The following is a 72,089-nucleotide window of genomic DNA, read 5'->3' as shown; positions in this document are numbered from 1 at the left end:
CTGGGCTAGTCCTGCCTCCAAAAATGTCTGAAACGACAGTCGTCTCCCCCTGTATTTCTCACCTTCCTTTTGAACACCTAACCATGTCTCCAGCTTCTCCTCGGATGACCCAGTTTCTAAACCATTGTCACCTCTTCCTAGATTACCATTTGTCACTCAACTGATATGGCACCAAGACTCAAACACAGCCCTCAAACTGCAATTTGATGGGATGGCCCAGTGGGTTTTCAGTCTGATCATGCTCCAAGGGAGAAGTTCTCCAGAGAAAAAATTGGGGGATCAACAAATTGAGGATAATTTGTAGGCCTTTTTCTCTATCCACTAAGCACCTTGACCAACACTGAAATTTCATGTGGCACAGATTTCCAAAGTCCCATTGACCACAGAACCCAACTTTTCCATTCCAGGAAATGCTTACTAAAACCTCTTGGAATACAATTTCACAAACAAAGCCTAAGCGCTTACACTAAACGTGGCCTGAATGCACATTATCTTATTTGGCAGCAACTTGAAACTCTTTGTTCATGTTACACTGTAGGTCAACTAAATTAACTGGGTATCTTTTTGCATAAAGTACCATAGAAATGGGGCCTATTCTGTTAGGGACATGTGCAACAAATTAAGATAAATAACACAGTGGCAGTGATTTAGGTCATCTTGACTACATTTCTTCTCCTTAGTTTGGGCACAGCTTGTTGAAACCATTTCAGAGTTTTACTCTAAGTTTTGTATTATTGAATCTTCAAAGCTCTGTGCTTAGCTGCACATCCAATAAACCCATGTTTCATGTCATCTTCTAAACCATCTATGAAAATGGGGAAGGAGAGGAATTGAGATCAAGATGTAGAGATTTTCCTCTATTTATCAAAGGTCTTCTGTCCTGACTTCCTCACCGATGATGGATTTGGGCTTTAGAAATCATCTAGAAGACTGGGGAATTGGCTGAATAGGTAAAGTACTAACTGAGTGACCAAGAATGAGGATGTAAATTCAGGTATCCAGTGCACCTGTAAAGATATGGGTGTGGCAATCCATCCCAATACCAGTACTTGGTGAAGAAGACAGGCAGATCCAGGGAGCTTGATGGACAGTCAGTCTAGCCAATCAGCATGCTTCACATTCTATAAGACATGTAGTCTCAAAAAAATATAGTGGGGAGAACAGAGAAAGACACCCTGGCATTATCCCCAGGACTGAGGTGGACAGCGGAACAGAACCAAAGTGTGTTAGGGACAGAACACCACAAAATAAGAGAGGAACCCTGGCTCCCCGCTATTCCAATCTCCACAGCACTAAAAGGTGCATATTCTGAGGATACCTCCACCAGATGTCTCTCTGGACAGAATAAGTCCCATCGCCCTCATCCCCTTCTTCTGCCCACCTTGCTATCCTATCTACATTTTGACCCAAGGCTTGGCCCCTGCTATAGCCCGTTTGCCCAGCAAAGATCAGCCAAGACATGACATACAATGAGCACTTGCTGCCTACATAAGGGAATGTGTTCACTGACGAAGAACACGCCTAAGATCTAGGGGCCTCTACGTTTTCACAAGCAGAGAACTTGAGCTGAAGTGGGGCTTCAGCTGCTCGGGACAATATGGTGACTAAAGGAGAATGCCAGAGTCAAGGCCACTTTAGCCATTTCAGATCATACCCAAAGGGCCTTTCTTCCAAAGGGAGTCTGTAGCCCAGCTTTCTCATCAGCCCCCAGCTCACAAATAAAGACACAGAAACCTATTCATCATGAAAGCTTGGTCTTTAGCTTAGACTTGTCTCAACTAGCTCTTATAACTTAAACAGATTATCATTTGGGACTTTTTTTTTTTTTTTTTTTTTGGTTTTTTGAGACAGGTTTCTCTGTGTAGTTTTGTGCCTTTCCTGGAACTTGCTTTGTAGCCCAGGCTGGCCTCGAACTCACAGAGATCCTCCTGGCTCTGCCTCCCAAGTGCTGGGATTAAAGGTGCCACCACTGCCCGTCTTCTCTTTTAACTTAAATTAACCCATTTATATTAATATAATGCCATGTGGCGTTACCTCTCTTCCATCTTGTACCTCCTGTTTCTTCTCTGTGTCTGGCTGGTAACTCCACTTTTCTTCCTTCCAGAGCTCTCTGTCTGCCTGAAAGTCCTGCCTATACCTCTTACCTAGCTATTGACCCTTAAGCTTTTTATTACACCAATCAAGCAAAATGCCTTCACACGGTGTACAAATATCCCACAACAGGAGTTCGATCACTCTACTGTAGAGGAAGTGACTCAACCCCCCAACCTCTCTCTATTTCTTCTTTTTGCAAATTCTCGGAGTCTTGCTTTAGGTCCCTACCAGGTTTTAGAGAAGAAAGTCTGGGACTCAGAATGCAATTACTGCTTTTCAGTTCTGCCCTTCAGGAGGGCTACTTCAGTGCATCAGTATGTTTGTTTCTAAAAAAAGAAAGAAACAAACAAACAAGCACCTGTGATGGCTAATCTTGAGCGTCAACTTGAAGACATGTCACTTGGGAAATGGGCATGTAAGGCTACCTGTGGGGAATCATTTCAATTAGGCTAATTAAGGTAGGAAAACCTTCCCACTGTAGGTGATACCATTCCTTGGCCAGGGATCCTGGATGGTACAGAATGGAGAAAGTGAGCTGAGCACTGGCATTCATCACTCCCTGCTCCCTGACTGCAGAGGTCACATGGCCAGCCACCTCAAACTCCTGCCACCATGACGACTTCCCAGTCATGATGGACAGCACCCTTCACCTGTGAGCCCAAAGAAACTCTTTCTTCCTTCCTCAAGCTATTTTTTGGCCAGAAAACTTTAACAGGACAGCAAGAAGAAGAACTAAGACACCATCTTTTAATCTTAATATCATGACTTCCACTTCGGAGGTGGAGAAGCTGATGTTCAAATGTCTGTGCCCCCCCCCCCCCCCCCCCGGTGTGAACCGGAAAAGGCACCCCTCTGGAAGGATGTGGACTCACAGCAGACAGCTTGAGAGAGAGGAACCTCTGTGTGAACTATGGACTCGGCACAAGGCCAGATCCCTTGCCTCTTGTGCCACAGGTAAAAGGCACAAACTATACTGCCTTGGGCAGAGGCCCCACCTTTTCCACGCACTATTTCGTGAGCCCCAGCTCCTGGGCCTTTGTCCAGCTGCCACCACACTCTTCTTTTCCCATTACCTTTCTTTCCCACATGGTGTCTAACCTCTTTCTGCTTGCCTCCAGGTGCAATTGGTCTAGGGTCAGGTCACAGAAGACCAGAAGCACAAAATAAGACATTAAGTCTCCAAATGACTTCCTAGGAAGGCAGGGAACAGCACTGAGGCAATTAAGGTGATGCCTAGTCACAAAGACCAAAGGAAGGGAAAAGAGGCTCCCCACCTCTCCTAGACCTCTATTATCATCCAAGCTGTGCTGGCCCTGGACTCTTGAGTGTAGAGCTGGCCAGTTAATGTAATGGTCCAACCCAGGAAGCAGAGCCTTAGAAAGCCTCACTGATGGGCTGAAAGCACCCTTGTCCAATGACTAATAAAAGAAAGAGGTCTTGTTTCTTTGGCAACAGAAATATCAGTGAAACTGGGTTTTCATAATGATGCAATTTTGTTGGTAATAATTGCATGAAATTAGTTCTCAGTCGTTCTTTGATCTTCATTTTCTGAGGCCAGCTACATAAACTGGGGCTTGGTTTACTTATCAATGGACAGTAAGTAACAGGACTTGAGGGCCATAGAATTCAATGAAGAATTCCAAAAGAATGACAGGCCATGACCTTGAGAGCTGAACCAAAGATTCTGGGAGAACAGCAGAACCTGAGGGAGCATAGGATGCTGCAGACTTGTATCAGAAGCCAAGATTCTGGGTTTTGCCAATGAAAGAATAAGACTGCCCTATACCTGCCACCTGCCACACACAACCAAAACAGGACAAAATGTAAGGGACAATTTTCAAACATTGAACAGTGATCAACATGGAATCGTGACTGAGAGGATTAGGACAAAGGAAGCAAGCCCTTGAATCACCTCAGGTTCTCCCTGAAGAAATGAAATGCCTAGTTAGTGATGGGAGAAGCTGAATCCAGAAAGAGCCTACTAGTCTTGTCCAGTGGAGGGGACAGAATCTGGCGGTCAAGGAAGCCAGGGCAGCTCAGACATGCTAGGAGACATGCCTGAATGTGGGGGCTTTATAAGGAAGATGCTCTGGAAAACTTCTCCAGGGTCCTCTGGGGCCTCTGGCTGAAATTTTGTCTATGTTTTTAAAATAGTGGAGCTGCATAAGACTGGACTGCAATCAGAACAATTCTCAGAGCTGACCCAGAGTGGGACATTTTATAAATTCCCACCAGCCAGAGTTCAAACACATTTAGTGAGTATCTGAAATCTTCACTAGAGATCTTTGGGGGTTGTCTTAGTTAGGGTTTCTATCGTTGTGATGAAACACCATGAGCCAAAAGCAAGTTGGGGAGGAAAGGGTTTATTTGGCTTACACTTCAGCATTGCTGTCCATCACTGAAGGAAGACAGACAGAAACACAAATGGCAGGATCCTGGAAGGAGGAGCTGATGCAGAGGCCATGGAGGGATGCTGCTTACTGTCTTCATCATGGCTTGCTCAGCCTGCTTTCTGATAGAACCCAGGACCACCAACCCAGGCATAGCACCATCCATCATGGGCTGGGCCCTCTCCCATTTATCACTAATTGAGAAAATGCCTTACAGCTGGATCTTGTGGAGGCATTTCCCCAACTGAGGCTCCTCCCTCTCTGATGAGTCTAGCTTGTGTCAAGTTGACACACAAACCCAGCCAGTATAGGGGTCTGTAACAGCTGTGGAGTCAAATGATCCCTGAAGTAAATAAAGGTTTCTCTTAACCTGCTCTAAAGCTGCTTAAAAACTGAAGCAATGAAAGAATCCCTGAGCAATGTGACTACCAACCAGAAAAGCACTAATACTCTTTTTTTAAAAATTTATTTATTTATTACATATACAGTGTTCCGTCTGCATGTATGCCTTTATGCCAGAGGAGGGCACCAGATCTCATTACAGATGGTTGTGAACCACCATGTGGTTGCTGGGACTTGAACTCAGGACCTCTGGAAGAACAGCCAGTGCTCTTAAACTCTGAGCCACCTCTCCAGCCCGCACGAATACTTTTTAAAGCAATGGTTCTTGACCTAATGTTTGTGACCCTTTAATACAGGTCATGTTGTGGTGACCCCAACCACAAAATTATTTCTGTTCCTACTTCATAACTGTAATTTTGCTACTGTTATGAATCATAATGTAAATATCTGATATACGACACCATCCCCAAAGAGGTTGTGACCCACAGGTTGAGAACCACTGCTTTAAAGGCATCTAATGAGGTTCTACACTCAAGAACTAACAAGTATAATGTGTAGCTCCCAATTAATGACTAGTCACACCAAGAGACCAAAATGTAACACATCACCAGGAACAAAGTCAGTCAGTAGGAATAAGAGAGAGGCTGAAATTAGCAGACCAGATAGTAAAATAGCCACTACAAATATGCTCTATGTTCTGAAAAATGTATAGAAAAATATTGATGCGGTAAGACATGGAAGAGATTCTCAAGTGAAATCTTAAAGATATATTTGAAATGAAAAATATACTAGATGAGAATTATAGCAGATTAGACCCTATAGGGAAAAGCTGTTCATTTTACATCATCTTTACCATATCTCTGGCTCAGAAAGTTATGAAACCTCCCTAAGAAAGTACCAAAGCTATAATTCAACCTACCATCTCTCTCTAATATTAGTAGCTATCCTCCCATTAAATGAATCACCACCGGCGATGATATTTTGGTGGCACTTTAAAAATTATTTCTTTTGTGACATTTCTCATCCAGAAAATTCAGTTAACTCATAACACTTACAAGGTAGCACATACCATCATCAGTAAAATTCAGTCTGTTTTTTAACTTTCATTTTTTTTCATCCATAAAGACAAACAAGAGGGTTTGGAAGAAGGAAAGGAAAGAGGGAAATGATGTAACTATAATCTCAAAAAAATTTTTAAAATATTTTTTAAATGATCAAGTTGGTGATGCAAGAATGGCTCATTACTTAAGGGATTAATTACTCATCACTTGTTGCAGAAGACCTAGTTTGTGTTCCCATTATCCATATAATAGCTTGCAACTATCTATAACTCCAGTTCCAGGGGGTCCAATGCCCTATAATGGCCTCTGTGGGGACTGCATGCATGTGGTGCACATGTATACATGCAGGCAAGACACCCAGTCACATCTAATAAAAATAAATAAATCTTCAAAACATGATGAAGTGATAACACACATGAGGATATGCATGTATAGTCTGAAGTGTTACATGGGATTAATTGTATGGATCTTTATAAAAACAGATGACTGTGCTTTCCTTCTTGACCTGTGTTCTTCACCAGTGTAAAACCCATATACCCTTCAGACTGCCTGTGTGCAGAAACAATGCATTTAGAAGCATCTAATCAGAATGTTTAGAGGCCATTAGATGTAATCAGAAAGTAGAGACCAATCCACATTTGTCTATATCTGACTTAACAAGCCCTGAACTGTGTGATACGTAAAACACTGGAATAATGTAACCTACAAAGACCTTGGCCAAGCCAAGCATGCTGTGTGACCTTAAGCTATTTAGTTAATCCAAGCATCCGTTCCTCTACTACTAAAGTAGGGACACAATTATCTACCTCAGAATAGTGCTATTGGGGAGATTGCATGAGATAACAAACGTTCAAAGGATAGAGCACAGAGCTGGCAATCCCTTAATAAATATTTGCTTTAATTGTTCTAATAAAAAGAAAGCAGTCTACGTAGCATGAAGCCATTTATAAATGTGAGAGGTTGAGTTTCCGGCTGGGAACTTTCTGATCAGTCTCAAATGAAGCATGTGTTTAACTATGTGTGAAAATTGCACCTCCATCATAGCCTTCACTTGTCTCCCAAACCGTCCAGAAATTCACCTGGAACATCAGTTTGCTTTCCATGCCCCCTCCAGGGGTTCCAGAGCATCACTATGTCTGTAGGTCATGTACACAAAATAGGAATTGATTAAGGTTGCTGGGTTGAGATAACTTTGCCAGATGTCTGGGTAAGACTCAGACCTATCAGGTCGATAAGACCAGTGGAAAGTCAAGTCAGTCTTCAAAGGTCTTTACCACCCATAATCTCATTTTCCTTCTCAACATCAAGTGTGCCACACCATGACTGTAGCCTTCATTTTACAGAGGAGAACTAAAATTCAGGTGCTAAGTTAAGTATCGTCAAGGCAGAGCTAAGCTCAACTTCCCACTTCCATGAGCTCTGTAAGTGTGAAATTGGATGTGTAAGTGTCCTACATGTTGACGCTTAGTGCCTGTTGCTTTCCTTCACTGCATATCTGTATTTCACAGCTGTCTTACCTGCCCTGAGGACCAAGATCTGCTGCTGTGGTTTGAGCATCAGGACTCTGGGTGCAGGACTAGGCAGAAGTCCTGGAGTCTGCCAAGAAAGAGGCGACAGCTGGTGTCTGGAGGAGATGGGAGTAGAGAGGGGGATGTTTGTCACTGACCAGCCCACTATCACCCCTGAATGGATCTGACAGTCAGTGAGAGTCTGGAGGTCCCTAAGGTTGCCAGCAGCTTCTGCCAGGTTGGTGGTCAGTGTTAACCCTCCTTGGGGAGTCTATCAGGACTCCAGATACATCCTCAAATGTTGTATCTTCAAAGGAACCTGAGAGCCTGATCAGAGAAGAAATAAACACAGACAGAAGGCAGGAGGCATTTAAACTGTAAGTGGGGTGGCCTAAATTAGTGAGCCTTTTGTTTGATTATTATTTGGACATATTTTTGTTACTTTGTTCTTCTATCCAAGGATCAGGATATATGTATACACAATCACACACACACATACACACACACACACAGAGAGAGAGAGAGAGAGAGAGAGAGATAAAGAGAGAGAGATACACAGAGACAGAGACAAAAACAGAGAAAGACAGACAGACAGAGAGCAAGAAAGAGAGGAGGAGATGACAGATATAAATAGACAGATCCCATATATGTGGAAAGGCAAAATTTCTAAAAGACTGTTCATGGTGGGGACACCACTACATAAAAGAACTTGATCTCTCTGTATCTCATTCATAAACTTTACCTAATTCCACTTTCCTCCCTCAACATTGAGGGAGGAAAAGAGAAGGGAAGGAGAATTTCTGGTGGCCATCTTAATTGGCATAAGCCTTTTAAAAGAAAAGCTACCCAGAACAAGTTCTTATAGGTAGAAACACACAAACAAATTAAAAAACAAAAAACAAAAAAACATTGTCCAGCCTTGTCTGCTAACACAGAAGCCCATTCCCTATAGTGCCAGAACTAGCAGGAGAGTGTGCATACTGGAGAGTAGGAATTACTATGGAAGATGTGCATCCCTGAGGCCACAGAAATGGTCCCTCCTGTAGTTGGAGACCTTCTCTCCAGCCCCCGCCAAGCCCTGTTAAACAGCCCACTTATAAAAATAAACACACAGACGCTTATATTATTTAAACTGTTTGGCTATTAGCTCAGGCCTACCATTGTCTAGCTCTTACTCTTATATTTAGCCCATTTCTATTAATCTATACTGTGCCATGTGGCTTGTGGCTTACCAGTACTTTCTTGTCATGGCGGTGGCTGGCAGTGTGTCTCTCTGCCCAGCCTTCCACCTCCCAGAATTCTTTTCTCTCTTGTCCCGCCTATACTTCCTGCCTGGCCACTGGCCAAACAACATTTTATTTATACAGAGCGATATCCACAGCACCCTCCAAAGCTCTCCTTTCTGTGGATGGGATACTAGAAAGACGTGCATCCAGAACAGCAAAATGCTAGCATGCTGCTCAGGGAAACTGATTCTGGGAGCAACTTAGCTCAAGATGTCCTGGTGAAAAGTCACAGTTTACAAAGCAGCCAAGAACCAGCAGTGTCCTAAACCAGATAGCCCATGGTAGCTGCGTGAACCTGCTGCATGGTGTACATTTCAGTAGCATCTACTGAGGACTTCTTTTGAATAAGGAGTGTCTGGCCCCAGTTGCTATCATCTCTGGGTTGACAGACTAGTTTTGAAGGAATAAGTTATATATTGAGGAAGAGGAGAGGAGGGAACAAAGCAGGGATGAAGAACACCTGCCCACCAGGCTGGAATCCAAACTAGACACCAACAACTGAGCTATATTCCTGGACCAGCCCTAGGTTTCCTAAGTGCCCCATCTCCAGAAATTTGGACCCAAATAAGACAACTTTTTCTAAATTCCACCTTTGCAACAGATTTCTATTCTTGCCCATTCAAGATCTATACCCTATTCTTGTGCCTCATCTGATAGCCAATTGTTTCCCATTTACTCCAAAGTGAAACCGAGTCAATGAAAAGCTTTCTTGGATCCTATTCTGGTGGGGGGGGGTTAATTTTGTCTCGCAAATGACTTATTGTGGCTACTGAAATAGAGTAAGCACATTTTCCCAAAATAAGATTTAGACATGTAAAATGGTTCTCAGGACTATCTAGTCACTTAGGCATCATCATTTCCCCCCTCCCCCACCAAGGACCAGCTTTCATGAACTTTCAGCAAATGACTGAGCAGGTCATGGTGAATTTAGGGTTTGTTGCCAAATGTCCATTTATGGCTTCCTCAGTCTCTTGTTTATCAAAATACACTCTGGATATGCCAAGCTCACAGATGGCCTGGTATGGATTTCCAGACGCTTCAAAAACCTACCTACCACTTCCTGGCTCAGGTGCAGCCTTTTGGCCTTGGCAGAATAGAATGACAATCATTGGGCAGCTTCTTTCGGGACAGATAGAATTATCATTCTGACCAACAAAGACAAGAAGCAAAACAACAAACAGAAAGACCCATACCTACAACAACCATGTTTCCCATACACTCAACCTGAGCTGAAGAGGACAAACATAGATAATATATTTAAAGCCAGAGTCATTTCAAAATATGTGGTGCATAGCTTGTTATGCATTTTATTTCTCATTTCTGTTTACAGCTCAGGTAAGTCAGAACCTGGGAGAACCCTGGGTAGATATTGAGAAACACCAGAAAAGCCCTTCTTTAGATTTTTCTATTAAAAATGAAAACACCAGCCAGGTATAGTGGTGTTCAAGGCCAGCCTGGTCTACATGGTGAGTTCCAGGACAGCCAAAACTACATAGTGATACCCTGTCTCAAAACAAAGAAACAAAAATTAAAACACCCCCTTTTAAGGGATTCAGCTCAGATTTTTTTCTAAATATCTTTTTCTTTTTTTTTCCCCCCCCCCCCGACTCTCCCTCACCACTCCTAACCTCTGATACAATGCCTCCTTGCCTTTCCATGCTGAGATGGGGGCAGGGAGTGGTGGTGGGAAGTAGCAATGGTCTTGGTACCAGCAAACACCAAATAACTGTATCTTGGCATAGATAATAAATCTATCTTTGCATAGACATAATCCCCCAGGATTTAGGTGTGTGACAATTTCTGTGTCAACAGATTCTAAGATTTTCAGAAAAGTAGAGTCTTGGCTGCCATGTGGTGTAGAAGAGTCCCTTGTGGATTTTGCACAAGTTGGAATTCACAACTCTGCCCTGCAGGGAGTGATGATAATTATTGAGACAGAAACAGAATCTACAGCCCAGATTAACTTTACCATGTCCCTAGCATGTTCCTGAAGTCTCTTGGATAAGATTTGGGGAAGATGGATTGCATTTTGAATTAGACACTGTCTTTTAAAAGAATTGTTGGTGCATTTAACACAATTATGGATACTTCTGTACAGTGATTAATAGCTTCTTACTTTACATGTCTCATGATGTGGGGTAGGGTGTCAGAGATTTTGTTCCCAGCAGATAGCATCAGCTATGACTCACAATTTCTTGCCACAGCCAATGAAGCCAAGTGGGACCTCTGTATATTTTGGTTGCAGCTGACATGTGTATTTCTGGGAGGGCCTGGGAATTGCTTCTTAAACATGAGGCCTTCACCATCTGGAAAATGGGAATGTGGGGACTCACCCAGTTTGCCTCTCATAAGAATTACTGACGCTAAGACCAGTGCAGTGTTGTGAAATTTGGTTTTCTCTTATTTCTTGATGTACAGCTCCTGGAGCCCCCCAGAATTGCCCACAGGTTGATGATGGACTTTTGTGTGCTGATGAGGTGACTGGTGATTGGTGTCCCTCTGGACAGCTTCAGGACTAGGGTCAGTGACTGGGAAGATCAAGACACAATTAGAGAAAATGGAGACTTTCTACCCCATGCCCCTCTAGAGAATAAAGTAGGGATGAAGATGGAGTCAATCATCAAGGCCAGTGGTATAATCAATTATGCCTTTGTAATAAGCCTCAATAAAAACATCAGAGTTTGGTGTGTTTTGTTGGAGCTAGACATGTAGAGTAGTAGTTCTCAACCTTGTGGGGTCAAATGACCCTTTCACAGAGGTCACCTGAGATCATCTGAAATATCAGATATTAACATTACCATTCATAACAGCAGCAAAATTACAGTTATGAAGAAGCAGCAAAAATAAATTCGATGGTTGGGGTCACCCAGCATGAGGAGCTGTATTAAAGTGTCGCAGCGTTAGGAGGGTTGAGAAGCTCTGATGTAAAGGTTCCTGAAGGGTGGTGTAACTGGAAAGGGTATTGCATTGTTTACTTTTTTTATTACTGTGACCAAATAATTGATAAAGCAATTCAAAGGAAGAAGGATTTATTGTAACTTAAAAGTTGATTATGGCAGAGGAAGGTGTCAGCCGCTTGAGGTAGCTGGTCACACGGCATCCACCATCAACAAGCAGAGATGAACTTTCTCCTTTTCATCCTGTCTGGGACCCAGCCCATGGACTAGTACCATCCACACTTAAGGTGGCTCTAGAAATTCCTTCACAGATATGCCCAGAGGTTCTTTAAAGGTGATTGTAGACCTTGTCAAGTTGATAATCGATATTCATTATCACAGCTTCCTAGATGTCTCATCTGTCAGAGCAGCCTCTTTCAAAGTCTTTTTTTAAAAAGATTTATTTATTATGTATACAATGCTCCACCTGCATGTATGCCTGCAGGCCAGAAGAGGGCACCAGATCTCATTACAGGTGGCTGTGAACCACCATGTGGTTGCTGGGAATTGAACTCAGGACTGCTGGAAGAACAACCAGTGCTCTTAACTGCTGAGGCATCTCTCCAGCCCCCACTTTTATCTTTTATAATACCCTTTATAATGAGCGTGAGTCAAATGTTTACCAGAGTTTTGTGAGTTGCTCTAGATATCTAACAGAACAAGGAAGGGTCACGGGAGCCTGATATATAGCCTGTGGGTCAGAAGCACACATCACAATCTGGGACTTGGAATGACAATCTTAAATGAGGGTTAATTTTCCAGGATTGAACTCCTAGCCTGTGGAATCCGACCCTATCTTCCAGACTAAATCAGAGGTCATTCAGCAGGTGTCCACTGGAGAACTGCATGCTATGTATAGAAAAAGCTCCCACACACCTGGTGTCAAAAGTAGCTGGTGTGATGAATCCCTAGGGAAAAAAGATTTGGTTTTTTTTCCCCCCGGAAAATCTTAGATCTGATGTTCAAAAGCCAGAACCCTCAAGTAGTACTACACTCTCTCTCTCTCTCTCTCTCTCTCTCTCTCTCTCTCTCTCTCTCTCTCTGTGTGTGTGTGTGTGTGTGTGTGTGTGTGTGTATGTGTTTGTGTCCTGGAGCACCACTGTAGCAGGAATCTTTAAAAGGTCTTATTAATAAAATCAAACCGGAAGCCAGGTATTGGGGTGAATGCTGAAAGATCAGAGAAACAGAACACAAACCACAGCTGACCTCACCTCGCCAGTTCCTCAGCTGATCCTGTTTCCTCAGACTGGAAGCCTCTGAGTTCTCATCCAAATGGATCTCAGCTGAAACTGCTGCTATAAACCTAAAAGCTTAACCAGCTTAGTTACTGGTTTTCATGCCTTATATATCTTTCTGCTTCCTGCCATCACTTCCTGGGATCAAAGGCGTGAGTCACCATGCCTGGCTATTTCCAGTGTGGCTTTAAACTCACAGAGATCCAGATGGATCTCTGCCTCCCAAGTGATAGGATTAAAGGCATGTGTGCCACCATTTTCTGGCCTCTATATCTAATGGCTGTTCTGTCCTCTGACCCCAGATAAGTTTATTAGGGTCACATAATATTTTGGGGAACACAGTACCACCACACACCGCACCTTGTTCTATCTCTCACAGGTTGAAGTAGGTTCTCCCCAGTCATATGTATGAGGGTATTCTTCTCAACTGTAGGTGGTATGGCGGTTTGCACAGCAGGAGCCAACTGCAAATGAAGCCCTACGTGATTAAGAAGTCATCACTTCTGAAGCTTTGGCAATGGCCTCTTTGGCCCTATTAGAGCACCCTGGCTCTCCCGGCCTAAGCAGAGAAGGCTACAGGCAGGTTGGGGAAAAACCTAGACACACACAGCCCCCCTAGCTTCCACAATGGGGTCTGAGACAGCCTGACTGTAGTCATGACTTACAGGTCATGCATTAGCAAAGTTTCACTTACCAACCTAACCAAAATGTGACCTCTGTGATGAAGCCAAGTTATTTCTCTCTTATAGATCACATACTAACTAACCCTGCTCCCTTGATATGCAGGACCCCTTTCCCCCAGGAACCTCTAAGAGTAGACATCTTCTTTTTCTGGTAGAACCCATGCTATTTCAGACCCCATCTGTAGGTGGGGTTTTCCTGTGTCCCAAAATTTGCTCCCAAAATAACCACAAGAGACTTAATATTAATTATAGATGCTTGGCCGATAGCTCAGGCTTATTACTAGCTAACTCTTGCAACTTAAACTAATTATTTCTATTCATCTACACTCTGCCACATGATGTTAACTCTCTTTCATCTTGCACCTCCTATTTTCTCTCTGTGTCTCACCAGCAACTCCTTTGACCCCTCCCTTTTTCTTCCCAGTGTCCTTAGTCTGGTTTTCCTGACCAGTCTTATCCTGTCCAGCTATTGGCCAGTCAGCTTCTTTATTAAACCAATCACAGGGTAATCTACACAGTGTAAAGGGATATTCCACACCCATCAGACCTCCATACTGTACTGCCTGTCTGATTGCCAGAGTGAAAAGAGCTCTTGCCTGAAAGATGGCCCAGAAAAGTTTCTTTCTCTCAAAGTTTCCTGTCTCTTTTCCCTCCATAAAAATCTACCAGTCAGTCTGGTTAGGGCTTCAAAGACACCTGTAGTCTTTCTACCCTAGCTCCCCTCTGCTTCAGAAAGATGGATGCAGAGATTTATAACAGATTGTGGCTTTGATCCCCAATGTCTTTGAATGGTTTCTGCTGCTCCTGAAACAAACAGTGAAGAGTTGGTTCACCTACTTTCTGAGGTAAATGGATAGGAAGTGAGAAGATAAATGTTCAAATGTGGAAAAGACCAGATGGGATGTCTGGGTCCTTGTCTCAGAGAATAAGCTCGTTGGACACCCACTCAAATCCTAGGATCCCAGAGGGGCATTTGGGACCTTATAGCAAAAGCTTATCCAAAGAGATGGGTCTCTTTTTCTCCAGGGCTGGTCCTAGATCCCTGCATGTCACAATGTTACAAGACCAGTTCTGCTTAGCAGGGAGTCAGAGAAACAGAAGACAGAAAAAGAAGTTCACTCAGCTGGGCTCAGAGTCAGAATGTCTGTCAAGGGCATACAATGATCTTGTCCCTCCCCTCAAGGTTTACCAGCTCTGACAAGTCCAATGGTACCAGTTTGACTTTCTTTTCTTTCTCCTACAGTGGAACAGCTGTCTTGGGACCATTAATACAACAACCACATGGATCTTGAGGGCTTCACTAATCAAATACATCAGCTGTGGACCTCTGCTGTGACTTACCATGGAAGAAGAATAAACCATGTACTAACTTAAGTCTCTGTGGTGGCCAGAGGTCCCCAAAATGTTTTTCCTGTCCATCACTGTGTGTATATTACACACAGCCATAGCCCTCCCAACTGAGACACAATGACATGTAGAATTCAACGTGCACTCTTAGGGGGCTACCTGTTGTGTAACCTAGTCAGGAGCTTCATTGGAGTCTCTACAAGCCAATCAGGACCCAGCAATTCCAATATTCTAGCATACCCCTAGATATTCTGCACCTACAGCTGTAGATGATTAAGTCAATGTTTTCATAACCTCTATTATTTACCTTCTGGTACACTTACAATAGAAAAACCAAGTTAGGAGAGGCCTCAAAAGTCATCTAATATCATGTTTTTCAAAAGAAGAGTGGAATTCTTTCATCAAATGAAATCCTACGGAGACACAAGGATGGAATCTTGAGTCTGTGGGTTGGATGACATCACCTTTTTGAAAGATTTCTCGCTTTGTTCTTTGAGAACCAATTTTACCCAACCCTCTTGTTTTGAGGTGTTAAAAGTAAAACCTGCTCATCCATTCACTCACTAAAATTGTTATTTAAGATTTTCGTCTCCTGGGCTTAATTGGGCACATCACCAGAGGGAGCCCCTGACCTCTTACACTCTACTGGTATATAAAAGGATGTTCGCTGACTCTATGAAGAGTTACCATGTCAGGGCCATATCTAAGGGTCATCACAACGCTCAGCCTTCCATGCCTGCGTGTGCTTGACCCAGTTCTGATCATGGTGTGGGATGAATATGCACACTGTGTAACAGCAGAAAAACTCATCCAAGTGTGATGCCCATTTGTGGCTGTGGGCATGACCTGGGGGTCCTCTTCACTTGTCAAATCTCGTCTGTCTTCCACACTCTAACCTGAGCATCCAGAAAGGAAGCCTTCCCAGAGTGTCTGATCTTCACCAAGTTCCCTTCATCTAACTATTGACCCTCAACCTACCCCAGTGGACTACCTACTCTCCTCTATTGATGCTTGTCTGATTATCACTACTTAGAGGACCTGTATTCTTTTATTTTTTAATTTGCCACCGAAAATTAATGAGATGATTTAATAGAAGTAGGAATTTTTAATAGATTCTTTTTTGAAAAACATCTTCAGATTATATAGAAAGAGGACTCTTTGGTCAGTTGCTATAAAAGTATTTCTAAATACTGACCCTCAGTTTTGCTCCAGCTCAGCATGTACTGCAAGTGACCTGTCATGGAATGGCCCTGTCTTCTGAGCAACAATGAGCACAAATGTCCCTGTTTGGTGCCGGTATTTTATTCCCAGGATTAGCATTGGTGGGACACTGCTTACCTCTCTCCATTATCTCTCTGTGCGTAATTAGTTCAGCCTGATTCCGGGCACAGGTGCAGGCACACTTCCTGCAGGGAGACCCAACAATTCTTACCCCTTACAAGAACTCATTGTAATGGTTATTTCTTGTGTCTGCCGGTGATTTTACATCTTTAATGAATGGGTGGGCATGGCTTCCTTGGGTCTAACCCCATTTTCTTCTCAACGAGTTTCTCCTACCATATATACACTGTCCATATATACCATATATACCATTGTCCCTTCAGGCATAAACAATGATCCTTGCTGCTTTTGCTGTGATTCAGGCTCATGCCCCCTTACCAAGTTCTAATTCACACTTAGATCCGTCTGCAAGACTGAAATCATGGCATCTTGTGACAAGTGTTGTGCATCCTGGACTCTGAGTACAGAACACCCAACACAAGATCCTCTTACCCCAGGGATGTGGTAGCACACACCTTTAATCCTAGCACTTGGGAGGAAGAGATGGACAGATCTCCTGGTATTTGAGACCAGCCCAATCTACATTGTGAGTTTCAGGTCAGCCAGGGCTACGTAGTGAGATCCTGTCTCAAAAAACAAAGCAAACAAGACCTTGTTGACCCTCTGAATTTCAGAACAAGGCCGCATGCATGTGTAAATAGCTTGTATTTAAATATGGGTTCCTAAACAGCTGACGGAGAACCTAGGCCAAAATATGCGTGTCTCCTGCATATTACAGGCTGTGGAAGGCACTGGCTTGTTCTCAGATTAGCACTGCTCTTTGAAAAGAACCAGATGGGTCTTGGTTGTATTTGGAAATCCACAGTGGCTATTGTAACTGAGCAGTGTTGACACAGCTCCAGGAAACAGAGCTATGGAAATGGGAAGAAAAGAGCTGACTGGAATATAAGACAGGGCAGTGTGCAGCCTGAAGGTATCCCTCCTGTGCTGGCAGTTTGGGGGAGGGGGTGCATTTTTCTCTGCAGCCTGTTGTACACATTCCTGTGTATTGTTCTTCAGGCCAGAATTCTTTTGCATTCAGAGTGCTTAATCTTCACTGGCTCCACCATGGCTGAGTTCAGCTTATCTACAGGATGGGTGCTCGAAAGAGCACTACAATAGTAAAGGGTATTTGTGTCACTTGGTCCCGGGGCCTCAAGCCAAAGGAGGCATCTGAAAGTAAACTGGCTACTGATGATCAAGGAGCATCATGGGATGTGGGGGGTGGGGTCAGGGAGTCCTAAGCAGAAACTGGGCTAGCCATCATGTAACTTCTGCCTACCAGCTGCAGGCAGAGTTTTCTCACCTCTCCTGACAATGGATTATTTAATACATTAGAGATTATTACAAAGCTGAGCATGGAACTTTTTAAAACATGGAGAAGGACAGACTTCAGATATACCCACTGCTTATGAACCCCTGTTCCTAAGTCTGTGTTCACTGATGGAGCTTGGCCATGGATAGCACAACTACACCACAAAACTCATACATGGTATAAAATAGAGGCTACATTATCTTAATTTTTTTTTTTTTGTTTTTTTGTTTGTTTGGTTTGTTTGGTTTTTGTGAGCAAGTTACTAACCAATTACCAGCACTCCACTAGATGAGTTTAAGAAAGCAGGTTGGCTGTTGCTGTATACAGGTTGACATGTCCAAACTGTGTTCTGTGAATATAGAATCTGAAGTCTCTAGTGAGAATCCTTTGATTTATCCTGATTATCAACCTGATGGGATTGAGAAAGGCCTGAGCAATAAGAAAAAGCAGACCTCTGAGTGTGTCTACAATGGTATGTCCAGGGAGGTCTAGATCCTGAGGGCACTGGCCTAATGAATGGCTTCAGCCATTGATGGATTCAGACTGTAAACATGCTACTTGCCTGATGAATGGCTTCAGCCATTGATGGATTCAAACTCTAAATATAGGCTACTTGGAGGTGAGAGAACCATGGAAAGAAGGGTCTGGTTAAAGAAAATAAGCCACTGGGAGGATGTCATTAAGGACTCTGTCTTTCCCTGCACTCTTCCTGATACTGCTTCCTGCCTGCTATGATGGGAGCAGCTCTGCCATGCCCTCCCTACCAGCGCCCTTTCCTCCTTTACCTGGCTCCCTCCCGCCAGGTGTTTGATCACAGTAATAACATAATTAGCACAACAATGTTTCAGGGCATTTAGATTACTAACAAAGTGGACAGAGGTTAATATGTCTCTTCTAATAAAAGGCTAAGTTGAATGTAGGGCTTTATATGTTTACCCCCAAAGACTTGAAGACAAAAGAATGACTTCTTACTTAGCTATGAATTGACTTATTTCCAAAAAGCAAATATTTAATGTAAGACTATTGGAGAAAAGAGAAGATATAAAAAGGAGTCCGATCTCCATAGTCAGTGTTTTGTTATTAATTTTGGAGAGAAAATTTCTAACATTTAATTTTATTTTTTAGGAAACTGAGATGCAATATGTTGTGTTTTAGTCCTGTTTTCATTTTGACAATTAATAATGTACACTTTCCTTTGCCAATAAACTGAAAATGCAAAAGCACATTTAAGTATTCCAAAACATGTTATTACCATGAGTCAACCAAAATTTATTTTTAAGACTATTTCTGAATTTTCATGACTTTTCAGGTTTCTATTACTCTAGCCATTGCCAGAATTACTACATTATAAATCCCAGGAATTGTTTGCCCAAGTTAGGAATCGAATTAGAATCGTAGCCCAAAAATGGCCCATACTAAAATATCTAGAGCAGTATTGCACTTTCTAAGAAAGGATTAAAGACCTTTTCTTAGAGATTGAGAGCTGTCTCAGTGGGTAAAGTGTTTACTACGTAAGCATGAGATGCCTGAGACTGGATCTCCAGAGCCCCCATAAAGCAAGGGTGCATCTGGAACCCTAGTGCTGTGGCAGAGATAGCTCCAGGGAGATTGCTAGCCAGCCACACTTGCTGAAGTGGTGAGCTCCAGGTTCAGAGGTTTCAGATACTAAGGTGGATGAGAATAGAGGATGACAACTGACATTGACCTTTGACCTCCAAAAGCACACCTGACACAGGTGTGTGTGTGTGTGTGTGTGTGTGTGTGTGTGTGTGTGTGTACTTTAAGGATACCAGTTACTACCATTCATGTACTCAGTTGTAAATCTTAGCCAACTCAATAAGAGAGAATAAATAAGCACACAAATCAGAAAGCAAAGAATCTGTTCTTCACTGAAGAAATTACTCTACATCTAGAATATCTAAGACAAGGGGAGGGGAAACTATAGGAAATAATAGAATGCATGGAAGTCCATGAGTATGGTGTAAATACACCAGACTCAACAGAACTCAGTGGCGTTCTTCATAATACCAACAACTAAGTAGAAATGTAATTTTTAAAAAACTCTTCTTAATAATAGTGCAGGCTTCTGGGAGGAGTCATTCGCATCATTAATTAAGATAAAGGAATCAGTTAGAAATCCTATGAACAAAATAATTATTTCAAACACAATCATTAAAGATACATTAAATAATCATTGGGGAAATTGTCTCTGTTCCATGCCCTTGTCATTAGCATGATTGTGGGCATGTGCGTATGAGAACATACACACACACACACACACACACACACACACACACACTCACACACACTCATACATACACACTCATACACACAAAAATGGAAAGAAAATGAATTTGAATAATAATTGTTCTTTATACTTTTCTATATTTTCTGAACTCTGTAATTAGTATGACTTTTATCATGGAAAAAACCCCACACATTTTGTAAAATGCAATACTGATAAGGCAAGTCAGCATTTGTATAAGGCCAGGATGAAGAACTGACTGGCAGGGTACAGTTAGGTACAGGGAACTTCTAGGTAATTGAAATGTTCTATCATTTATGGCGTGATTGCAATGATTCTATTTTCATTCTGTTGTTGTGATTAAAAACATTTTAGCCAGGCCAGGCATAGTGGCGCACATCTCTAATCATAGCACTTGGGCGGGAGAGGCAAGGAGATCTCTGTGAGTTTGAGGCCAGCCTGGTCTACAGAGTGAGGTCCGAGCCAGACAGGAACCTGTCTCAAAGAAAAACAACAACAACAACAACAAAAAGACACACACAAAAAAATCCACTCTCACTGAGTACAACCCAGGGGAGGATAGGGTCTATTTCAGCTTGCAATTCCAGATCATAGTCCATCATGGAGGAAAATCAGGGAAGAACTGAAGAACACAAGGCAGGAACCCCAAAGCAGGAACCATGAAGGAACATTACTTTTTGCTCTACCCATTGACTCACCTGTAGGCTTACTTAGTGGCTTTCTTGTACAGCCCACGACCACCTGCCCAAGGACAGTGCTGCCAAGGGTGGGATGGGCCCTCCTGCACCAATTAATAATCAAGACAATCCAAACAGACAAGCCCATGGACCAGTTCCTCGGTGGAGGCTTTCTTCTCAGATGACTCAGCCCAGTCAAGTTGACAGTTGAAGCTAACTAACTAGGATACATGGGCAGAAGCATGTGTCAAAATATAGTAAACTGTGTACAATACACTAACAAACCCACAGTACTTCGGATTATACAAAGCCGTACTCAATGAAGTTGACTCAAGTTGAAGTTTTAAAGTCAATTTAAGAAATGCAAGGGACCATTCCAACTCCTATCCTTAGGCATCATCTTGTTTGGAATAACAATAGCTACTAAGCTACGGAATTTCCTGTGTAATAGCTGTTTGACCTCTGAGAACTGGCTCCACTTTAAAGCTGGGAACACAGAGAAGTTGCAAAATAGAAGTGAATCTCAACCGAAGACAAAACAAAACAAGCTTCAGGAGCCTTAGTCTCTGCCTCAGTGTTCAGCTCAATTATATCTTCACCGAATACCTAATACGTGCCAGAAATTGTGCCTGCGTTGGGCACTTATGCTAGCTTCATTCACCTGCAAGGATCAAGTCAGTCCGGGGTCTGGAAAGGAATGAAAGGAAGTCCCACCATCATCCTTTCGGGGGCTGTAGTCATGCAGAAGCCTCCTTGGGATGATGGATTTCCAGAGGCATCTGGCATCTTGCCACAAGCCACTGAATAATCCAGGGTGAAATTGGAGTAGAAACCCAGACTCCTTGTACAATGGCTCTGTCTGTATGACATGACTCTCTAGATGGGGAAAATGATTAATTCTATGTTCTTGACAGTTGGAACAAAAGAACAAGATGGATTGTCAATGCTGCCTGAGCTATTGTGTTTCTCTTGTATAAGCAACATATAGCAGTCACAGAGTGTTAGCCTGGGAAACCCAGGGGATGTCTCAGTAGCCCCTTCTCATGCATAAGACAGTGAGCAATCTCTCAGTCTGAGCTAGTTTCCTTACAAGGACAGGAGGGTGTACTTCTCTTACTGTTTGTTATTTTTTCTTGTTGCTGTGATGAAACACTGACCAAAGGCATCTTGGGGAAGAGAGGGTTTGTTTCATCTTGTACTTGTAAGTAACTGTCTCCATATCCATCATCATGGGACTCCACAGCAAGAACCTGGAGGCATAACCTGAAGCTGAGACCATGGAGAAATATTGCTTACTGGCTCACTTTCCATCACTTACTCAGATTGCTTCTTAACAGGACCCATGACCACCTGCCCAAGGATGGCACTACCCTCAGTGGGCTGGGCCCTCCCACGTCAATCATTAATTAAGAAAATGCCCTGGAGACTTGCCTACAGGGCATCTGATGGAAATATTTTCTCAGCTGAGTTTCCCTCTAGGGGGTCACCTAGCTTGTGTCAAGCTGAGGAAAAAAACAAAAAACAAAAAAAAAACAAAAAAAAACAAGCTAATCAGAATACCTCCCTCAAGACTCAGAAGAGATGACCATGTGAAAGGGCTTAAAAACAAAACAAAATAAACCTTCAAGTGAGACTTGGCAAAATATAGACTTGGGCCAAATCTGGCCCGATCCTGCTCTATAAAGACTGTCTAAGGAAACACAGCCACACACAACTGTTTATTCTTGTCTACTTGGCAAGACAAATGAAGGAGTAGATGCCACAGAGACCTTGTGGCTTGCAAGTTGAAACTATTTCTTACCCAGGCCTCTATGAAGTTCACTGAGGTTCCCCCAAGGCAGGACTTCTGTACTTGGGACCCCTTTTTACTAGAGAAATTCTATGCAACCCTAGATAAAATCAAATACTTAACAACTAGCATAGAGCAATTTACTTTAAAAACAAAAACAAAAACAAAAAACAGTTCTTTGGTATGCATACTATTTTATCATTTGTTAAGGATGAAGGCAAAGTTGAATTTGAACAAGAGAGACATACTTGTTAAGTTGAATATTTGGTGCTGTAGAATGCAGAACATCTTCAAAATTTCTCAGAGTTGAATGGTATTTTGATTTTATAACCCTCAAAGCTGACAATGCTGCTTTTCTTTTCTTCAAAAGATTTATTTTATTTTTTAACTCTCTCCCTCTCTTTCTCTGTGCGTGTGAATGAAGGTGCTCGCAGAGGTCAGAAGTACAAGCTTCTGGTGCTTGAGTTACAGGTAGTTGTGAACCATCGAGAGTGGATGCTAGAAACTGAACTTGGGTCCTCTGCTAAAACAGTGCCCGCTCTTAACTGCTGAGCCATCTCTCTGGCCCCTAGAATGCTGCTTTTCATAAATATGTAGTTCAAAACAGCAGAAATATGTTTAGAGCCATTTCAGAAATTGTTGGAAATTCTGTTCTAATCTCCAGCAAAAATTAGTTTCATATTTCTATGAGACTCAAGTTGGCAACTAAACAGTAGCTTTTAAAATCAAATTTCCTAATGCCAACGCAGTCCAAAGATACATGAACTTGATACTTAAGGCTGAGGATTGATGGTGGGGAGTTGTTAAAAGTCCTTGTTGTTCATAATGTTAAGTCATTATGTTTCTATAAGAGCAGAAAACCTTGTGTGGGCTGTAATACACCACAGCTCCTAGCATACAGCAGTATGAATTTGAGCCTAAATGTTTCAGAAAACATTTGTTGGTACAGCATGGTGTGATGGCATGCACTGTGCAAAGTGCACATGTGTGTGCAAAGTCAAGGTTACACAATGCAACATGGTGAGTTCAGTGTAGCCAGGACACCTTGGATTCATTACCCATTTACTTGGAATTAATTTTTGTTCATTAAACACCCAGCAATATTTTTAGCTGCCTTATTTTTCATGTCCCCAATAGTCAGTTATGTGACCCCACATATGGGTTGCAACATAGTGCTGTGTCTGTGGGCGACTTCAAGCAGGACCTCACAGAGTAAGACATAGTTGATCAAATCCATCTTTAAGAATGTATCTTAACACAGTAGAATTTTTCTCTCTCATGGATTCATTGACTCTCAATAGACTTCTCACATCTTCAGTTACAGTCACACCTCTAGGCAAATGTGGCCTGCTATTTTCCTTAGTAAAGTTTGATCGCTACTAAGTTTTAGCTGTGATGCTAGCACACCTTCCTGGGTGGTTTCAGGTGGTTCTGCAGTTATTCAGTTTGACTAGGAAAACCCACTTCTTTATGTGCACCTTAAAACCAGTCCACAAGGGTAGGAATGGCTGTATAAAGTCAATGGTTTAAAAAGCTTTAAGTTTTCTGCTATCTAAATTTAGATTGGCATTCTCACAGAAGACTCTAAGACCACATCTTCATTATTAGATCAGCTATCTGCCTTTCAGGAAACAGTGAGGAATGTGACTCAACTTCAAACTCTTGAAGACAAGGACAGCATCCTTCCCCTGGGTGTGCAGAGCCACAGGGCATTGTATCGTGAACAAATAGATGCTTGATGAATGTTCACTGACTGACTGAATGAATGAATTCATGGATGTTTCTTCATTTGTAAAATATGTAGTGATAAATAAATAGATAAATAAATAAAGCCTGCCTCCCCCTCCTATGGAGTCGCTGAAATGAGATAAAGGATGTCAAAATGAACTGTCTGCCATGGAGCTTCTATTCTGATGTTCTGACCACATCTCTAAGAAACGATGGGTCAAGTGGCCCCCCTTCTTCCTCCCTGCTCCACTGCCTTCCTGGCTTGCCTTAAGGATCCTTCAAGTCGGGGGAGACAGCCAAGGGAAAGCACACCCAGGAAGTAAAATCAAGATTGTCTGTAAACGAGAAAAGACCTCTCTAAAGACAGTATGCACCTTGACAGTGGCCCCAGTAAGAACAGGTAGACCTTAAGTCAGTGGTCCTCAACCTACCTAACTCTGTGACCCTGGAATACAGTTCCTCATGTCATGATGACCGCACCCAACCATAAAAGTATTTTTGTTACTATGGTTACAAAAACTGTAATTTTGCTTGTGTTATGAATCATAATGTAAATATCTGATATGCAGGACATTTGATATGCCACCCTGTTTAGAGATCATTCTACTCCCCTAAGGGGTCATGGCCCACAGGTTGAGAATCACCGCCTTAACTGGCAATGTTTCAGCTGGAGGTGAGCTCCCGTGGGTTGATTGTCCATCCCTATGGAGTAGAGCTCCTGACCCACTCCCAGCTGCCTTACCTGCTTTCTGACCCCAGGAGCTACTGCACTGCCACTCATCTATAACAGTGCAAATGTCCCCAGAGAGCCCCAGAATTTTGGTGTCCACCTTGAAGGTGTCAGTCATGAGGACAGCTCCCCCGCATCTCTCTCTGTATGTGTGTGTGTGTGTGTGTGTGTGTGTGTGTGTGTGTGTGTGTGTGTGTGTGTAAGATAGAGTCTGACACCACTTACTGAGGTCCCAAATATCAGACCAGAAAGAATTAGTGTACTCTGGTCAGTAAAACACCCAGGGGTTCTTGGCCTGCTTAATCTGCCTCAGGTGAGCCCTTCATATCCTTTTCTTATAGACTCCCATGAACCATCACTTCAGTAAGGGTCACTATTCCTTTCTAGCCCACACTGCCCTGACACTTCTCACCTGGGGAGATGGCAGCCCCCAGTTCAAAGCCCAGAGTCCATCCCCACTCCAGCTTCTCCATCAGTTCCCATGCTTTAGAAACAACTCTTTGGTTTCTCACCCCTGTAAACATTGAGAGCGCATTTGGGTAGGAAAGGGTCTTAAAATAAACATACATTAGTTCCTCTAATGTTCCTGTGGCATTTGCATCCTAAATGAGTCACAGAATGCATGCTTCATTAAACGCTCAGAGAGGTAGATTTTTCTCCTTGTTCTGTAGTCTCCATTTGACTGGCCATTTCATGGAGTGCTCCCTTTAGAACCACAGAGTCCATGCCTTCAAGTTCACATGGCTGGGCCATCAGTATATCAATATCCCCAACAGCATGCCTACCTCAACACCATCCCAGCCTTTAAAAACATATTTGGATGGGAAAGAGCTAACCTTCCTCTGCTTTGTATCATGTTCACCTTTCAAAGCTCAACACACATTAGCCCTCCTTGCAGGAAATTTCTCAGATCACTTATCTTGCTTCCTGGCAGAGTCACCTTACCTCAGAAGAGATATCATGAAGACTTATGAGCTTCCATAAAGGATGAAGGTTTGGTGCAAAATATGCTTCCATGAAGAAAAAGCCCTGACTTTCATGATCAATGCCTGCACCTCTTCAAGGTTATAAAACTGCAGAGAAGGCAGCTGGGTAAAGGCATGTCTCTCTGAAGCTCTCCCCCTATGGAAGAAATTGCTACCTCCTTAGACATTCCAGAAGACCAAGCTATGTAAGTAGACACTCAGGCAAAACTTGGAAACAACCAAGTTAATAAAAAACATATTTTAGGAAAACATTTTATGATAAATACCAATGCTAATCATCTATATGCTTATGATAAAAGAATTTCATTCCTGGGCATTCTATGTGTGCTTAATTTAATGCATGAAAGACATGTGGGATAACATTCATAGTATATTCAAAATAGCCCACAGCTGGAAACTACTCAAATGGGAGTATATAAGGGCAGATAAAACAGAGGCCCATTCTCATGGTAGAATGGTATGTATCACTGAGAATGGACAAAGTGGTACTTTGTGCTACAATACCAGTGGGGTTCACAAACAAAGTACTGAATGAAAAAAATCCAGACACAAAAACTATGTCTCCATTTACAAGACTTTCAAAACTGGCCAAAAACTAAAATAAAGCAAAATAAAATAAAAAAGCAATCCATGTGTTAGAAGTGGTTTACCCTGGAGGTGAAGCAATTTATCACCCAACAAATTACACCCCTAATAGTTAAATCAATTCTATTCTTTTCCTATTGATTGTTTTGATGGTCAGGAGAGAGATTTACAAAGGAGTTTGAAATGTAATACATTCAATTCATTTCTAAACAAGGCTCTATTGAGTACCTCCCAATAGACAGAGGTTGCTGTAAATCGGAAGGGCATAGAAAGAATAAGATAAAATTTCCACAATCTAGGATGTCATAGTCCATTGGTTGAAGTCACATTTAGACAGTCCCATTTTTCTCTACCCCTCTCTTGGTGGGTACCTAACCTGTCCAAGAATCTTAATTCAAAGATACCCTCACCCTGTTGGACCTAAAGATGACTCTACAAGGAAGACCCTAGCTCAAGCTGACATTTGGTAATAGTCATGATCTCCAAGACTACAGTTGGCATTTCTGGCACAAAAATATTTAATCATATCCAAGCTGCATCTCAATACACCGGACGTTACTTCCTGCCTTTCTAGGAGAGGATCAAAAGCTGACCTGAGAGCAGAATGCCTTCCTCTGGCACTCTTCAGAGAGTTTGTTAGTGACCCCCAGTGTCTAGAGACTAGTGAACTGCTCAGATAATGGAAGTTTCTAGAATTCTAGTCTCCATAGAACTCCTCCCACTGACAACTGGCATGCTAAGAACTATTTCATTCTCTCAGAATGCAGACATCATCCATGCTTTTACATCTCACTTCACAGGACTCAAACCAGGCTTGCTGCCCAATATAATAAACCAGAGAGAAGCCTTCCCCCACCCCTTGATCTGTGGGATCTCACAAAACCTTGGACAGGACCTAGCTGCCTCATGATCTCTCCCATCTGGAAACATGCAGAAGCCCCTGGGATGGTCTGCAGCCTGGGAAATAACAACACCTAACAGCATCAGCAACTCTAGCAAATATAGCCAGATCTGGATGAGACTCCAGAGAGTACCCAGGCCCAGAGACACTTACCTTTCACCAACCTTGATGAAGACAAAGGCCAAAAGTCTAAAGTCTAATCCTTAAGGTCACACTGTTCCATAATGTCAAACTGGGGGAGGGAGCAGCAAAGAGACTTGGGTCTCCAGAACCTCCATATACTCTTGAACTTGCAACATCCAAGCTAGAGGAATCAAATGCCTTCCTTCTGCATTCTGAACCCAGATGCTATGGAGTGCCCTAGGGACTCTGTGCCAAATCAGACCAACTCTTAGAACTAAAGAAATTTAGATGCCCGGGAGACCTTGCTAGTACTCTGATGTAGTTGGAAGGCTGCAATATGAGACTTCCTCTTAAACCTAGGCCCTTCCTTATACAAGTCTTGGTTGAGATGCCATTTGCCGGGGCTGTGACTCCACCCCCATCAAGAGGTCTCTGGAAGGGAAAGAGTCTTGTGAAAATTTTATACAAAGCCAATATTTTCTCTTTTTTTCTTTTGGTTTTTCAAGACAGGGTTTCTCTGTGTAGCTTTGGAGCCTTTCCTGGAACTCATTCTGTAGACCAGGCTGGCCTCAAACTCACAGAGATCTGCCTGCCTCTACTTCCCGTGTGCTGGGATTAAAGGCGCATGCCACCACCGCCTAGCCGCCAATATTTTCTTAAAATGCCCTACTGATGAAACTTATTGCAGTAATACTATTTTATTTTGGGTTACTACTGCTATGATGAAAAACCATGACCAAAAGCAAGTTGGGGAGGAACGAGTTTGTTTGGCTTACAAGTCTACATGCATAGTCAATCACTGAAGAAAGTCAGGACAGGAACTCATATAGGGCAGGGACCCAGAGGCAGGATGCAGAGACCATGGAGGGGTGCTGCTTACGAGCTTGCTCCTCATGCCTTGCTCAGCCTGCTTTCTTATAGAACCCAGGACCACCAGCCCAAGGATGACCTCTCCCAAATTGGCTGAGCCCTCTCACATCAATCACTAATTAAATAAATGCTCTACTGGCTTGCCTACAGCCCAATCTTATGGAGGCATTTGCTCAACTGGGGCTCCCTCGTCTCAGATGACTCTAGCTCATGTCAAGATGACATAAAACTAACCAGTACAAATACATTGACAGACAATCATCTTTTTACTCTCAAACCAAAATGGACTCCCTGGGAATATAGCTTAGAGCAGTAGTCCACAGAGGACCACCTAATGATGTCTACTTACATCTTCATTCACATAGACTAAGATTCCTAGACAGCCATATGCTCAATCTAAACCAAAGGTAGAGAAGTAATAAGAAAGGTTGCTATAGGCTTTCTTTTTCTACTTTTATTTTATTGTTTTAGATTTGTTTTTACTTTGTATATGAGGGTTTGCCTACATGTATGTATGTATGTGTATATATATATATATATATATATATATATATATATATATATATATATATATATATATATATATATATACCAGGTGCACACCTGGTGCCTGTAGAGGCCAAAAGAGGGCATCAGAACTGGAATTAGAGATGATTGTGAGCCACCATGCTGGAAACCAACCCAGGAATCCTCCTCAAGAGCAGTAAGTGCCCCAGGCTGTATAGTTACTGTTTATATTTACAGTCTGTCTCATGGAGGCCTCAAGGAGGCTTCCTCTCAAGATGAGCTATGTGGCTCTTGTACTATTGGAGTTTTGGAATCCCCACCCCTATTTCCCAACCTTCCCATTTTGTCCAATTTTATTGTCACTTTATTTCTGTTATAATTTGGATCAGGAATGTCCCCCACAGGTTTTTCACATTTCAAGGGCTTGTTCCCTGGCTGGTGGTGCTGTGGGAGAGGCTGTGGAACCTTTATTGGATGCCACCTAGTTGGCAAGTCACTAGGGAAGGGACTTTAAGGTCATAGCCCAGGTCCCCGTTCTGGGACCCTTTCTATTTCCTGGTCCACTGTGATGTGAACAGCCACACCTTCATGCTCCTACTGCCATGGACCAAAGCTCTGCTACGCCTTTCTTCCTGTGATGTTACTAAAATCCCTGAAACTACAAGTCCAAATATATCCCTCCTCTTTTAAGTCATTTCTGTCAAGTGTTTTGGTCAGAGGGGTGGAAAGTGGCCATCAAAACCTGGTACTAAGAACATTTATCTTGCCGGGTGGGTCTTGGTTCACACCTTTAGTCCCAGCACTCAGGAGCAAGAGGCAAGTGGATCTCTGTGAGTTCAAGGTCAGCCTGGTCTACAGAGCAAGTTCCAATACAACCAAGGCTACACAGAGAAAACTTGTCTCAATGCACCCCCCCCCCCAAAGAAAACCAAAACCCAAAACCACCACATATCTTTCTTGACCCTGCCCTCAAATTGCATGCTGGGTGAAGTTGTTTCAAATCTTCCTTTAAAACATTTGGAACTCATACGTCACTTCCACATGAAGAGTTCTTGGTTTTCTTGGCTCCTTCTCTTGGCTTTCACCATCACACATACAAGTTTTCATAGAAACAGCTCAGTTAGTTCTAGCTTGCCTGCCTCTGTGTTTACATAATTTGGACAAGGAACCTAGCTAGAGCCATGACGGGTACCTAGTAGGTACCGAATCTGTGGCAGTGTAATCAAAGAGGCCCTTACCTCTCAAGCCCCTCCATTCTTGGCCCCCTCCCCACTTCTCTGATATTTTTCTTGACTCTAGTCTCCCATGCCTGATTTTTTTGACTATTGTTTCACCATTTTATCAAAACTGATAAAGAAAATGTCATCAGTGCCGTCAATCATAATGGCCGATATCTACTGAGCACCAATGGCATGCAAGACATGTCAATGAACATATTACCTGTAGTATGTCATCAAATCATTGCCACATTAGCTGGTGGTCCATTATTATCATCCTTATTTTATAACAGTAGCCAACGCACAGAACGGTAACTTGTCTAAATAACCACAGCTAGCAAAGAGGGGACCACGCCACAGGCATGCTGTATTTTGCCAAGTTTTCATCCTCCTGGACAAGAAAGTATGTGTCTCTAGGTCAGATTCTGACTTTGGGGTCCCTTGGGGTCTTGTTCCCACTTCCCCTCATGCTGTCTGGTCTGAAGGAATTTTAAACACAGCAAGAACGGGGAGGTTGAGAAAAGAAGAGGAAAGGCCAAACCATGCTTCAGTTTTCTCATCGAAGAAACAAGAAAAATAGCATCCCTAACTCAAGGCACACACCAAGTCATGAATGGGAAAAGTGCCTTATGAAAACCCTGCAGAGCTCTGTTGACACATAAGCGCACGATCACCTTACACTAACCTCTCTGGCATACCGTCTTCAATTTCATCTCCTCCTAACGCTTAACTACTCCTCTTCTAGTCCTCATCTCAGGAATCCCAGGCGGAGCCACATCTCATCCCTTGAGACACCACCACACTCCCAGTCCAGAGCTGGAACCCACTCTGTGTTTGAACTGTTTACACTATGCTCATAATTGGGTTTGTTGTGAGTTGTGTCAAAGATTAGAGGAGCCTGAGAGTCATTTCCTCCCATGACAGCTCTTGGAATTATTGACAGGAAACAGATGACCAGGGAGGCTCATCGGCCTCCCACCCCAGCCCTGGGAACTTTGGGCATTTCCAAGGTCACATGTCTCCTTCCCAGGCTCTGATTTCATGCTAGGTCAAACTATACCTGAGACAAAGGCAACAGAGTCCATGAAGAACCTTTGGCCTCTGTGTGGCACAGGAGATCTAACCCAGCAGTGGACTGTGGTCTAGCTGGTGTATAGCCAAGAATTTGTTTCCTCCGGAAACAATTCCTTAGGAGAGTTAAGTTCCCAGGAGGGCTGCAGCAATCTGCAAGAAGCCCTGGGCTGCAGAGTCTGAGCGCTTGCTGGATTTTTGCACCTTGAGGCAAGTGGCTCCTCTAAGAAGGATGGATTCAGTCACAAAACAGGAAATCAAGCCAGGAGGGAAGCTGTGCCCCGATATAGTGCCAGTGCTCAGGAGGCTGAGGTAAAAGAATGGAGCATTCAAGGGCATAAGCTATTCAGTAAGAATCTGTCCAGAGAGAGACAGAGAGACAGACAAAGAGACACAGAAAGAAAGAAACATGGGGGCAGGGAGGGAAGAAAGAGAGGGAAAGAGAGAGCAAATATGAGCTGAGGTTCTCAGAAAAAAGACCACACCCACACTAAAACATTCTATTTGACTGGTGAGAACTTCCATTATGGTGCAGAATTAGAATGTGGCAGGTCCACAGCCAAACCCTCTTACACTCCCTTAGCCCCTTACATGGCCATTTATCACCCATCTCTGTGTGTGGCCTAACATCTCTGTGGAATGTAGGACAGACACCTAGTCTCTACCAACACAAAAGCTAAGAATGTCACCAAGGAAGTTTCTAAGGCCCACAGCAGGAGTTTCTGGACTTTGCTGGAACCATAACTTTGCTATGTAATGTTTCCACTAACACATTCAAGGTGCATTTTGGTTCAGGATTTTCTTTATTATTACCATTTTAAAAAACAAAACAAAACAAAAAACCTCAAGGAACTGTTACCACACTGAAACACAGTATTTGGGGCAATCTAAATGTGTGTCCCCAGGTCACAGTCATTCATGTTTGCCTCCAGAATAAATAATTTCTTCTTCCCTTGGAGGCAAGAGCTGTGTGTTTTTGGCTGAGTAGAGGAGGAAGGAGACAGAGGAGAGGAAGGGTAGCTAGAGGAGGAAAAGGAGAGGAAGGGAGAGAGAGGAGAAGGGAAAAGGAGGAGGGTGGAGGGAAAACTGAGCAATTCGCCTCCTTTCTTTGACTCTCCATCAATTACAGAAAACAGGGATGTTCTCGCCGCCATCTCTCAGCGTTCTGCTTTGACATTCTGTGATTGTTCAGGACTGCATTAAGTAAACATCGATAGGAGTTGAATCTGTCTATGCTACCCTATGGGGTAGTGGTTCCCAGCCTTAAATTATTTCATTGCTACTTCATAACCGTCATTTTGCTACTGTCACAAACCGAAGTGTAAATAGCTGATAAGCAGCCCAAGGGGTCGAGACCCACAGGTTGAGAAAGACTGTTCCGAGGGCTTATTTCCCACCTGCTGACATTCTACCTTTAAGAGGGCCTAAGTATCTGGGCCCAAGTTCCTTCTCACCAACTGAAGTGTATTCTCCAAAGTTTCTCCTCCTTCCCCTTGGCTCCTCCAGCCCAAACCCTTACTTCTTTGTAGCACAAGAAAGCATTCTGATAGAAACAGTTCTCACTGCTATGGGGAGAGATTGTAAGTTCTTCTTATCATGAGTTTTTGTTTTTGAACATAAATATAAATTCCTTTATCTAATGGAACCCTTCATTTTCTGGAAATTCAGGCAGTAAAAGAAGGTCCAGTTGAGGGACAACTTATGGTACCTGGTGTGATAGACCATAGTTACCTGAAGCATCCACGCTTGCATAGATCATACATGCTACTTGATTAAACATACATTGAACATAAATGGAAATGCTTGGGCACGGTACAGTTGTGCGCAGGCAAACTACTGATGTGACTACGCCATAAACATTGATTCCTTTTGTGTGCAGAGACGAGAATGAAACCAGACAGCTGTGAGCTCCCATTGCTTTGCAAAGGACTCCTCTTGGTGTGTTATGGACTTGGGGTTCCAAGGCTGAGAAAGTCAACTTGCAGCGTGTGTTACTCTGCACTTGGTTTTGTTGTTTTGGTTGCTGTTCACTTGGTTTGTGTTTTCAGAAGCAGGATTTAACAAGTCGAGAAGAAGAGCTTTGACTTAGGAGTCGGAGGAAGAACAATACTAAGCCCAGAAGAATAAAGGGAGAAATCGCTGTCTCCATATACATACCTTTCAAGAATCAGAAATGTATCCCCCAACACTCGGATAATAAAAAGGGGCTTTGTGAGCTAGCTCATAAAGTCGTCTAAGACCCACTCTATTAATTCTTTCACCTCACAGTAGCTTGAGAATGTCATGAGGAAAGTATTCTTTAAGAAATGTATTGTAAAGTTTGGAAATCAAAAACAGACAAGCTGTTTTCCTAAGTCATCCAAAAGCTAATTAGAATTCCAAGGGCATTTGTTTGAAACCCATAACTCAAATTAAGCAAGTTGCTCCCTACAGGAAGGGTGTGGGGACACACTGTGAGGGATGCTGAGCAGGGATTGGGCAGGCAGAGGGCATGAACTGAACCCTAGAACACCAGGCAAAGTCAAGGACATCTGAGGTTGCTGGGAACAAGAAGACATAGACATGTATATACTGAGGTCCAACTCGAGGCAGGCAGGATGCCATCTGACAATTCCTGAATCACCTGTAGTCTCCTGGCCACAGAGCACAGATGGATTCTATGGCAGAAGCTGACCTTGCCCTCCCTGGAAACAGGGCTCCTTGCTCTCAGAGGATAGAGAGCTCTAGACAGAGTGCTCTGAGCAGTGTTGTTATGTGAGGGAACTGCTTGACTGTAAAAAGCGAAAAAGGTAAGTTTTAAGAAAAAAGCAGAGTTAAAGAAACAAGGTCCCAAGGGCCCACAGAATTATCTAAATTGGACTGTAGGTACTTACCTGGTCTTGGGTGAGAGGAATCTTGGCCAATCTAAGGTTAAACGGAAGGGAAGTGAGAGACCTCCGTCTACCACCTCCTGTTTTGATTACTGTCACTTTTGACATAACAGTCCAGGGCAGCAGGTCTGCATAGCACTTGGAGGCAACATGGGGCATACTGCCATGTGACAGGCACATCACATTTCAGGAGACAGGTCATGCAGATTTGCATTTCTCTAGCAAGCTCATGTAACATGCGCGGGTCCAGCATGCTCACCTCCTCCTCCTCTTCCTTCTTCTTTTTAAAACATGTTTCTCTCACAGCCATTGGGGGAAAAATGTTATCACCCTATTCACCAAGAGGTGTGTGTAACTGATAATGGACTGTCAAGGGCCAGGGAGTCCATTAAAAAAATATTGATGTGGAGACACTGAGTGAGGTGATGGCCTGTGTCTCAGAACAAAGGATGCTCAGAGAGAGGAACCAGAAAAGGCCTTGCAGCCTTTCCAATTCCTTTAGCTCCTCTTTCGGCTCTAAGTTGAAATGTCTAGACGTTTCCCCATTCCAGTATAATCTCTCATTTTCTGCCTCTGTTATTCGTGGGCTTGGTATTGTTAAATACGTCATCTAAATCAACAGTATCAATACCCTCCTAAAGCACGCCTCTACCTATTTTTTTTTTTTTTTTTTTTTTTTGTCCCACAGCTCCTGGCTTTGCCTCTGCTTACTCATCTGCTTTGGATTTTTTGTTTTTGTTTTTTCACTTGTGACCTGGCCTATCTTCCTCAGCAGGAAATTCATTTGGCATTATGAAGCCTGAGACTGGGAAGATTGATGGCCCCGGGAACAGGGTGGTTTCCATGCTTCCTTCCAGGAGAGGGGAGGGGATGGGGAAGGGGTTCTGTTTCTTGTCAGTGGAAAGGCACCAGTGGGAAGGGAGGCCTGATGGCCAATAAACCACGACAAGCCCCCAAGGTGGGAGGGTGAGTAAGGCAAGGCACCTGATGCCAAGAACAAGCAAGGAACGGAGGTATGGCAAGACTTCAGGTTCCCAGCATCCTAACCAGAGTGATGCATCCAATAGAGGTGGCAGCCTGCCAACCTACTCATCAGTGTTGTTTCATGTAACAATCCAGGGAGATGTCTTTAGCATGGAAGCTTCTAGATCCCGCCAAGAATTCCTCACCTTTACAGCTATACCACTTAGCCGTCCTAAAGCTTGCAATAACATGAAGGGGTTGGCTCCTCAGGAAGTAGTGCTTTTATGGGATTGCATGGGCGAAAACATTCAAAAGGAACATAGCAGGGATTTATCCTGAGACGTTTTCCTCCCAAAGTCCCATAAAGAGGTTGTCCTGTGCCCTCCAAAGCATGAAAGTCAGATCATATGATGACAAAGGCGTAATACCCCATGGCTTTGAGTCAGAACTTTCCGCAATGAGGAAGCAGCCCTAAGTCCCCCCTGGTGCCCGCAGTCCTCTTAATCACCACAGATGGCCTCAGTGTTATCATCTCTAAAATGGGAATAATAAATACTTGGTGTAATTTAGTGGGGAAATTCAAATAATAATTTCCAATGATCACAAAACACTTACCCTGGAGGTGTGATTATTCCTTATTGATTGGATCTGGCACTTGGTGAGAGGTTTGTGGGAAGTCTTTACCCTGGGCACTGAGTGTGATTTGCCTGTTGCACATACAAGTGAATGTGTGAGAAACAGAGCCGAGACCAAGGTGCTACAGACTGAGTTTTGGTACTTCACCTCCATTTATAGATGGAAACCTTAACCCACGTGCTGATAAAGATACAGATGCAGAGCCTTCAGGAAGGGGTTTTCAGTGAGCAAGATTGAAGCCCTTATGAATGAGTGGATGCCCTTATGCAATCAACCTATAGAATTCTCCATGTCAGCATGCTTCCGTGTGGGAATGGAAACCATCAGTCTGCAATCAGAAAGAAGCTCTCACGAGACCCTGATTGATCTGGTGCCCTGATCCCATACATCACACTGCCAAAATGCAAGAGATAGATATCTGTTTATAAGCCCCCCAGTCTGTGATCATAGCAGCCTAGAGTGATGAGGCAAAGGGGAAGATGCAGGTGGGTTCAGGAATGTTCGAGAGTGTCGGCCTTCAGGTGGTCACTGAGACTCAGAAAGCTCTAATACCACACTGATGGATGGATTGCTTTGGATTCAGCCACTTCGAATAACACAGTCAGTTATCCAAAAGTGCAGTTTAGCGACCTGTTCCCTCACGGTCAAATGAGCCGTTGCAGACACCATCTGGAGCCTCCTAGGCAGTTAAGGCAGTAACACAGTTGACTGTGAGCTGTGAGGGAATAGTCAGGAAAATGGGTGTGTTTTCCCTGCACTAAGGTCTGGATCCTGAAATGATGATGATGATGATGATGATGATTCTTTTCCTCCTCCTCCTCCTCCTCCTCCTCCTCCTCCTCCTCCTTCTCCTCCTCCTCCTCCTCCTCCTCCTCCTCCTTCTAATCTGGGAGAACAATGACCCTTGGAGATATCATCATGAACAAAAATTAAAGTGCTTCATTTGAAAGTACCGTATGCACAGATGCTCCATCAACACTGACAGCCATTATTTCCTAGATTTATTTTGGGCAGCGAAGACTGCATGATCATTTTGGCAACTCCATCTTAGTCCTGATGCACACTGAATTTTCTGTCAATTGAATCTCCTGTATCTTTAACATGTCTGTTCTGTCCCATCATATAAAGGAGATGCCAGGACAGGGTTTTCCACCTTACAGAGAACCTTGATGACAATGTCTCCAGCTTCCTACCTAGTGGTAGCCCAAGATTCTCAGAATGGTGTTACCATCTGCCTAGGGACCCCAGAAATAACACTCAGGAGACACTGTGTATGTGTCAGGCATGATTGACAATACATGTGTGTTCAATTTGAGGCTAGGCTACAGTAAACATCTTCTCCTTTGCAGATTTTCTTTTCAGACCTTATAGTTTGAATGTAATAGGCACCCCCATGTCCCCTCCACTACCACCCCCAATCTACCCCTACACCCAATCCTCCAACCCCAATCCACCCCTGTCTCCATACACACACACACACACACACACACACACACACACACACACACACACAGGTGGTTTGAATGTGTTGTCCCTGGCTGGTGGCATTATTTTAAGAGGTTGTGTAAATGGAGAGAGATGGGGTCTAACTTGAGGAAAGAGGGTACTAGGCATGACTTTGAAGATTACATAAGACTTCCAGGCCCTCCTTTCTTCCCCTGTCCATGTGGGAGAGAAGTACCTTAGCCACCAGCTCCTGACATTGGGGTGTTCCATCTAAACCCATGGAGCCAACTGACCATGGGCCAAACGCTGTGAACTCATGAGCCAACATTAACAGCTCATCCCTTGGGCAGCTTCTGTCAGTCAGGTTAGTCACAGCTAGTCACAAGCAACCAATGGCGCCAAACCAGAAAAATAACAGATTACACGAGTGTGCTCAGAAAACAGCCTGCAATAAAATTACCCCAAATGTTCGCCATTACTTTTCAGTTGGGGAGCATGAAAGATTGGAAAAGGGTAAGAAAAAGAGGAAGAAGAGAATGGCAGGAAGAAGGTGAGGATTATGGAAGCCATGTTCAGAGAGGATGATGGCTGCTGTGAAGTTACAGAATCATAAAGTTTCCATGAGTTAAGTGTCACGCTGCTAAAAGCGGGTAACAGGCTCACTGAAACATCAGACAACCCAGAAAGGGGTTTATCGGCCCTGAACAACAATTTACCTTCAAGAAGTGTTGACCAGTCAAAAGGGAATGGAAGATAGGTGGACCGAAAGAAGTAACATAAGCCTTTGGAGTAGATTACCATCTGACAAGGAAGACAGTAGAAAAGATACACACACAAATGTACAGCTTTAAAAACAGGTGAAATTTCCTTAAATTTTTGACAGAGGAACACTTTCTGAGTGTCGTAAGAAACCACAGGGAATAAAATCAATAGCCTTTGCAATAGAACATTTTCAAACTGGCCCAAGTACAACACACAAATTTCACCTTTTAAAACATGTAAAGAACAGATGTACAGAGGAGCAAGCAGTGGCTGGTGCGTGTGTCGCAACCCAGAATAGACGTGGACAGCTCCCCAAGAACAGGCTGAGTCCACTCCTGTCTGCCTTTGTACTTCTAAATAATCCACGCTCTTATTTCTGCCTCTATCAGATTCTGAGCACTTGTAGACATTTTTATGATAGCCATGGCCTTACTATTTTATGATCATTGGCCAATTACAGGCAATTCACATTTCCTGTTTGTTTAACAAGAGCCCCATCAGCAATGAGTGAAGGATGCAGCCTGCGCTGGCCCAGGACCAGGTATTAGAAGCTAGGGCCCATCCCCTGGAGTTTTCTCTAGTTCCCTCCAGAGGGAGACACAGAAACCTTACTGACCAACCCCAAAAAGAGACTCAGAAACCTGCTCTAGATCACTATCCTTTGGCCCCATGGGTTTGTGCTCTGGGTGTTTCTCTTTCTTTCTTCCTTTCTTCCTTTCTTCCTTTCTTCCTTTCTTCCTTTCTTCCTTTCTTCCTTTCTTCCTTTCTTCCTTTCTTCCTTTCTTCCTTCCTTCCTTCCTTCCTTCCTTCCTTTCTCTCTCTCTCTCTCTCTCTCTCTCTCTCTCTCTCTCTCTCTCTCTCAGTTTTTCAAGATAGGGTTTCTCTGTGTAGCTTTGAGCCTTTCCTGGAACTCACTCTGTAGCCCAGGTTGCCCTCAATCTCACAGAGATGCGCTCTGCCTCCCAAGTGCTGGGATTAAAGGCATGCGCCACCACCACCTGTGGGTGTTTCTCTTACAATCAGTATCCTGCTTTGTGGGGACAGGCTGGCTCATCTGGGCTTGGAACCACAGGCCTGGTCCTGGTTCTGCTTTGATCAAGAAGAATTCTGAGCCTTGGCATCATGATGTATGCCTTTAATCCTTAGCTTGTTATATCTGGGATAACAGGATGATATCATCTTGCTGCCCCAACAGCTGTTAAGTAGGGTGTTAAGGAGATAATGACGATCATGGGGACTCTTTTTCCTGGACAATTGGACAGTGGGGCTCAACTTGAGCTTTCTTGATCTGCTTTCAGGTTTACAGGCTTCCAGGGTTGTCTTAATTAGGGTTTCTATTGCTGCAATGAAACACCATGACCAAAGGCAATTTGGGGAAGAAAGGGATTATTTGGTTTACACTTCTACATTGAAGTCCATCATTGAAGGAAGTCAGGACAGGAACTCAAAAAGGGCAGGAACCTGGAGACAGAAGATTATGTAGAAGCCACAGAGGGGTGATGTTTACTGCCCTGCTCTCCACAGCTTGCTCAGCCTGCCATCTTATAGAGGCAAGGACCACCAACCCAGGAAACTACAACTGGCTGGGCTCCCCCCATCAATCACCAAATAAGAAAATGCCTACAGCTGGATCTTGTGGAGGCATTTTCTCAACTGAGATTCCCTTCTTTGAGATGAGTCTAACTTATGCCAAGTTGACATTAAACCAGCCAACACAAGGGTACAGTTTTCCCTATTTGTATCCCAATCTTCCCTCCACGTGTAACATTCAGTATTCACTCATTGGAAGGCAAAGTAAATTACTGTTTGTTACGGCGTTGTTTGTTTTCACTTTTTTTTGTGGGGGCCCACCACCCAGCTCCCAATTAAATCACACACGGAGGCTTATTCTTAATTATGAATGCTGGGCCTTAGCTTGGTTTGTTTCTTGCCAACTTTTCTTGACTTTCAATTATCCTGTCTACCTTTTGCCTCTGGGTGTTTACCTTTTTCTGTCTGTATATCTTTCTTTCTTACTCTCTTGCTGGTTGTGTATCTGGGTAGCTGACACCCTGCAGCCTCCTCCTTCTCTGGCTCCTTCTTCCTCCTCCCAGATTTCTCCTTCTATTTATCCTCTCTGCCTGCCAGCCTGCCTGTCCTTTCTCCCGCCTCCCTATTGGCTGTTCAGCTCTTTATTTGACCATCGGGTGTTTTAGACAGGCACAGTAACACAGCCTCACAGAGTTAAACAAATGCAACTTTAAAAAAATACAACACATCCTTGCATCGTTAAGCAAATATCCCACAGCATTAACACATGCTACACACCTTAAAATAATATTCCACAACATTCCAGAGTTGCTATAGATGTATTAAATTGCATTGATCTAGCACATTTACTTAATTCTCGTCTTAACATTGTGAATTATCAATATTAGACCTGGTTACCCATGTGAGGACATTTTTCATAACCAATATCACACAGCTGATCTGGCTTGGATATGGTCCACCTGCCTCCCAACTAAGTGCATTGGAAACCTAATCCCCAATGCAGAACATGGTGGGACACAGTGGGCATTGGAGACACAATGGCAGATGATTAGATCCTGGATGATCCTCAATTTAAAAAATCCATTAGTACTAATGATAAAAGGGCTTGAGGCCTTAGGTTTAATCTTCTACTCTCTCAACTTCTCTTTGACCTTCCTCCATGGGACGATATAGCAGAAAGGATCTGCCAAATGACTGCCTCTGGATTTTAGACTTGCTGCTGTCTAGGACTATGAGCATATACATTTATAGTCACCATGAATCACCTTGCCTGGAGTTTTCTGTTATAGCAGCACAACTCAGAATGATACAGCTCACATGACTCTCGGTAGGAACAACTGGCTAGCCAGGGCATTTCTCCTGTAACTGGGATTTTTTTCCCCCGACAGGTAGACTATGGTACCAGGTGGTAGACATACATTGTCCACTTGGAAGACCAGTGGCTGCAACACACGCATACAGTGAAGTGGGATGAATGAAGTCATGGGGATCATGTGTGGTGGTCTGGAAATGGAGAGGAGGAGGAGCACAGTTTACTCTTCTGGTCAAGCTGTCAACTCTTCAGAACAGACACTGAAGGGTGGAGTGGAGCCTGATGTAGGCAGCCCATCAGAGAGACGCGGAACGGACAAATGAGTTACTGAGGGCAGGGCTTCTAAGGAACTAGGCATGGTAGGAGCAGGAGTCTCAGAACTAAGACCCTTGCTTATGCAATGTGAAGCTCTAGGAGGCCCACTGGGCTGCAGGGGCTGGGTGGCGACAAGCTGAGGGGGACCTAAAATTACCCTGATTGCAGGTGATCGGTTGTGCCCGAATGGTACTTCCTGATTCCTCTAACTTCCCCTGGAAGGGCTGAAGCTTTCATCCTAGATTGCCACTGCACTTCTCCCCTTGCCTCTTTCCCGATGTTGGCGTTCTTGGAGCCAAAGGGAAGAGAAAGAAAAGGAGTAGAGAAAGGCCCGTTTCCTAGGACATCCCCAAGGCATTGCATGAATGTCACAGCTTCTGCTATTAGCAATTATATTCTTTGGAGTCAATGAGCCACCCTCAGTTAGAACACAAACGAACCGGCTGGAGCCACTCATAGCTTATTAAGTGCTAGCTTATTAGGTAGCTTATTAAATATTAAAGTTATTGAGTATTAACCTTATCAGTAGCTTATTAAATAGCTTATTGAACATGACACAGGGCAGTAGCATGAAGTGAAAAAAAGTTAGAGTGATTATACTAAGTGCTAACGATACAGAGAGTCTCTCTTAGTGGACCAGGTACCGGGCTAAGCATGCTGTAAGTGTTCTCTCCTTTAATTTAGAAAAACAATGCTGTCACCATCACCCTTGCAAAACAGAGAGCTGAGGCCTGAACATAAAGCTGCTTGCCTTTAGAGGTGCCTACTAAAGACCAAGGGGGCAGAACCTGGACTCTATTACAAGTGGTATGACTGAGCAATGCCTCCCATACATGCATACACAGAGAGAGAGAGAGGGGGGAGGGAGCATAGGGGTTGTTGGCTGGGTTGGAGCAAGAGGTTTTAGAAAACACCACTGCTGCAAAATATTGGGTGGGACCCAAGTTGAGTTCCAGGGGACCTACAGGAAGTAGGATGCTTTTTATGAAGTCTCTTCAGGGGTGTGTGTGTGTGTGTGTGTGTGTGTGTGTGTGTGTGTGTGTGTGTGTTTTACTGGGTAGTGAACCTAAGTTCTGGTACATTCTAGGTAAGTGCTTTGATTTTCCACTGAGCTATAGCTCATCTCTGTTGAAGTTTTTAAGACAGCTGCTCAGGCTGACCTTGAACTCATTCTGTAGCACAGGCCTTGAGCTTTTTTCATATATGTACATATATTTGGTATATAAAAATGTGCATATGTGTGTTTGCTGGTTTGTGCACACACTTGTGAGGAGTTGAGTGTGAATGTATTGTTTGTGTCCATGTGAACTCTGAGGCCAACATTGTCTTCCTCCATTATTCCCCACCTTATACTTTGAGGCAGTGTCCCTTGTTGAACCCAGAGTTTTGACTAAGTTGAACTAGACATTGTACTCCAGGAATGCCCTGTCTCTGCCTGGGGGCTGGGATTACAGGCAGGCCACCACACCCTCCCTGTTTTTATGGGAGATCTGGGGACCCAAATTCCCAGCTTCAGGCTTCATAGCAAGGGCTTTACCTTGCTTGCCATGCATGACTCCAGACCTAGACCTTGAACTTGTGATTCTCCTGCTTCGGCCTTCTTATTTTTTCCTAATTCCAAGCATTATTCTTTCCCATTTGCTGTTTGCATTTGGGGTTTTGTTTAAGGGTTTCTTCCTGGCCTGTTGTGACACACATGCATTCTTTACTGCAACTTGGTGTATACCAGGTCTCTGCATCGGTCTATCTCTGAGCTAAAACCACATCATCTTACCCACTGCTACTGTGAAAAGGCATCCACCATGGCCAGTTCCCATAATTTATGTTCAGCCACTGCTCTTATTTTCTCTCCTTCCGATTCCTCCTACCCGAGACCTCCTTACTATCCTTCTTGTGGATGGAATATCTAAGCTATTTGTGAACCATGGTTCCATATATACCCTAGCTCCGCCTTGTTAATTTTCATAGACAATTCAGTTTGGATTTCCCTTCCTGCACCACTGAGTTGTCAAGTAGCTATAATATTGTCTCTTAGGTTCGCAGGTTGGCGCTGATGTAACATGTGAAGCTGAGTGACTTCTCAGCTCTAGCTACAGGGCTCAGAAGAAGATAGTCCTCTTTGGGGTTCAGCAAGGGTGTCAGGAGACCCGAACTAAGGAAATTCTGTTCAGCAGCATCTCTATTGGTCCTCACAGAAATCCCACAGTGTCAGCACATCCATGCACCTGCTACTTACCCAGGCCTGTTTCGAGGGCATCCCATTGTAGCTCAAACGTATCTGCTATCTACCCACTCTGCTCCCTTGCCAGCGACCTCAGTTACTAAAAGAGCTGTTCCAATTGCCTGGTTCCCAGCAGTAGAAAAATCTGAAATGACCCTAGGCTTCGAGTCCTCATCCTCTCCTCTTCCACTGTTTATCAAACTGTCAGTTTTATGCTGGAGTCTCTTAAATCTAACCTCTTCTCCTCCCCCATTGCCGCTGTGTTCCCTGACATTCTGGACAGTTTCCCGAGCCTCCTCTGCTCCCAGTCTCCTCAGCCCCACCCTGCCCATTAGCTACTTGTCTTGTGTGCTGAAGGGAGGGCAGTGGGAGCCCTCTGCCTTAGTAGGAAGGGACGATTTGCCATCACACTGGTTAAAATAGTGTCAATGCCGTCACTGAGTTTGTTCCGTGTTGTTGCCCCCCTCTCCCCTCCCCGCCCCCCCCCCTGCCACACCTGGTCATTGGTTCACCACTCTCCTTGGCATTGCTAGAGATCATGTGCTAAGACCTTCCCCACTGACATGCTATGATGTTGAGCTGAATCCGTTTTCTGAGAACTCAGCAGTGAGCATTTTGTTAACACAGCAATGATTGGTAATGCTATCACGGTGCGTTTCCCATTTCTTGTTTGGCTCCCGTCTTGGTGTGCACATCCTTTCTTGCCTGTCCTCAACCATCTCTTCCACCTTCTTGAAAGAAGCTCTGCCAAACTGTTCACACCGCCCTGGACTCACCAAGCCCCGCCCCCGCTTTCCAAAGGCCCTTTACTTGCTCCCAAACGCCTTCCTTTCCCCTCTCTCGGTTCATCCTTAAAGGTCCATCTTCTCACAGATCTTCCAAGAAAAAGCAAAAGATGATTTCCCGTTTCCATGTCCCTCTTCTCGTGTCTGCTGTAATTCTACCTTGCTGCACTCAGCTTGGTGTGGAAGTTGTGCAAATCATGTCGCTGCCCCTTAGCACTCACTCCCTGCCTGTGGGTGGTTTGCTGGTTTACCTGTTTTATTGGGAGGGAGGGAGGGAGGGAAACAGTGTTCACTTCACCCCGGGATCCAGTGAAAAGTTTAGTTACGGATAATTTTGGTTATTTTATGCCACCTGGCATCACACCCTTCTTTCTATGCCCCAAGAAAAATACTCCCCAACAGTAGAGTTCTTCCCAAATAAACAGTCCCAGGTACCAGTGTCCCCGGGGAACTGGCCTCAGTAACCAAAGGAACTAGGTCTCAAAACAGAGTAGTAGGTCAAGGCTGTCTTAGGAGCCATTCCTGCCCCTGAGAGGGCGCTGCTCCTAAGTCAAATCCCCAGGGCTGGGAAAGAAATGCCAGCGCTTTCCCAGAGGACTCTAGAAGCATCGGTTTGCAGATAGAGTCCGCGCGGCCGCAGAGCGCCTGCCCACAGACATGGCGGCGCCCTGCTTGGCTTCGCGTCGCCCGGACCGTGGGGCCGGCTGGGCTTTGCCAGTTCTCGGGGACTTCCTGCACGACTGGCATTTAAACGCGCGCCGGGGGCGGCGGGATGCTGCGGATGCGGAGCCGTGTGCGCCGCCGCTGACTCGGAGCTGCCTGGGCACCACTGCAGGGGAGCCGGAGCATCCTCTAGCCACGCATCTGGGGAGACCCAGGATCCTCTGCACCGATTCCCTGGCAGGTTTGCTTTTAATTTCCAAGGTTGCAGCTCTCTTGGCTCAGCCGGCAGCATCCTCCTCCCCAGCTCAGCTGCGGATCAAGCAGGGGCTGGGCTGGGTCCAGCAGCTGAGGCAGCCCCGGCCATGGTGCATCTGAGCCTGGTGCTCCGGTGAGGTGGCAGCGGCTCGACCCAGGCGGGTGCCTCTCCCTGGAGCCTTTCCCCAGCTGCCACGATGTTCAGCTGGTTGGGTAACGATGATCGCCGCAGGAAGGACCCCGAGGTCTTTCAGACGGTGAGTGAGGGGCTGAAGAAACTCTACAAGAGCAAGCTGCTGCCCCTGGAAGAGTATTACCGCTTCCATGAGTTCCACTCACCCGCCCTGGAGGATGCTGATTTCGACAACAAGCCCATGGTCCTGTTGGTGGGCCAGTACTCTACTGGGAAGACCACCTTCATCAGGTGAGCAGTGGCTGCGTGCTGAGCCTTCAGGGTGACATGAAAAGTCTTAAGGGCTCTGAAGAAATCCCTGTGGGAGGCCCCTAAAGTTGACCCTGCTACCAAGTCTCCCATTGAGTCCTATGTGATGTCTCTCTGCTGTTCTTAGCCCATGGCCACTTTGAAGCGTTCAAATTAAGAATCACCTCTGTTGTCTGATTTGTGCATTGTGAAACTGAGGCACAGAAGGAGCCAGGTGCCTCATGCACCTGGGGATGTCATAGCCCTTCCTTTGGCTAGTACTTCTCATCTTGTGTGGCAGCCCCCTACCTTTATAGCTGAGCTGTTCTCATGGTCACAGACCTGGCAGTGGGGGTGGGCTGTGGATCTTGGGGCCACTTGTTCTTTTATCATGTTTCCTCCTCTATGACAGAGCTTCTAGGCCTATCTCTTAGAGACTCAAAGCATATGAAGCAAGAAACAGAACACTTTTTATATATAATGTTTCCTTCTTTGATCTTACTAGTTCAGTAATATTAAAGACTCGCCAAAGTAGAGGAGATACTGACATGTCTCATCCAGCCCCTTGACTTTGCAGGTGATGGGGAGGGTAAGAGATGGTTCAGAGCCTCAGGGTGTGGATGCAGACCTGGGATGCAGCCCTCCGTGCGTTTGAGGAAATGTTAGCTCAATGCTGATAACCTGAAGAATGAGTCTTCCTTTCCTTTGAATGATAGAATGTAGGGGCTGGAGGCATCCTCAAGAAGTCTGCAAGCATTCAGAGACAGGGGTCTGTGTATTTTCCCCCAGAGTCAGGAACGTCCCTATCTTGGAGGAACAGGCCTCTCTGTGTCCTCAGTGTGCACAGTCTGCCAGGCCAGGCTGCTTTTTCAGAGGTGGATGAGTGCTTAAGAACCTGGGCTCTGAGAGTCACACTCATACAGTGTGGAGGTAGGGTCTGGTACCCTCCCTGAGTCGAGGCTGCTTGCCTGCAAAAGCAGCAGCCCTTCTTTTATTTCTGGGTTGGCATTTGTGACGCCATGTGCTTTGTTTGGTAAGGAGACCAGGAGAGTTGACAGCCCAGTGACTAATTTTCTTCAGTGCTAAACTTCTGGGAGCAGTGTGTGCATCCTGCTAACCTGGCATGTCTGAACAGAGCACCAGGTCAAGTTTGTCTTTGTGGAGTGGACAGTCGTGGGCTGTCCACTCGACCTGCAGTTTGACAAGGTCAGATGATTTCTAATGTGGCATCTAGTGGGGATGATGGTTTGTCAATTCTATTTTAAATATGAGAGATGAATCCATTGCTTTTCACTTTATTTTTAAAAATCTAAATCACTTTCCTTAAAAAAAAAAAAAACTCATGAAAGCTGTAGAGAGCTATCTTTAGAAAACTACACGTATACCCTAAATTTGCCTGTAGTGTTGAGTGGATTTAACTGGAAACACAGAGGGAGAATCTTGGATTCAAGATCAGCCCTTCATTTCATTAAACACTGATTGGTACCAAATGTGCTTCAGAGATACTTGGGTAGTAGGTACACGGGGATCCTCTGTGATCACTGCCCTCATGGAAAGTGTGGGCCACCGGCAAACTGTTCCTGGCCTCCTACAGCCTGCCCTGGCCCTCTGATCATCCTTGGTCATGACCCAAAGGACATTAAGCTATTGGAACATCTCCTTCCCACAGCAGGGGCACTTGCAAGGTAGCATCTGTGCCTGAGAGCCTCTCTCCAGGACCTCATCTCTGGACATTTCCCAGCAGCCATCTTGCAAAATGGGAAGGAAAGAAGAAAGGCAGGTGTGTGAAGAGCAGGTTCCTGAGCAGAGAAAGGTTGAAGTGTGTACGAGATGCCCCTTCTGATTTTGCCTGAGTCATCCCTGGCTGTTACTAGGTCTGAGCAAGTGGCTGGGTGAGGTACCCCACATTATCCCTTATCTGAGGGGGACAGGAGGCTAAGTGGGGGTAGCTCCCGCCCTTCTCTTATCCTCCAAGCCCAAGGGGTCTGTCTTCCCGCTCACACCAGTAACTGAATTTAGCTCATGCTTCCAAAGCTGTTTCCCCTTGAGAGAGAGTCATCTGGCAGGGGAGGGGGGGAGTTATCTAACAGGGTAAGGGGGCTGTAACACAAGGGTTTTCCCAAACCAAACTGTGCATTTTTCTTCCCTCCCATGAAATCTAACAGTTTCATTTATTATTAGAAAGTGAAGAAGAGGTTAAATTTGAAAATGAAACAAAACTGTCCATAACCTAAAACCCAGGAGAAAATATTAAAAAGAATATATTTACCTTTCCCTGTACTTACAGCTGTTTTATACTCTGTTGAAATCAGGCTATGAATGTAATTTTTTGTATGCTAGAGTTTTTTTTAAAATTATAGTTATAGTGTGAATACACCCCACATAATCATCGTTTTTATCAGCTATATAATATTTCACTTTGTATAGATGCAGTTATTTCTTAATTAGCTATGCTACTTTTTCATATTTCTGGTTTTCCTACTTTAGCAAGATTACCCTGAATAGCATCTCCCTCACAGATTAGCCTTTTTATTATCCCAGAGATTCCCAGAAGCAGAATTACTAGGTCAAAGGTTGTGCAGCATTTTTCATAAATATTTAATTAAAGAAAAAAACTTTTCTGTATTAAGAGTTCCGCAGTTGCTCTACAAGATGGCAGTGGGCACAGCTAACCCTTTCCCCTGAGTAAGTATGCCCTTGTCTGGCTCTTAGGAGCCTTCCCATCTCTGGCTGAGGCCCAACCCTGAGAGGAACCTTTTCCCTCCAGAAAAAAGGATTTGCCCCCTTGGTTCCCCTCGCCATTGGCTTTTTGCCCCCTGAGTGTCCACCCACTTCCAGTTCAGTTTCACCCACATCACCCAGTTCTATTTCTTGTCTCTAGAAGAACACACAGAAAGGACATTCTTCTAATAACTAATTAACGTGCTATGATCTCTGCCTGAAATAACTTCCCTGGCCTAAGGCCCAGCAACCCAGAGTAATAAAATAAACAATAAATTGGTTTGTGGGCTGTTCCCTCCACCAGCCTGTCTCTTTGGAGCACAGTAGCTCTGTGTCCCCGGCAGCCTGCTTCCGCCTCTGCTGTCTCTCTTGCTGGCCTGCAGCTCTTGGCCCCTCCTTCTTCAGACCTCTTAGAACTCCTGACCACCCTCTCTTGCTGTCTACTTGCTATGCCTCCTCTGCCTGCTGGTGGTAGAGTGGACAAGGGTGTCCCAGGTACCAGCTGCTACTGTGGCCTCCTTGGACCTTGCCTGGGGTGACATGGAGAGGTCTGAGATTCAGAACCCCAACTGGAATGTCTGGGTTGATCTTTAGCCATGTCTGTAGTAGGCCTTGAACTCCTGGGCTGCTGGGTGTTCCTTTGGACTGCTCACACTTCAAGACCTCTGTAGCCTCCACCAAAGGTGGCAGATGTAGCATTTTCCTATGGGTGCTCCATCTCCTATCAGTTCCAGGAAAGATGGGGATGGGGGCCGAACCCTTACCCTGGCCTTTAGTACCTGATCACCCCCAGGAAAGATGGTTTCCTTGGAAACCAAAGGTGAAGAGGCCACCATCCCAGGGAGACCCACTCATCTGTAGACTCAACTCTACCTGCAAAGGTACCTAACATTAATTCAGGCTCCTGCCATCCTGAGTCAAAGGATGCCATTTTATTGTCAAGAGCCGTGGTCTGTTGGGCTCAAATGGGGCTGGGTGAATATTCAGTTGCTTCTCCCCAAGGTTCATTGGTTACTGAAGGGAACAAAAAGCTTCAGACTAGAGTGGCTGTATCTGCCTGTCTCAGGTCCAGTTGAGGAATCACCTTGAAGCCGGGCATCTGGAGGGTACCAGAGACATCACTGGAGAAAGGTTTGCATCCCATCCCCATTGGCTATGGAACAAAGGTCCTAACCCAAACTAGGTTAGCAGAACCTGGGTTTCCCTACTTCCTAGCCAGGAGACTGATAAAGGATAAGGTAGGTCACACCACCATTCCCCTTTGACTCTCTTAGTAACCACCTCATTGGAATAGGAGAGTTCCTAACCAATTCAGCACCATTTAGTTCCAGGCACCATGAGGGGGATGGTATCATTCCCTTCCCTCTTTCTAGCTGAGGTTGACCCCCAGGAGGGAGGGGACAGCCTCCTTCTAGCACCCCCACAGCTTGATGAAGGTAAGGGCATCCTGCCTCCCCACACTACAGAAGGGCAGAATGCCATAGTCAGTAGTGTCCTGGGTGGGAAGACTCGTCACAGAGTGGAGGCAGGAAGGGAATGCTAAGACTGGATGATCTGAGCTCTAAACTGTCCTTCTCCTGCTTCTCATAGTTGAGGGTCCTGTGCACACATGGCGCCGTGGCCAGTTAGCCTGGGGCATGGAGCTAGCTTTTCTTAACCTAGCCATAGGAAGTCTTCCATTCACTTTGTGCTTCAGTGTGTGTGTGTGTGTGTGTGTGTGTGTGTGTGTGTGTGTGTGTGTGTGTACGTTACTGTCTCCCTAAAACTCAATCAGGCTGATGGGACAAGAATTATCCTGACCTTATTTTAAAGTGAAAGGCTCCATGGTTGGGTGACCCAAAGATACAGATGCATAACACAAAAACCCATAATACAGCACAGCCGTGGGGAGGAGGATCCCTGAGGTCTCCTGTTGCCCAAGAGAGGGAACAGGGTGTGTGGTTTGTGGGCCAGATGGGGATGGATCTGTTCAGGCTTCATGGGGGACACATCTGAACTGGGTTTAGAGATGAGGTGGGGATGTGCCAAGTACCTGCAGGCAGGCCACATAGAGGAGTTCATTTTCTCTAATTATTGTTTGTGTCATTGTGGGAAAAGCCTGCCGTGGGCCCCGTTTTTCCAAAACTCGAGTGTTACCTCAGTTTCACTTTTTAGCTGTCAGAGTTAGAAACCAGATGTCTCTCTGTTTTACAAGCCATCGAGGCGGAGGCCGTTCTTTTAATTTTTTTTTAATTGTTTACCTATTTATTTACTTAGTGTGTGGGTACATGAGTGCATGTGTGTGTGTGTACCCTAGGTGGAGGTCAGAGGAGAACTTGCCAGAGACAGGCCTCTCCTTCCACCATGCCAGAGGTCACACTGGGGCTGTCAGGCTTGGCAGGTGGCAACTTTGCCGAGCCATCTTGCTGTCCCTGCTGTTCTTTTGAGCAACTTGTCCAATGTCCTGCTGGTGGTAGAGTTGTATGGGTTCCCTAAGCCACTCAAGAGAACAACAGATTCTCCAGATGACTTGGGGCATCCAACCCAAGGCCTTCAGCAGAGTATTTGCAACCCCTCCCCCCCAACAAGCCTTTGTGGTTATTTCCCCCAGGGCTTAGTCTCAGTAGCGGCTCAAAGCCTGGGCCTCCTCCCCCTGGGGAGATGGTGCCTGAAAGTCAGACCTAGTTGAGATCTGTTGGCTTCACGCCAAACCCTGGATACTTAGGTCATCAGGAAAGGAGACCACATACTGAGATTGCCAAGGAAGCAGGGCATAAAAAAAAAATGAGGAAAATGTTATGAAGTAATTTCTACTTAAGAAGCATATGAAGAAAAATCTCCCTCGTGGGGAAAAATCAGATTTGTGTTGATTTTCCCCACACATATTTTATGGTTTAGCTTTTATTTATTTTGCATTGGGTGGCAAAAGGGGAGGAGACGCCAACATCCTTTCAGTGTTTGGGACCTCAAACTTGGCCCTGAGCTTAGACATACTAGTTCTTAGCTGACCCCTCTGCACAACTGAACTCATGTTCTCATGCTATGGCGCAGCTAAGGCTGATGACGTGGGATGATAGAAGCCAACAGTATTGGCCACATGGAGAAATCTCAGTGTTCTCTCTCTCCCCCTGATTTCATGTGTCTCTGTCTCTGCTGGTCCCACCCAGGCTTGAATTAACTTTTCTTTTTTTTTTTTAACACAGCTGTGGGAATGTTTTCACCCAGCAACAGAGGCCATCTGTCCCACTCCCCGCAAAGAAGCAGTGCGTGAGATTCCTCAATAGAATTTCCTTTCTGGACACAGTGGTGGCTTTGTTTGAGAGGTACCCAGGGCCACAAGACAAACCCAAATGTCTCTGAGAATTTATCCCATCCAGTTCCCTGCTTGGCTCAACTGTAGCCTCTGGGACTGCTGGTGGCCTCCTTAGACCCTGGGTTTCACCACACCCATACATACATGGTCAGCAAGTTTTGGGTCACGTGAGCAGAAGAGGCCAACAGACCCAGCCCAAGGCCCTTTGCCCAGCCACCTCAGGCGGTGGCTCCTTAACTCCCCAGGAAGCTGACCTGTTAGGCTGGGCAATATCACCCTTTGTTCATCTGCTGAGTAAGTACAGCGCGTCTCCCAGAGCTGGAATCTGAGACGCCTTTTAAAGAACAGAGCTCATTGCTGCTGTGGCCTTGTTCATTCTGGGCATTTTTGAGGCTGCCTCAGAGTGGTTCTTACCATCCCTCTAGGTCTGCTCTCCCCAGAGTTCTCATCCACACTCACTACACCTATCTCCTCCACAGTCTGAATAAGACTTAGCCGCCAACATCGACTGTCCCAGATCAGCACATGGATGATTCCCACAGGGAATCTGGCTTTACTAATGCTAATTGTCCTTTTGAAAACCACAGGGCCAAGAGTTGTCCTGTCACCTAATAGCAACAGCTTTTGTATGCCACCTGCAGTCATGGAGAGTGTGTACCCAGGGCCCTGAGTTTCTGGAGACACATGTGTTCTTGGGTTTGTGGGTCCCAAAGCCTCCCCTTTCCTTCAGGCCCTGGCTCTAACCAGCTTCTTGCCAAATCATATACTTTCAAAGTTTATCTCACTTTTTGTTTGTAGTTCCCATGGGGCCTGTCCCCAGAGGTGGCTGCATTTCCCGGAGGAAACTTAAGCCATGGAAGGAGACGGTGGACATAGTGATTAAAGGCATGGGTTCTTAAATCCAAATACCAGGTTCAAATCCTAGGCTATCTGTAACTGATATATTACATTGGGCCAATTAACTTTTGTCTCTCCCCCTTTAAAATGGGAAAAGATGTTCAGTATCGGGTACCAGTTAAATGTGTAACACATGTAGCCACCGAACCCTCTGAGCCTACAAGGAGAATTTACTCCCCCTTCTGTTTGTCTGTTTTTGGTTTTTTGAAACAGGGTTTCTCTGTGTAGCCTTGCGCCTTTCCTGGATCTCGCTCTGCAGACCAGGCTGGCCTCAAACTCACAGAGTGTTCCTCCTGGCTCTGCCTCCTGAGTGCTGGGATTAAAGGCGTGCGCCACCACCGCCCAGCCTTTTCCTAGGTACATTTAACAAGGAGGATTGTAGCACTCACAACCCAGTAGGAAGAATATGAATGAGGTGAACCGTAGAACATGTAGGACAATGTCTAGCATATTGCAGGCAAGCAGTAAGTCTGAACTATGATACCATAGGTGGTAGTGGGAGATGCTGAGGCCACAGTGAGGCCACAGTTCTGAAAAGGCATACCCCTCATAGTTAGAGAGCTCATCCAGGAAGTCCCCAAAGGGAAAAGGTCACCACGAAAGCAGAAAGCACAGCCCTATGTGGGACTTCTGTGTTTATTCTCATCATAGCTCCAGGGTAAGTTCTCCAAATGCCCCTCCGACTGGAAGAAATCCTTCCTTTATTGTCCCAGTTGTTGGGCTGGGCTGGTCAAGGTATGAGGGACTTTCCAGGGTAACCGAGACTTCCAAAGCTTCCCCACACTGCTCTTGTCAAGTCAGCCTGTTGGGCAACAGCACTAGAGCTCTGGGAAGATCAGCAGTTTCCCCTGAGTCCGAGGCTCCTGCAGCTGCTCCTCGGGGCTCCTTGGGGACCGAGTCCATAGCAACCCAACCTCACCGGCCTGGGAACCTGGAGTAGAGGACAGCTCCAGATACTGCTTCCTGAAGGCACAAATAGCCTGCTGGGAACCCAGAGGAAACCCAACAGGCCTCCCTGGATCCTGCCCACTCCAGAGAGGCAAAGAATGGCAAGGAGCTCAGGCTTGGGCCAGGGAAACTGGGCCTCTGGCTCCAGAGCCGCCCTGCCTTTCCCTGGGCCTCGCTCAGCTTTCTGGGAAGTGACTTATTTCTCCAGGGAGTCAAAGGTGGTAGAAGGAGGACCAATGTCTCACTGATAGGAGCTTGGGTTCCAGCCCTAGTACTCTGAGAAAGCTCTGGAACTCTTCAGATTCGTCAGTGTCTACCTCAAGTGGCATGGCAGGGACAAAAGAGACAACATGATCGGAGTTTCAGAATAAAAGGTGACACTCAGAATTGCCATTACCCATCAATGGTTATTACCAGCAAAATGACAGGGGTAATATGGAGCGTGCCAGCATGCCCTGGCTGCGTGTCTGAATCGGCTGGGAATCTTCTAGAGCAGCGGTTCTCAACCTTTCTAATGCTTTGACCCTTTCATACAGTTCCTCGTGTTGTGACGACTCCCCCACCCCACCCCCAACCATGAAATTAACTTTGTTGCTACTTGTTCCTGAGCCCTCACTTTGTAGGTCTGTGTCCTACAAAGGCAGTGTCCCTTAGCACTCTGAAAAGATGTTCGGAGACTGTCCTCTGTCTGCCCAGTCCTACCCCAGGGCAGATCCATGCACTTGTCCAAACTTGTCCTGGGAGCCTAAAGGACTCTGTTGTCTGTTGTCCTTAGTGGCCACTCCCTGGGTAAGCATGTGCCTTTGCTCTTAACCTCTACAAGGAGCAGCAGAGTGGGGGAAGCAGGTAACCTTGGGCTCTCGCTGCCCAGACCTAAAGACGAACAGAGAGGTACCGGTCACGCCATGCCGTGGACAGAATTCCAGAAATCCTTTTCCAGCACAGTGGCCTGGGAAACAGAAGACACTCTGGAGATCACATTGGCCAGTATCCTAGCAGTAGAACAGACCATGGTGCTCAGAGCAGGGAAGGGGCCTGCTGGGGGAGGGGAGTGAGCAGAATCAGGTGCAGGAAGTAGAAAGTGAACATGTTAAAAATCACCCCATAAAAATAGGCATCCACTCTTCCTCTGCTCACCTTCCTGCGCTGAGATGTGTCGACTTCAGAACTGCCATTTCTCTCCCTTCCAGACAATAGGAACTGCTACCAGATAGCAAGGGGAATCTCACTAAGAAGGGTTTGTAATAATCCATATCAGGGGATTCTACATAGTTATTAACAAGGATAAAGTAAATCTAGGCTGCTGTCGCCCAGATGGGCTAAGCGTAAACCGAAACCCAAGCATAGCTGTTATCGACATAATTGTTGCAGAGCATGTAAATTCCCACCTACGTGCTGCACAACATCCTCTGTGGTTACTAAGTCCGTAGAAGTTGGGGGCGGGGTATGTGTGTTCTGCAGGTGTCAGGTGAAATAGAAAAACATCAGTAGATACAAGGAAAGTTTTGACTCGACTTCAGACAAAAGCCAAACATGTTAAAAGAAAGCACAGTTAGAACTTCCAACCAGGAGCCCTTTCATGAACTGAAATATTGGCAATAAAACTGCCCGATGCCAAAGGACACAAGGGAGCGAATGTGTCTTGGGTAAGTACAATGCAGGGTGTCCTGAATATAGTCTCATGCCGGAAGCTTGTGTCCGTTGAGTAGTGACAAGAAGGGAAAGAATAAACTGCTTAAAAACTTCAGTTGGGGGTTGGGGATTTAGCTCATTGGTAGAGGTCCTGGGTTCAATCCTCACCCCCCCAAAAAAACCTTCAGTTGGCCGGTGAGATGGCTCAGAGGATGAGGACTCCTGCCACCCAGCCTGCTGGCTTGAGTTCCATCCCAGGACTCGTGGTGGAAGGGGAGAGCCAACTCATTAAAGTATCCTCTGATGGTCACACAGGCATAGTGACACATGTCAACACATAAAGTGATAACACACACAATAAAAATAAATAAAAAGCTCCACTCATCTATGTGTGAGTATGCCTAATCACAGGGGCTGTAGCACGTATGTAAGTGGGATATTTCTACAGAACACAAAGAATAGAGAATTGGACCAAAATCTAGGGTGGGTGGGAATCCCTTCTTCATGGTTTACCCTTTAGGCTGCTTTCCCGTTATATCACATATAAATGTTCTATATTAAATAACTAGTCATGTGTAACTAATAGTCTCCAAGAAGCCAGAAGAGCCTCGGGACTGTCTGATTCTCTGCCCGTGCCTGTGAATGTTAGTCAGCTACCTTGATTTGTGAACTCTCCAACATTCTAGTTGGGAATAAGCTACAGTCCATGGGTCGCTTCCGAGCCTAAACCTTGCTTTCCTTTCACCCGCTCCTGAGTCAGAGAGGCGGAAAGGACCAAGAAACAGAGCAGGTGGAGTTCAGCTAGAATCCCAACCTCCTCTGCACAGTGCTTGCTTTAGGTCTGTCCCTGTCCTGTGACCTGTGTATAGCCAGCTGTGCAGTACACAAATGGGGGCCATCTACGAGCACCATGCCAACAAGCGACTGTGCTCTTTCCTGCAGGTACCTGCTGGAACAGGATTTCCCAGGCATGAGGATCGGGCCTGAGCCGACCACTGATTCTTTCATAGCGGTAATGCAAGGGGATGTAGAGGGGATCATCCCTGGGAACGCCCTGGTGGTGGATCCGAAGAAACCCTTCAGAAAACTCAATGCCTTCGGCAATGCCTTCTTGAACAGGTGAGTTGGGGTGCTGGAGGGAAGGAGCAGGTATGCACTGCTGGGTGGTCTCTCTGCTTCTTTGTGGAGCACAGGGGTGAAAGGAGAGGGTATGGTCCTGGGAGACTGTCTTTTCTAGCAGCTTGCTTGTCTCCTGAGTATAACTTAGTCACTCATCATGGGCTTTGGGACTTGATGGCTGTAAGCGCTGGGCTGCGACCACCTGATTACAGAACAGGGGAAGATCCGTGTCCCGGATCACATAGCCCTACCCTGCCCTACCCTACCCCAATAAAAGCGTTAAAGGGAAGTTACGTGTTTCCCAGCATTTGCTTACACTATGCCTGGGATTATTTGTCCAAGCAGAAGGGAGCAATAAAGGGTTCTTTCTTGTTCCTGAATGTTCTGACCTGGAAAGAAGGCTGGATTTAAAGGAGAGGCCTTGCGTTAGACCAGTGGTTCTCTTAAGCTCCTGTTTGACCTTAGGCAGGTCACCTCCCTCCTCCTAGGACGAGTTCAGGCCTGAAAATACCAACGTCATCATGAGGCTTTGGGTTGAGAAACCTCTAGAGCAGTGGTTCTCAATGTTGCTAACACTGCGACCCTGTAATACAGTGTTCCCCATGTTGTAGTGACCCCCAATCACAAAATTATTTCCATTGCTACTTCATAATCTGTGATTTTGCTACTGTTATGAATCATAACATAAATATCTGTGTTTATCCAACGATCTTAGGCGACTCCTCTAAAAGGGTCGTTCAACCCAAAGGGTTGTGACCCCCAGGTTGAGAACTGCTGCTCTAGAGCATGCATGCCAAGCTAATCTGGGCCTTCATGTTATGATTGTACTTAACTGGAATGTGGACAGGTTCCTGGTTGTACTTGCATGTGGTTAATCCAGTTTACATGTACATGGCACTCAGTTTCAAGGGTGCTCTTTCTTATTGGAGATGTTCCTAGTAAAAGGAAAGAACTCTGGCTTCAGATGGGTGCTGGAATCTGATCCCCCCCCTTGAACTGTGGCTCTTGGACAAGTGACCACACTTCTTTGGTCTCAGTTTGCTCATGTGTAGTAGAGGATGGTGGTAATCTTTGATGAGTTGAAGCAGAGGTGAGTGAGAGACTGAACAGAAGGCAGGGTGTCTGGCACTAATAGAAATGGTAGGTTATGGTAGGATGGGTAGTTACGTGTGGATTTTTTGTTGTTTTGTTTTGTTTTTGTTTTTGCTATTTGTTTTTAAATTTGATTCCTGGGCTGGAGAGATGGCTCAGAGGTTAAGAACAGAGGCCTTAAGTTCTGTTCACTGCACCTACCTCTGATAGCTCATTGTAGGGAATCCAGGACTGCCTTCTGGCCTCCATGTACACTGCAAATCATGTGCACATTCCCAACACAGACACACATATAAACACATATTTAACATTTTTTTAAATTAGTCTTTAAACTGATTTCCTAATTATTCAAAGAGAGAAATGGGTACCCACTGATACCATTTCCACCTCTGGAAATTCAGGCTTATTACCCAGAAACATTCCAAATATCTCTTATCCTGTAAACTTTCCTGTAGTGACATGTAACCCATAATAGTCTGAGACAAGAAGGGACAGGTGACCTGGTGTGGAACAGTGTGGAATGCCAAGTGGCAGAACATCTTTCCAAAGCAGGGACAGGGGGACAAGACATCACTTGAGGGGAGGTGGTCTAGTAGGGAGGACCCTCGGGAGGTGGGCATGACTTCTTAGAAAAGAAATGGATTGAGGTGGTGGGTATTGAGGTACATTGAGGTGGGGTCCTTAAGAACAGGAGTTTCTACTACCTGGAGCTGAGTGAGGAAGGCCTGATGTAGGTAAGGGGGAAGAGAGGCCCATGGGGTACTAAAACACGGAATACCTACGTGTTAAGGGATTTGATGTAAAAGGATGAGTCAGCCGGGAGTGAATTAAGGCTTCTGGGGGAGAGAGATGATGCACTTAACTTTGGATAGCTCAGTGAGTGACTGTGAGTCAGCTAAGGAGCCGTATTCTTCTGAGGCAAAGATGAGCTGGCTTCCAGGTGAGAGGGGAGAAGAACCTGGGGTCCACGAGAGTCATTCATCAGAAGAGATGGGAGGGCAAGGTTAGCGGTTAACCCCCCTTTCTGGATAACTGTGCTTACAGTGATAATGGCATCTATATGTAATGGCAGATGGTCAGTTATGATAACAGATTTCTGTAATTACCGTAGTAGCCAGCACATTCCTGAGGGAGGAGGTTAATGACATAAAGATGTCATTAGCCAAACCCAGCGGGGCCCACTGACTTTCTGATTGGACTTTTGAAACCCAGGAAGCCTGTGTGGGACAAGTCTGGCTAACAACACATAACCTATTTCAGTATTGCCGTCTTCATCCAGAAGATGACAAAATGCCAGTCACAAAGTCTCTGGACCCCCCACCCCCACCGTCTTCCTACAAACATATGAAGAAAACCCAAGAGGGGAGAAACATCTAGAGAGCCGGTAGCTGTCACTGTGAATTTCACACTTAGAAATGGGGCTGGGAGAAGGATGGGGGAAGACACCGTTTCATTGTCTGTCTTACTGAACGGCTTTCTTTTCTAAACTGTAGAAAAACAATTTAAATTTTTTTGAAAGTAACTTATACAAAGCATAGACGTGGAAGGTGTTGTGGGGGGAGGGGCGGGGAGAAAGTACTCCATAGATGAGGCCTCTAAGGGGCCTACCATCTCTCTTTAAAGCTGTGCTTTCGCTTTCGGTGATTAAAATGTTCCGTCTCGGGGAGCAGACCCCGGTGAGGTCCCCCTTCGGGGTTGCTAGCCACAGGGACCTGTGTGGCACTGTTTTGGTAAAACCGGCAGGAGAGAGGACAGCAGGTGTCCCATCCCCCAGGCGTGGCACCAGGAGGGTAGGGGACATGTTTTAACGCAGGAGACTCTAGTCCTTGGAGGCAGCAGCTTGGGTGAGCTCAGCAGGGGAAGTAAGACTGTGCCTAGTCCTTGGGCACCTGCAGGAGGATACAGCAGGGGAATGTAATCACAAGAGGTGATGTGGGAAAGCTGGCATTTGACATGGGCGTGAAGGCATGGGTGATATGATACCGGAAGGGTGAGCAAAGGGCATTCCAGAAAGAACAACCTGAAGAGAGAAGGAAAAATATAAGCTGGGTGAGGTAAAAGGGAGGGGCTCAGTGTAGGACCGGCTATCTAGAGGACGGGTGATATTGCACACTCACCGCTAAGACAGTGGCTGATTGAGCCTATGGGGCCTGCCAGTGGTGACCCACTCTTCTGTCTGGAGCTGGCTGTAGATTGCCGTTCACCTTTTCTGTGCCAGCGACCAGCCCCGTTTCAACTTTGTCAGCTCCCATCCCTGCTCCTCCTGAGGACGGCTAGACAGCCGTCCTAGAGAAATGCCTGGCTGAGCTAGTCCTGTAGATGCCCAAATAACACACTCCTGGGTGGTATGATCCATCTCTCAAGGCTAGCCCCGATGCTACCTCCCTCCAAGAAGCCCCACCCCACCCCAGCCATCTCTCTGCCTGGGTTCTAACAAACCCTTCTTTGACTTTGGGATGCTGACCCCTGCACCCTGGCTTGTCATTACTGTGTATAGCATCTTCCAGGCTGCCTCAGGATCACCTTGGGAAATTTTCACAGAACAGATCTCTGAGCATACTGCAGTTGCTATCTGCATGGTCCCGTGTGGGCTTGTGGTCTTCTGCTCTGTACCCACCTACTTACTGCCTTGTGCTAAATGAGGCTTGCAGATGTGAACACATGCAGGATGCACAATGATGGGGGGGTGCATAGTGATCAAGTCAGAAGAGGGTTCCCATACCCTGACTATGTGCAGATCTCGAGGTTCCTCATGCCCGGTGACTGGGAGCACTGTGTGGAGGAGGTAGAATTCTGATTGGCCATCCGGAACTGGCCAAGCTAAGTAAAGCCTTTCAAGGCAGGAAGTGGCTAGGCAGGGATCATTAAAGACTTGGGGCTACAAGCATTAAAACAAGGCTTTGGACACATTTGGGAGGTAGGATAGCATTATGGAGTATCCCTATTGGCCAGGGAACACGTTACCAAGCGCTTCAAAACAAGATATGGCAAATGGCAAGAGAACCATAGCTCACTCCCTGGATTAGCTAGCATACCTAGCAGGCCCACACCAGGTGACCTGGGACCCTGCAGTCCATGGGAGGGTCAGGGGATTGAACCCTTGAGGCTGAGCCAGCAAGGTGACTCAGCGGCTCACCACAGCCTTCCTCTTGCCACCGTCTGTGCAGGTTTGTGTGCGCCCAGCTGCCCAATGCCGTGCTGGAGAGTATCAGTGTCATTGACACACCAGGGATCCTCTCCGGTGAGAAACAGAGGATCAGCCGAGGTAAGCAGCATCCCTGGTGGGTGTTGGTGCTAGTCACCACTCCTGGCCTCTCCTTCCATGTCTGTTATGAGCCCCCGAGTAGCCCATTACCCCCTTCAGCTTTGGGGTTAGGAGTTTTGAGACAGTTTCATGTAGCCCAGGCTGGCCTGGAACTCCTGATCCTCTTGTCTCTACCTCTTAAGTGTTGGGATTATGGGTCTGTATCCCAGCACCCAGCTGCCCTATCCCGTCTGCGCTATGCTTTGTATCCTTAGCAAGAAAATCAGAGGAGATGCACCCTCCCGGAACCTGGTGCTGGCAGCCTGGATGGGGGCCAAATTAGCACTCAGAAGTCTGCCTCCGGGAAGGGTCAGCCTTGTCCTGGCAAGTCTCTCTGGGAAGTGGCCAGGGCTCTCTGAGTTGACCTCGGGTGACACATCCCTCCCTATGCTCCATGACTCCTCACTGACATAGGTATGTCCATCTATCTATCTATCTTGCCACCACAGCAGGACCCAAGAACCCCTTCCTCAAGGGCGTGACCTGTACAGGTGAACCCCCATTTACTCCCAAACCTCAGAGAGGAGAGTCATGGAGCAACAAGCATAGGGCCATGGCTGTGGATCCTTGAGGCTTAATAGCGCAGACCATTGGCCCAGGGAAGGCTTTGGACTTCTCTCTCATGCTCCTGAGCTGTTCTGCTTCTCTGTGAGGATAGTAACGCTTCTCTAGGAAACGTGGCTCAGCTCCTTGGGGGCACACAGTAGCTGTGTGTGAATACAAGCAATGGGAGAGACTGCCCAGAGAAGCCTTTGGGAAACATGCCTCTCTAGGTGAGCTCCGGGCAGGCCTTCCTAGAACTCCCCTTCTAAAGCAGTGTTGAGAGGGAGACATCACAAAGCATCTGAGCAGGAACCCCTTCTGTCCCAGGAGGTAAAACCTGGAAAGCAGAGAGGAAGGAAGCAGCTGAACCGGAGAGGTCCAGGAAGCCGGGTCCCTTGGCCCCTCCTTCCCTCACTCTGGGCTCTGGTGGAATGAGGAACAGTCAGTCTATACCTACAGAACTCTGGGTCTGACTCTAGGCCTAAAAGGATTTACAGGCTCTTTCCCGTTCCTCTCCATTCTCTCCTGCCTTTGACTTCAGACCTCCGTGGCTGCTCTACACCTACTGGGCACTCGTGATCTTGGTTATATTTCCATCCCCTCCCTCCAAGAACTGATAACACATTAGGCTCTTCCCTTCTCCGGGCCAACAGGGGCTCTGTCTGCTAGGGTGTTCTCTGCCATCCTGAGTCCCGGATTGATGCAGCTGCTGATAAAAGCAGGCCAGTGAGACCAACAGGAGCTGGGGGGGGGGGGGGGGGGGCTGCCACCAACCTGGAGCAGTGCTGACTTCAACACCCTGAGAAAAAAACAGAGGCAGGGAGGACATCAGATACCCCAGTGATCCAGGTGGTGGTGATAAGGGGACCTGACTCAGGAACATTGCCTGGGTGCACAGGCTCTTTTCCATCCTTCCTTGTGGTTAGCCAGAAAGCCAGAGTTCCAGTTTAAGCCCTTCCAGACACCACTCCCTTACTCACACATTCTTCACACATATACCCACATCTGGCCTCTCCCACACCTCCTCACACCCCCACACAAGTGTCTACACAGATCTAAAGTGGATTGCCCAGACTTTCTTCACTTCTGGGGTCGGCCACTTAGTAGTAGATATGGCACTTTCCTGCCACACTCCTCAAGCCCAGGTGAGCCGGGCCTCCTCAGACAGTCCTGGTCATTAAGCCCACAGTCCCCCTCACCACACCTCTGCCTGGCTCAGGGCTTATGGCTCAGCAGAAGAGTTGGAATCAAGTCAGCACACAGACACCTTGCTCTAGACTGCCCAACCCCAGGCAGCTACTCCTTAGGGTTCCCAGGGCCTCTGGGATCCGAGGGATGAGCATTCTGCCCTAGGCTAATGGCAAACAAAATGTGGTCCTTGCTTCAGGGTGACCTTCTGTCCAGGCCTGGGGGCATGTATGTCTGTAGAAAAGACAAGTCAATGAAATTTTCAGCTAGCAGTCAGTTCTGGAAGGAGAGGCTCTAGAGTAGACAGGAAAGGCAGACAGAAAGCTGTTCCTGGAAAGGGCAGGATGTGGCTGGCCCTGGTTCATTACTGGGAAGGAGCACGGATGTAGCCATAATCGGGGAGAGCAGAGGGCTCCGGAAGGCTTCATACCTTCTCACGTGGAAGGCACATTTCCCGACTGTGTTTCAGACTGAATCCCCACCAGTTCCACGCTGGGAAAAGCCACTCCAGGGCTTCATGCTCTCATCCCATGAGTGCACACAATGGAGACCCCCTTGTCCAAATGCTCAGTGGGCTCAGAGCAGGTGACACAATTGTAAGGCGAGCCCTGATCTCCCGGGTCCCAGTCCTCAGGAATGGGGGCAAATTTATCATCTGCAAGTTAATTCTTGAGACTTCAGGCGTCTGTGCCAATACTAGTAGCCTCCATCCCTAGCCTACCCCTGAGCACTTCGGGGCTCCCAGGGTGCCTCCGATGATGAGCTGGTAAACCCATGCATGTGTGGGTACTCAGCAGAGCGGCTGAGCCCTGATGCCTTGGAGGCCTTGCTGCCAGTTTTGCGGTCATCTGGAGACCTGTGATGGGTCTGCTTGGGCCATTCTTTGAGGTTGTTTCCAGGAGGTGTCCAGGGTATTCCTCTTCCTTGTCAGCTGAAGCCTCCCATTTCTGGTGCCGCAGGTCTCTGTGCCTCTCTCTCTTTTTTAAACATCCCTAGAACTTAACAGATTTGGGGGGATTATCCTATATGGCCCCCACAAGTAAGCCTCAGGCCTCTGGGTTGCAGGCTTACCTAGGGCTGAGAGCTAAGAAGAGAATGTGGGTATGGGGTTCTAAGCCTACATTGGCCAGTACCTGCTCTGGCTGTGTACTTGGAAATGCCCTTAACCTCGCTATATCTCCATTCCCTCTTGTGTAAGATGCGTACACCCTGTTCACTCCAGGTGATGGACAGCTGTAAAGATCCATTGCGGTCAGTTTTGCAACTGAAAATGCAAAGAACAACCCACTGCATGTCAGACAGTGAGCGAGGAGAGTGCTGGGTTATTAAGGAGTGGCCTTGCTTATTGAGTTTGTCTCATTGATTTCCTCCTGCCTGGCATTAATTAGAAATGCTTTCTTCCCAGTCCCTGGAGCCTGGGGGTGGGAGCTGCAGGTCCTCACAGGCTTCCCAGACACTGGCCTGGGGCCTACCCACTGGATCCCTGGGTGCCAGCAAACATTCCAGGAGGAATCCAGGAAGGACCACTTCTGTATTCTTTCTCTCCACCCACTGATCTATGATTCAGAGACCATGGGCTATTGAAAGTGTTCAGGAGTGGTTACTGAGGGTCTCGGAGCCATTCCTGAGATAAAGGGGTATATTGGGTAGTCACCTTGGGCATGCTGTGCATACTGGGCATTAGGGTAGTCTCCATCCAGACTGAGTTCTCTCTTCCTCCTAATATCAGATCTGCTTTTCATGGCTACATCAGGGGCCCCCACATTCAGCCAGTTGTTACTATCCATGTTTTTTACAGCCAAATAAAAGAGGTTTAGACTTACAGAAGGCCATTCAGAAAACAAATGGGAAGGCTAGCCCTGTGTCCCTCTCCTGACTGCATCTAGTCTCTGCCTTTTCTGTGCCTCTATATCTGGGCTTGCACGTAAGTCCAGGCTATGAAAGCATCTTAACATCCATCCTAGAGATTGTACGGGCCCTGGAGTAGCCAGGAGTTGGGAGAGTAAGCATGAGCCGGGAGGGTGAGCATGAGCTGGGAGTATTGGAGGAGTGTGTGGAGTCGCTGCTTCAGTCTCCAGTTTTCCCAACCACGTAGCCCAGAGGAGGCTTCTCACTGCTTGTCATTTGATAACAGCTTACCAGAATGTGCAGAATTTGCAAATGTAGGAGGATTAATAGGAGGCCTCTGTGCTTATTACATCATAGGAAAGGTTCCTGGAAGCCATCTGCTTGTCAGCAGACTGGAGTAGGCTTCCTGTAGGCATGCCCAGGGCACCGAAGGCAGCAGCCTCCAGCCTCCCTCTCTCCCTAGCTACAAAGGCATCCTTGTGTCTCATCTCCATCTTACTGTATTCCCCATCCTCAAACTCTGGATGAGGACACAGAGAACTGTAAACCAAGAAAGGAAGCGCAGATATTATCCATCCCGGAAATAGAGACCAAGGATAAGCAAGGGGATTCCATTGCCCAGCCTATCAAGTTAATAACTGAGTAGAAACTACAAGGAACCCATCCAGGCCAGTGATCCTACAGAGACACAGACCTGCAGAGCAAGCTCCATCCTGTGGCAACACACTGAGGAGTTCTTTTTGAAGGGGTGGGGCATTTGGTCAAGGTCATAAGTAAGAATGTCACCACTCTTAGATTTGATCTTCACAACCCTGTGGTCAAGGCATCGGTGGGTCCTGATTTAGAGAGTGGAAAACTAAGGTCCAGAGATGATTTGTTCACTGTTTCCCAGATGTAAAAGGCAGAACACCATAGAAAAGGATTCTATGTCAACTGTATGCAACAGATGCCGATGGAGTACCTGCCTGTGTACCTTGAGAGCAGGGGAGATGGAGAAGGATAAGGCTACTGTTTTCAGGTTGGGGCCACAGGGAGAGGTCCCTAATTATATGAGGGAAATGGGTACCCAATGTTGTAAGGGAGAAATAGCTCAGTTTGTAAAGTACTTGTCATGCAAACATGAGGACCTGCTACCCACATAATAGAAAGCTAGGCATAGAAGCCATCGTGTCCCCTTATACTTAGAATCCTAGCACTGGGGAAGCTAAGAGAGGTGGGTCCCTGGGGCTTTCTGGGCACCCAGCACAGCCTGTTTGATTAGTTCCAGGCCAATGAGACAATATGTATGGAAAGTCATGGAGGATGGCTCCTGAAGAATAACCTACCCAAGGCTGGCCTCTGGCATCCTCATTCATGAACACAGATGTGCACACACACACACACACACACACACACACACACACACACACACAAAGTGTGCAAAAAAAAAATGAAAGAAATGCCTACCCAAACCTCCTGGATCAGACTTGAGGTGCTAATCCACGGGTTATCTCAGAGCCCTCATCTCATGATCCATTCACTTCCTAAAAGCCCATCGATTGGCAACCAATCCCCCAATATATGAGTCTTTTGGAGCCCATTGCATAGCTAAACCATGACATCTTCTCTCCCTGATCCATAGTTGCTTGGCACTGAGCAGAACCGGAGCTCTAGAGTTCCTGGAACCAGTGGATTTGAAGTAACTCAGTGCTGGCTAACCAGATGTGGCTGCCAGCGGCCCAGTCACATCCTCAGGAAGGACTCCCATACAGAGTAGGATCTGAGTGTTCAGGGACCACAGCAGATGAGTGAGGAAGGAAGTGAGCCTGGGAGCTATAGGAGAACCAGTCACTTCAGTCTGTAACAAGAACTTGGACTTCATCCCAACCAGGAATGGGCATGGTCCAAACTTGCACCGGTCACTTGTATCTTCTGTTTTGCTGATTGTACCTGTGCAGGGGTTTTCCAAGTTTGAGACTAAACTGGCCTATAAAGGAAGGTCAAGGCCAGTGTGGTCTACTGCCAGGCAGTAAGACCCTCAAAATATCAGCACAAAAATAATGCCTAGATGTGTTTTCCCAGCAGGAGCCCCTAACTTTAATAAGAAGATAACTGGATAGAGGCCATCCTTTATGGAAGTAGCAATGCTTATAATAGAATCCAGCATTTACTGAGCATCATCACCCTCATCCTACTAGCCAGATACTCCCTAAAGACCACTCTATAGATGGAAAATGCTAAGGAGGCCTGGGAATACAGCTCAGTGAAAGAGCATTTGTGTAGCATGCATGAGACCCTGGTTTAGATTCCCACTACTATGCATCACACACACACACACACACACACACAGAGAGAGAGAGAGAGAGAGACAGACAGACAGACAGACAGACAGACAGACAGACAGAGACAGAGACAGAGACAGGGTCTAAACTCAGAAACTATTTCCAAGACTGTGTTGTCTTACGTCAGACCCTTCACTATACTTCCATGCCCCAAAGCTCCTCCCACTGACTATGACTCTGCCACAGGGTATGATTTTGCTGCTGTCCTTGAATGGTTTGCCGAGAGGGTGGATCGCATTATCCTGCTCTTTGATGCCCACAAGCTGGACATCTCTGATGAGTTCTCAGAAGTCATCAAGGCTCTCAAGAACCATGAGGACAAGATGCGAGTCGTGCTGAACAAGGCCGACCAGATTGAGACCCAGCAGCTGATGCGGGTGTATGGGGCCCTCATGTGGTCCCTGGGGAAGATCGTGAACACACCGGAAGTGATCCGGGTCTACATTGGCTCCTTCTGGTCCCACCCTCTCCTCATTCCTGACAACCGGAAGCTCTTTGAAGCTGAAGAGCAGGACTTGTTCAGAGACATCCAGAGTCTACCCCGTAATGCTGCCCTTCGAAAGCTCAATGACCTCATCAAGAGGGCCCGGCTGGCCAAGGTAAGACTGCCCCCTGCAGATGAAGTATAGATAGTTTCATAGGTAGTGGTCAGTTGCAAGAACTGAGGTCCCTTGGATAGGAGAGTGTGGGTGGTGGTTGTTGCTGGCTCTGGGTTAGATGGCCAGGTTGACTCCATGACCACCTCAGTGATCCCCAGGATGGCTATGTTTTATAATTTCTCTGTGTCTTTTTCTGTATTTATAAACTGAATGGACTGATGGAGGATGAAGAGAAACTGAGTGTGAAAACCTTCATCACTGTACAAGATGCCTTAGTGCTCAATAGGTTGTCAGTGTCTACAACAGCAGCAGCAATGGTGTACTCACCTCCACCTCTATGACCTCCCCGATATTCTCACTGTGCTAGCCCAGCACCATGAGGGATGGAGAGAGAAATTGGTTTCAGAAGCCAAGGCAGGAGGAGGGACTAGAGGGGCCAGTTCAGGCTTCTAATGAAGTTGTCTGTGTCCCTCTTTGTCAGGTCCATGCCTACATCATCAGCTCCTTGAAGAAAGAGATGCCCTCGGTGTTTGGAAAGGACACCAAAAAGAAGGAGCTGGTGAACAACCTGGCTGAGATTTATGGCCGGATTGAGCGAGAGCACCAGATCTCCCCCGGGGACTTCCCCAACCTGAAGAGGATGCAGGTAATGAGGATAGGGACCCTACAGTGAGAGACAGTGTATCCCTAGCTGGCTGCCAGAGGATGAAGGGGGCTGACAGAGCTCCTGGGAGAAACCCAAAGTCAGAATGCAAGGAGGTGACATTAGACATGTCCTTCCTGATGAAGAGTGACCCTTCCACTGAGGTTGTCTAAAACCACCAGAAAACGCAGATATTTGCTATTCATAACACTGTCACTCACAGCAAGTGTTCTAGCTGAGCCAGAGGAGAAATAGTCCAGTGTCCCTAAAGACACAATGTGTTTGATGACATGGAAGACCTCATCTAGTGAAGGGTACATCTCTACTATGTCTAGAATAATAATACAAATTCTTAAGTGCTTAGGTTTACCTCTGAACTCCTTCGTGGGAACAGTTTGTGACACACAGCATCTTTGGGGTATGTTGCAAGCCTTTGAACCTAGGGCCGCCACTTAGGATTTGTGTGTGTGTGTGTGTGTGTGTGTGTGTGTGTGTAGTTCTCAGAAGGAGCATATTCATCTGCCTTTTATACAAGAACCAGCTGAGGTCTTAGAATTTTCACAGAAAAGCATTCACATAAGCCTTAAGTAGAAAAGCCAGAAACTGTCCCCAGGAGCCAAGCAAGAAGCCACCGTGCCATAGAGACTAGATCCACACTGAGCCTTCATGTCATCTGTAAAGAGGCTGCCAAGGGCTTTGCACACAAGTGCTGGGAACCCAGCGAAATAGCTTGTTTGCAGAGCCCTTAGCACAGAGCCCTGTTTTGCTCTCCCTGGCCCAGCGCTAGAGAGGAGGTGAGAGGTATCCTGCGCCAGCCCTTGAACTGTAGCTGTGACCAGCCTTTAAATTTTCTCCAGTGGATTCAATGTGCCCATCCTCGTTTCCTGGCCTCTTCCCCGCCCACATAATGAGACTGCCGTGGCCAGACTAGGGCAGCAGTGGACAACTGTGTCCTAGAACAGTGGTTCTCAACGTGTGGGTCATGACCCCTGTGGGACAGAGTGACCCTTCCACTGAGGTTGCCTAAAACCACCAGAAAACAGATATTTGCATTACTATTCCTAACAGTGGCAAAATTATAGTTATGAAGTAGCACCAAAAATAATGTCATGGTTTGGGGATCACCATATCATGAGGAGCGGTATTAAAGGGTTGCAGTGTTAGGAAGGTTGAGAACCACCGGACTAGAAGCAAGTTGAAATGGGATATTCTAGGTTGAGGACCTTTCAAGACTGCAAAGGTCTTCAAAGGACAGCATCTTTCTTTTATGATGTGGGAAGATAGCCCTGGCAAGGAGAACAGCTTTTGTAAGGTCAATGTACCTACTAGGCCAGAATTCTCGGCAGGGGTCCAGTCTTTTGAGACTTCTAGCCAGTCAATTCCAGTGAGTATCCTGATTGTGAACTATTAGGCTGGGAGTGACCTTTGGCTTCTGTGGTGGCTTTAGTTAGCCTCATTTTCAATCCCCGTCACCTTGACCCTCTCACTACATAAGAATGGTATGTGACTTCTCTGCCTCCCAGGGTACCCAGAAGAGTGAACCAGTAGGCAGGTAATGAAAGCACGTTGCTTGTGTATTTTTCAAACATAAGCTCTCTTGGAGACTCACAGGGCTCCATCTCAGAGGGCCACCACCTTCAAGACTTGGCAAGAAGAGTATGAGTTACCTTTTATAATACTATTTAAAGAGATGTAAATGAACACACCAGCACTTGTTGCCTTGGTTCCCCAGCTCTTGCTCTTGTTCTTCATAAAAAGACAATTCCTGAGCCCCTCAGGCCCTTGTTGCTCCCCTCACACAGTCCCTTGGCCTCGCTGCTCACTAGAAAGGTAATTGGGAAAGCATTCTACAGTTAACAGGATGTGCCCTCCCTGATCTGGAAGAGTTTCCCTTGCATTCTACCTTTTTCTTTCTCTTCCCAGGACCAGCTGCAGGCCCAGGACTTCAGCAAATTCCAGCCACTGAAGAACAAGCTCCTGGAGGTGGTAGACGATATGCTGGCACACGACATTGCCCAGCTCATGGTGCTGGTACGCCAGGAAGAGACCCAGCGACCTGTCCAGATGGTGAAAGGCGGAGCATTTGAGGGAACCCTGCAGGGCCCCTTCGGGCATGGCTATGGAGAGGGGGCCGGGGAAGGTATTGATGATGCCGAGTGGGTGGTGGCCCGAGACAAGCCTATGTACGATGAGATCTTCTACACCCTGTCCCCAGTGGATGGCAAGATCACGGGCGCCAATGCCAAAAAGGAGATGGTACGTTCCAAGCTCCCCAACAGCGTGCTGGGCAAGATCTGGAAGCTAGCCGACATTGACAAGGATGGCATGTTGGATGACGAGGAGTTTGCCCTGGCCAACCACCTTATCAAAGTCAAGCTGGAGGGCCATGAACTGCCCAATGAGCTGCCTGCCCACCTTGTTCCTCCATCTAAGAGGAAAATATCTGAGTGACAGAGCCAGGTAACTTCAGACAGGCAGTGTGAGAAGAAAGAATGGGCATGATGACTACACACACACACACACACACACACACACACACATACACACACACACACACACACACACACACACACACACACACACACGCACACAGTGACTTGACAGTCACAGTATAGATGAGAAAGGTTCATCCTCGTTTGAACACCTCTTCAAGTTCCCAGGGTTGGAAGAAGGGCAGCTGTACCTCCCCTGTCCCAGGATATATAAGCCCGTGTCTCCAAATTTCCCCTCTATCTCCCATTCCCCAGAGACATGAGGCAAGTGACTGGCCCACAGATGGCCCGACACTCCCTATCTCCCCCCCCCTCCCCCGTGCCACCACACCCATGCTGTGAGCAGATGGGAAAGGCTTTTCGTCAAATAATTCACTTTCTGTTCTGTGCTTTTATTTTTCCTCTTTAGCTTCCTAATTAGAAATTTACTCAGGGGCTGGGAGCTGTGAGGGGAAGGTGGGTAAGCTGGGGGAGGATAATCAAACGGAGACACTTCCTTAGGGCACTGCATCCCAGACTTGAAGAGACACTGGCCCGTGTCCTTTGTATCTTTCTGAACCGAAGACACTCTGTCTTCCTCACCACACTTGAACCTTGAACTCTGCCTGCCAATTTCGTGTCAAAGAATCCCAGACGGGGAGAAAAAAAAGGAAAAACTTGGTAGAAAGCACAAGAAAGCTGCCCTGGGGCCTTCTTGAACAGGGCATTTGTAGTTCATGGGTTTATCAGGCCTAGGTTGTCTGGATACTCGGTTTCTTTACATATACCAAGCCCCTCCTGTGTGGTAGGAGCAGTGTTAGGCACTTTATACATGTTGGTTCCTGAGGCCTTCACTAACGCCCTTGGCAAGTATGCATCACCCCCATCCTGCGTGTTTCAGTTGAGAAGCCAGAGACCCAGGGAAGTTTAGGGGACCTTGCTGAACCTCTGAGGTCACAAGGAGAGAGGCTTCCAATCCCCATCTGTCCCTGTTCTGTGATGGATGAAAGGTCCCAGCGCTGCCACTTGGTGATAAAGCACAGCACTGTCTGAGTACACAGCCTCCCAGAGCATCCAGGCAAGGCAAGAGGGCTCACCAGCATTTGGTGGGCCATCCATCTGGCCATCTGTCACCTCCTAGAAGCAAACTGTGCCTTCTGGCTCTGTGCCTCGTGTTCCCACCATCACAGGGGTCCAACCAAGCCATCAGGAGAGTGGGCTGGCCTGCTGGAAGCTGTTTGTTCCTGTTCCTACTGAGCCTCCCATCCGTTCACCGAGAGCATCCCAGCTCAAATTCAGCCACTGGATGTCACCAAGCAGGACTTTGTGCTAGTTCTCAGAAGCCCACCTTGAGAGGACTGGGACCTTGTTCTCTGTAAGATTTTCAGGGACTCTGGTGTCCTTGGCAACCATCCCCCACTGTGCTCAGTGCCCTGCATTCTCCTCCGTGGCCTTTCCCTTGGCTTGCCCCCCCAGCTACTGGTCCAGTGACATCTGCTACACTCCTACTGTGATGGAAAAGAAAGCAACTGTAACTTATTTTGTATCGATGTTCAGACTATATAGACACTGTTCTGTGTATCTACCATGTGCTTATAACTGCAGTGTTTGTCATTAGGATTCATGTTAATACAAAACATTTATCCTTTGGTACCCTTTTGGCAACTGAGCATCATTGCATAGCACTAGATTCTGACAGGGAGTGCCTAGTGGGAACTTTGGAAGAAAGGGGCTCATCCACTCCAAGGTCACGAACAATGCCTTCTCTTGGACTCGTGTTCTTATCTAGTGGCCAGCTTATATGAAGCTACCAGGGTCACTGTTTCTTGCTCTTCTGGAGTGGAGATGTTTGCTTCAGCAAACTTATGTTTCTCTTGAGTCAATAGTAGAGGGTGGCCAAGACAGAGAAGTCTCAACTCAGAAGACGGCCCCAAAGTACCCAACAGAAAAGCCATTCCCCTATTCCTTGTGTTGAGCTACAGGTAATGTAAGAAATTAGCAGATGAAGTCTGTTTTACTTCTTATGATAGGGGATGTGTGTGAGTCTCATACCACAGTATATGATGCTCATACCACATTCCTGCCTTTCTCTGTATCCCTGTCTCCCCATCTTGTCTTTAAGACCATCCAGAAGGATCCAGAGGGTACAAGAATGCCACATTCTCTTTCTGCCATCTCGAAGGAGGAGGTGGTACTCAGGTCTCCTCTCAATGTGGGGTGTGTGTGTGTGTGTGTGTGTGTGTGTGTGTGTGTGTGTGTGTGTGTGATTCTCCCTTGGGCAGTACCCCTGTGGCTCCAGCTATTGTGGCTTGCTGACCCCTTGCA

At 46.0% G+C, this 72,089-nt stretch overlaps 1 protein-coding gene across 1 annotated transcript; it reads left to right on the top strand.

Annotated features, from left to right (window-relative positions):
- Positions 1-44,572: 44,572 nt before the first annotated feature.
- Positions 44,573-71,417, top strand: Ehd3 (EH domain containing 3). Its single transcript, XM_036170928.1, has 6 exons — positions 44,573-45,149; positions 55,579-55,755; positions 60,015-60,112; positions 66,238-66,650; positions 67,132-67,296; positions 69,217-71,417. Exons 1-6 carry the CDS (start codon positions 44,923-44,925, stop codon positions 69,742-69,744), a joined length of 1,608 nt encoding a protein of 535 aa, XP_036026821.1. The 5' UTR covers positions 44,573-44,922; the 3' UTR covers positions 69,745-71,417.
- The last annotated feature ends 672 nt before the right edge of the window (positions 71,418-72,089 follow it).

This window comes from Onychomys torridus, chromosome 21 (genome assembly GCF_903995425.1).
Source record: "Onychomys torridus chromosome 21, mOncTor1.1, whole genome shotgun sequence".
NCBI lineage: Eukaryota > Metazoa > Chordata > Mammalia > Rodentia > Cricetidae > Onychomys > Onychomys torridus.
Note: the sequence above shows the minus strand (reverse complement) of the source record. Positions and strands in the feature narration are given on the sequence as shown.

What these genes read in the sequence shown, in the direction of transcription:
- Ehd3 (XM_036170928.1), top strand. Translation starts at nt 44,923, where the DNA reads ATGTTCAGCTGGTTGGGTAACGATGATCGCCGCAGGAAGGACCCCGAG. An exon ending in GAAACAGAGGATCAGCCGAG is followed by an intron (nt 60,113 to 66,237) that starts GTAAGCAGCATC and finishes ACTCTGCCACAG; the next exon opens with GGTATGATTTTGCTGCTGTC. An exon ending in AGAGGGCCCGGCTGGCCAAG is followed by an intron (nt 66,651 to 67,131) that starts GTAAGACTGCCC and finishes CCTCTTTGTCAG; the next exon opens with GTCCATGCCTACATCATCAG.